We start from the raw sequence: 72,089 nt of genomic DNA on the forward strand, positions 1-72,089 counted from the left end.
ATTGTGATTTCAAAGCTACATTTTTAGCATCATTACAATCCTTCAGAAATCATTCTAATATTCTCATTTGCTGCTCAAAATAACATTTATTATTATTATTATGATGATGATGTTGAAAACAGTAGAGTAGAATTGTTTTCAGGTTTCTTTGATGAATAGAAAGGTCAGACGAACAGTATTTATCTGAAATAGAAATAGAAAAAAGAAGTGTCTTTATCATCACTTTTCATCAATTTAAAGCATCCTTGCTAAATAAAAGTACTCATTTATACAATTTCTTTCCAAAAATAAATAAATTAAATAAATAATAATAATAATAATAATTTTACGGACTCAAAGCTTTTGAATGGTACAGTGTACAGGGGTTAAAGCAAAAGAAAATCCTGAGCCTGAACTTTTTTTCTGGAGGCGAAGCGGGGCTTTTTTCTATTTTAATGTTGTTGTTGTTAAATACTGTTTTTTTTTGTTGTTGTTTTTTACAGTGCAGAAGCATTATGGAAATCATATAATTTTGGGATTTTGGATAAGGATTTTTTAAATAAATTTATAAATAATATTTTGGAAATTATTATCATCATTTGTATTATTATTAGAATAATAATTATTATTATTATTCACTGACTGTATATTTTTTTACAGTGCAGTAGAATTATTGTATTGTATTCATACAATTTTTATTGATGTGTTTAATTGATATAATTTTTAAAATCATAAAATAAAATTTTGGAAATAATAATAATAATAATTATTATTATAATTAAATACTGACCCTTTTACAGTGCAGAAGCATTATTGCAATCATGAAATTTTTATAGATGTTTAAAATAATAAAATTAAATTTTGACAGTATTATTATTATTATTATCAGCTTTTTTATTATTATTATTATTAAATACTGACTTTTTTATTTTTTACAATGCAGAAGTGTTATGTCACAGATCGGTCAGGCCCTTCCCTCCACCAATCACAACGATCCACATCACCCGAATTCTAATCACACTCACCTGCACCTCATCACCACAGTCATCTACTGCAGCATTTAAGCGCACGCCTCAGACCCACTCACCGTCTGATCTCGTAAACACTACGTGGACTCTACTCCCAAGACCAGCTCGCTGAGTATACTCTAGTCCAAAATTACTTACCCGTTGTGCCTCACCTCCTGCCTCTGCTCCTTGTGTCCTCCTCTCCTCCTAGATCGTCTGTCTCCATGATCCGTGTGCTCCAGAAGATTTCCTCGTCTCATCCTCCCCGCAAGTCTGTGGATATCAGTATCGTTACCTTCATTCTCACATCTCATCGGTGCTCACCTCAGCTCTCTACTACTCACCTCAATTCGAAAGATCATTGTTCCATATACCTCAACCTGTTCAATAAACTCACGTACCATCACTCACCTCTGTGTCCGACATTGTTACATGTTATTGCAATCATAAAATTTTGTGGATGTGTTCAATTGATATAATTTTTAAAAATCATAAAATACAATTTATATTTGGATATTATTATTATTAAATACTGACCTTTTATAGCACAGAAGCATTTTTTGCTATCTTTTTTGTAATCATTTTTCTGGATGTTTAAATAAAATTTTATATTTTGGAAATAATATTATTAATGTTATTATTATTATTATGGTTGTTGTTGTACATTTTTATGGATGTTTAAAATAATTAAAAAAATAATATTTGAAATATATTATTGATATATATAATATTATTATCGATTGTATTATTATTGTTGTTGTTAAATACTGCTTTTTATTTTTACAGTGCAGAAGCATTATGGAAATCATAGTTTTTATGGATTTTAAAATAAAAATAATATTTTGGACATATCATCATCATTTGTATTTTTATTATTATTATTATCATTATTCACTGACTGTATATATTTTACAGTGCAGTAGCATTATTGTATTGCAATCATATATTTTTATTGATGCGTTTAATTGATATAATAAAAAAATTATAAAAACATTATTTTGGAAATTATTTTATTTTTAATTATTATTAATTATTTTTAAAGTGCAGTAGCATTATTGCAATCATACAATTTTATGGATGTTTAAAATAATACAATAAAATTAATATTTTGAAAGTAGTATTATTATTATTAAAAATACAAAATTATTATTATTACTAATATTTTTAAATACTGACTTTTTACAGTGCAGAAGCATTATTGCAATCATATAATAATAAAATAAAGTATGTTTTAAATATTATTTATTAAATTGTATTATTAGTATTATTAAATACTAACTTTATTTATTACAGTACAGTAGCATTATTTCAATCACAGTTTTATGGATGAGTTTAATTGATATATTATATTTTGTATATAATGTTTTAATGTTTTGATTGCTTCTATTGTCATCATTTGTAAGTCTCTTTGGATAAAATCATCTGCTAAATAACTAAATGTAAATGATTATTGCAGTCGCAACATTTCTTTATTGATTTGTTATCATTTAAATAATAATGAAATACTATTAATATTTTGATCATTGTTATGTATTTGTATTATTTTATATTATTGAATAGTCTCTTTTTATTTGATAGTAGAATTATTGTATTTGTAACACATTTCTGTAAGTATTTGTTATAATTGAATTAATAATTAAATTAATAAAAAGGATTATATTTCATCTAAAGTAATATTTGCTTTATTTCTATGGTAATATCTGTTTAAAAGAATTGAGCGAAGCCTGCACATGTTTGAACACATTTGGACATGTTTTAATAAATAAAATAACTGATTTTTGTTCAGTGAATATACTGTCATTAAAACATTTGACTACTCAGAAGAAAAGAGATATTTCAGAAAGTAAATATTCTGTCATGATCTTTCACTGAAGGAGATCTCATAATAATTAAATATGTCTTTACTGTAGTTACAGTAAATATATTTGATTAAATGCTGTGATTAATGTCATATTTGATAACATCAGAAACTCTCCTGAAGCTGATTTCAGTCGATTCATTAATTTTATTCATAATTCATACAGCATTCAGACATTTCACACATTCATCATCAAATAAAATATGATCTGAAGATGATTTGACATTGTGTTTTATTACAAACAATAGAGAAAATCAGATGAATGATCAGATATCAGACTGAGTTTGATAGTAATAAGTGCTGTCAATCCATTAAAAAAATTAACTAATTAATCACACATTTATTTTTAATTAATCGCAATTAATCCCAACTAACATTAAAGTTTTTAAATATGCTTTTATATTGCAATAATTTCACATTCAATCTTCAAATGTACAATGTACAAACAACATAAAGACATATATTTTTAATATTTCTTTAATGGCATCTTTTTTATGATTGAAGGACAGCATCACTGATATCAATAATACTGATGTCTCTATAAAATAGTTTTTTCTCCTTAATATTTAACCATTGACTAGCCATTCAGCATTACAGTATAACAGAGATATCAATTTTAACATTTATTAGACTTTACTTCTGATTTAAGTGAACTTTAAACAATCTTCACATGAACCCAATATAATAAATGTCATATTTAGCTGCCTGTGCCCTTCAGCAGAAATATACAGAAAATGAAGAGTTACCAAACACTAAATTCTAAATTAAATATAGACGAACCCCTTAAAGCTATAAAAGTGATAGATTTCCTCTTGTTTCTTTAGTTCTTGGATTAATAGACATCACAGCAGCTGGTTATTAGTTTATTTGCCTGCTATTGCTTTAAAAGCTGCTGCTGCTGAACGTGACGCGCATCTTAATAACTCTCTTCAGCTTTTCTGACCCGCTTCAGGTCTTAAAGTCTCTATAATGAGCGGACGAGTTGAATAATACAAATGACTGATGTGAGTTTGAGAAAAGCCCAGAAACACAGATCTCACACACACACACACACACACTCACACACACACTGTCTAGATGAGGATTTCTGATTCATGTTCATATTAATGTGATGAAGAGACTATAACATCTGTCACTGATTGATCATGCAGCTCAAAGCATTCTGGGTAGAATCTCTCTGATTCATCAACACAGTTTCACTGATGCTCCTCTATGAACAGTAAACCCAGGATAGAGCGGCTGAGTGAATGTGGTGTGTTCTGTGTGGATGAGGCTCATTGTGTCAGAGATGCTGTAGAAGGACAGAGTTCCTGCACCGTGATCCACATACACTCCTATTCTATAGATATCATCATTAACTCCTCTTCTGCTGATGATGGGCTTCACAGAGAGAATAGTGTGTATGTCATTGTGTCTGAATGAGTAACTGTCAGAAGAGCAGAACAAACTCCAGGACTGATCATTACATCCAAACACATACTTACCACCTCCTCTCTTCCTGCTGATGCTCTTATATGACACTGAAATCTCCACATATCCTCCTCTACACTCGATCTCCCAGTAACTGCGTCCACACACACTCTCTCTACACAACACCTGAGGATAATCATCAAATCTGTCTGGAAGATCAGGATACGGCTGATCTGTGTCAGTGTTTGTAATCACTCTGTTGTTCTCAGACAGAAGGAGCTCTTTATTCACTGTGTTCGGATCCAGAGTGAGCTGATGGGAATCTGATGGAGATAAAACACATCACAATCAGGAATCATGAATCAATTCATAAATCAGACACACAAACACGTGATGTTTAAAGGGGTGGTTTACTGCGATTTCACTTTTTTCATTTTAAATAGTGTGTAATGTTGCTGTTGGTGCATGAACAGTATCTGCAAAGTTGCTGCGCTGAAAGTTCAACATAAGCGGAGATATCGTCTTTTAAAAATCAGGAAGTTTAATGCCTACAAAAACGACTCATACGGGACTACAACGAGATACTTTATACAGTAATCATGAAGGAAGACTTGTCACGGTGATTCATTGATCATAAGTAAAAATAAACCATTTTAAAGTGTATATACATTTGATCTAATCATTATAGTTTATTAATTGTTTTTAAAAAAGTTGTAATTTTGTAAAAAAAGAAGAATTTTATTTTTTTCAGATTGTGGGAGTGTGGTTGTTGAATATAGAGGAGATATGATATTGATTTGAAGCAGAACGCAGAAGGGACATCTATCAGAATACGGTCGGTCTTTACTTGGCAGAACAAGCAGTGCTGGTAAGCTTTTAAAACATGCAGACATTTTAATCATTGTCTTTGTATTCATGTCATAGTTTTTGTCTTTTAGTTTAATTGTTAGGCAAAACATTCTACAAAATATAATTTTGTGCACAGTTTTTAATCGCAGCATTGATGCAGTTGCGTCACTCTCGGCCGGACGGTAAACGACGATCTCTTTCAGCAGAAACCGCTCCGTGAAGACGACTGTGGTCCAGGAAATCCTGCCTTTGGCAGCGAGGGACATTATTCCTGAAGAAGAAATAACACACGACTGCGGAGCAAGTGACCGGCTTTAGAGAGAGGTTTGACACACTTTGACTGCTTTTGTCATTTTCACAGACCCAGATCCAGATCCTTTAAGATTCATTGCCGGAAAGTGAACCAACTCCAGCGTAAGGCTAAAAGCAGCCTAATGTTTCTAATATGACTGAATCTGTATTTAACATAACAAATTAATAGAAACATCGTAAGTTACTAATTATAATGCTTACATTTCCTCAGTTATTCAAAAAGCTTCTAACTTACAGAAAACGAGCAAAGAACATTACATTACCAAAGAACATCATCAGAAGCTCGGCCTAGCGCGAGTTAATGCACTTTAAAAACACTCCCGTTATAATCCGTGAATCTACACCGTATGATGAATAAATCTCTTATACACACATCTGCACTTTGTCGTTTATGAGAGAACTCGCGAGTCAGAATTCAGTCGGTGCGCTGAACAACAGAACGCCTCTGATTGGACATTGCATTCATAAACTCAGCATAATCCTGTGATTGGTTATAATAATGTGCAACACTGTAAAAACACGGAAAAAGAAATATAATGCAACAAATAAGCCCTAATATTAATTAGTATTACTAGCCTGATAATAATAATAATAATCGTCTTGCTATCGTCAAAGGCATCATCCACAGGCGATATCTCTGACTATCGTTGATACACGATACAATCGTCTATCAGCACAACTCTAGAGGAAACGGGACCCAAAGATCCTGTACTTCTACATATCGTGCTGTCACACTACGAGCTCCTGCTCGTGGACCTTTCACAACATCATCATCATCATCATCATCATTATTATTATTTTAAATGTTATTTTCAGTCTTGAGGTCAAACAGCAGCACACACACACTGTTTCTGGTGTGACGTCGTGGGGTCCTGTAGAATGTTAATGGAGAGTCTGTAACAGTCTTCAGCCTGTTACTAGTTGAGTGCAGCTGCAGTTTTATTCCTCACTGGTAGGGGGCAGTCTTAACCTTTTTTTTTTGAGTATGGATAAATGTAGTAGTTTAATGGAAGAAGAAAGTATGGCTACCATTTGGTAGTGTGCCAATGTGCAGAGTAGCAGCGTTTGGGGAGGGCCCTTGTTGAGAAACATTTGTTTTATTCTCAACTGTAAGTATGGTTACTTTTGTTACATCCACTTATTTATGTAAGTTATTTTTGAGCCATTTTGTAAAACAAACCTCTTTGGTATTTTTTTTCTGTGGTTAATTGGTTGATAGAGGTAATTTTCTGTTGGTAGAAGGATCTTTTTCGTTATGGTTAAAGCATATGTCAGCGATGGGGAGTGAACTTGGATCTTCGTTTCCTGGCGTTGGCAAGGACTAAAGTCTGCCTGTTTGGTGCCCTACCGTGGGTTTGATTTAAGGACTGCTTTGACGCTCTACAATACGGATTATAACCATGCTTCAAGGACAACGTTGACTTCAGTTATCATCTCCGGTGGACTCCTTCAGTAACATAATTACAGATAAGACTGGTCTCTTTGGTTTTTGCACATGTAATACTTTCACACACAAGAACTTCATTCATAGTGTGATCGAGATGGGGCGGATTCTGATCTCAGATGAGCAAAGGGTGTTTGGTTGATATTGTGTTTGGTGCAAAATATGTATTACTTTTCTACGATCATTTCAATTGAAAAGAATACAAGTTCAGAAAAAGAGTTTTGTGGCTGCCTTATTTTATTAAGTAGGATGATTCATCGTAGATGTCTGATTTTTGGGGGGGGGTTTCCAAACATGTAACTATCATTGGTTTGAATAATAATCTGAACAGTTACAGGTATAGTCATGTGAAACCCACTGTACTGAATACACACACACTGTACGGTTTAGCGTAGTGGGGTCTGGTCTATAAGTAATGCTTTCTAACTAATATTTGTATCATCTTTATTATAGGCTTCATGTACGGATGAAGTTATGACAGCCGTGGAGAACTGCTCTGGACCTGTAGGAGCTACACGACGTGCAAACTGAAAGTGCAGAAAAGTGTCTATTTCACGCACAACTTGAACAACCTTCAATAGGTAAAGCTGTCAGCTGTGTGGATATTGGCAATATCGTTAACAATTCTCGTTTATAATCATCAATATGCAGGGGTGCACATAAGTGGTCCGCACGCGCAACCAAAATTAAAAATGCGCTGCGTAAATAAGTTCTGAGCGCATTTGCGTATCGACATGGTTGACAGCTGTTAATGCACAATTACCATTTTAGATCGACAAACTGTACTGTATAAGATTTCTATTCAAACTGAAAGCATAATCTAGGCTACCGCTGCCGTTTTCAAAGCAAAACTGTGACATTTCATTCACTGCCGCTCTTCCATCAGCAGCGCTAAACCCGGAAGCGCATAATACTTACTTGCCGGCAACCCGCCAAAATAAAAGCTCGCTGATTTTACGTTTGAAAATGATGAAAATTTAAATTAAAATAATGATAATAATAAAAATATTAGCATTTTATTTTTGTTTACTATAAAATAATTGCACTTGTATGTAATACTCCCTTTTTATTTTAAAATAAAATAGTATTATCACACTTGATTTAGTTCATTATTTTTAGTTAGTTATTTTATAAAAATAATTTTTTAAAAAACGAAATGAAGTGCAATAATATCACTATTAATACATTTTTTAGAGTTATATTTTATGGGTCACATTACATGCCATAACCCGTGTGAGGACCAAACCAAATCTCCAGGTTCTCATATGAGAGCCAGGCTGGAAAACTCACGTGCACCCCTGATAATATGGCTTCTTGTTATCAAGATCTTTAGTCTATATGTTGAGTTCTGTAAATGTGTGAACTTCATATTAGCCTGTTTGCAGCGCACTTGCCGTCCAGTAATCACAATAAGCTTTGTGCTTTGTTACTTTTAATAAACAAAGTATCAGCTTTAACATTCTGCCAAATTCATAAAATAAATGCGGTTTTGGTGCTCTTTAATGCGGCAGGCGCAATCGCTTTAGCGCCTCAGTTCAAGCGGCAAGTGAACCCATTATATCTTTCTCTATTATAGTATGAAATGAATGTGAATTAATATCAAAAGGTAGGCTATTTTATAAGAGAGCCTACACTTATTGAAATGTCTCATGTAATCGCTCATTCTGTGTCAAACTGGAAATCTTGTAAAGCTTGTAAACAATGCCACGTAACAATACCTAACCACTGGCCATCCATAAGCTCATCAGTCAGCTAGAAAAATAATTATAAAGAGGAGCATTTTGCTATATTTATTCGCTCTTGCATATTAATATTTTTACTTAACCTGTTGTCTACATAATAAAAACTGCAAAAACCGACTGGATGTGTGAGCTCCTTACTCGATTTTTTTTTTGTTGTTTGTTTGGAGCCCTGCTTTCCTGGTACGGTTTCTCCGATTAAAAAAATCCCCATTGGAAGTGCACGTGTTAAAATGGCATCTCTGTTCTAAGCCATAACACTGCTGTAAGTGGAGGAGTTGCTGTTTTATTTTCCAAAAGTTTCAGACCAGTTTCTTATGATGTTGATGAAATTATAAAAAGGTAGACTTTTGAAGGTTAAAGCTTTATTTGAAAATCAAGTCTTTGTTTTTATTTGTGTTTATGCTCCTACTTCAGGAGTTGAAAGAATGTTGTTTTTGAATAACTTCAAGTTTTTATTTCTAGGAGGGGATTTTAATTGTATGGAACGAAATCTCGATAGAAATCATATTGAGCCTCATGAACCCTTCCGTAAGAGACTTATCCAAGTTATTAAAACACATGAGCTGAGTGACATATGGAGGCATTTTAATGGAAATCAAAGGCAATACACTTGGTCTCATACTTGTGACAATGTTTTGTCTTTAGCAAAATTAGACAGGTTTTATACATTTAAACATCAATGTGGTATCTATAGTAAGTGTTTTATTGTTCCTGTAAGTTTCTCTGATCACAGTATGGTGTGTTCTTTTATTTTGAATTCCATCAAACCAAAGAGTGCTTACTGGCATTTTAATACCTCTCTGTTGTGTGACAAGAAATTTGAAGACACGTTTAATTTTCTTTGGAAAACATTCAGAGCTACAAAGGATTCTTTCCAATCTTTGAGACTGGTGGGATTTTGGAAAAGTACGAATTAAGCAGCTTCGTCAACCGCACACTCGAAATATCACTGTACAGGTGTCAAGAGATATGAAAACCTTGGAAACATCAGTAGTAAAGCTTCAGGAGTTAGTTGAATTAACTGGGGAGAATAGCTGTTTGGAAGCTCTTTCAATGAAAAAGACTCAACTTAGTGACCTTGTGGGGGGTAAGGTGCAAGGAGCTCTGGTTCGGTCCCGTTTTCAAAATATTGACCAAGTGAATGCTCCAACTAAATTTCTTTAATTTAGAAAAGAACTTTGTAAAGGGTGTCTGAAGAAGGCAACTTGAAACTCAGCGAGGCCTTGGGACTAGAGGAGTTGCACAAAGCTCTGAGGGGTATGGAGTCGGGGAAAGCTCCAGGCATCGGTGGTCTTCCAGCAGACTTTTATAAGTCGTTCTGGTCAGTGTTGGGGGAGGATCTGCTCGCAGTGCTTAACGAAAGCTTGGCTGAAGGGCGGCTGCCGTAGAGTAGTTTTTACACTCCTCCAAAAAAGGAGACATGACTGACATCAAAAACTGGCGCCCTGTGTCACTTCTGTGTACAGACTACAAGCTGCTCTCCAAAACATTGGCAAACAGACTAACAGAGGTAATGGAAGTCATTCACCCGGATCAGAGCTATTGCATACTTGGTAGATCTATTTTTGATAACATTTCTTTATTGCAGGATTTTCTTGATGTTTCCAAGTTATTTAATTTGGATTGTGCTCTGATTTCTCTAGATCAAGAGAAAGCTTTTGATCGGGTTGAACATAATTACCTGTGGAAAACTTTAGAAGCATTTGGCTTTTGCCAAGAGTTTGTGAGTAAGATCAAAGACCTGTACACTGATGTTGAGAGTCTGCTGAAAGTGAACGGTGGCTTATGCACTCCTTTCAAGGCCGGTAGAGGTGTCAGACAAGGGTGTTCACTGTCAGGAATGCTCTATTCGATAGCATTAGAACCTCTATTACAGCAGATAAGAATTAATTTAAATGGTGTACAAATACCTGGTTTTAACTGTAATGTTCATTTATCAGCTTATGCTGATGATGTGATTGTAATGGTTAATAATCAAAACGATGTAGAGGTTTTACTAGAATTACTTGAGGATTTTAAAGTCTTATCCTCCGCTAAAGTAAATTGGAACAAAAGTGAAGCTTTAGTGTGTGGAAAGTGGGAGGCTGAGACTTCCTGAAGGTTTACGGTGGAATACAGAAGGTTTTAAATATTTAGGAGTTTTTTTGGGAAATGAGTTCACTGTACAGAAAAATTGGGATGGGGTTGTTGAAAAACTTAAAGGTTGTTTGGCTAAATGGAAGTGGCTGGCCCCAAACATGTCTTATAAGGGGCGTATTTTAATAATTAATAATGTAGTTGCTTCATCTCTCTGGCATAAATTAGCATGCACTGATCCACCTCCAAAATTGTTAGCAGAACTTCAAGCTTTATTAGTCGGTGGGTTTTTTTGGGGTTTTTTTGGGATAAATTACACTGGGTCACTCAGAGTATTTTGTTTTTGTCAAAAGAAGAGGGCGGGCAGGGGTTGGTAAACCTGCAAAGCAGGACAGCGGCTTTTCGTCTGCAATTTATACAGAGACTTCTGTTGGGACCAACTGATTTCAGCTGGAGAGCTACTGCGTGTGCTATCTTACGGAGGCTGGGAGGTCTTCAGTTGGACAAAACTATTTTCTTGTTGGACCCCCTGAAACTGGACTTTGCCAGCGTACCAATTTTTTATCGTAACCTTTTCAGAGTCTGGAGTCTTTTTAATCATCAAAGGGCACCATCTATGAACTCTCTCTTTTGGTTGTTAAATGAACCTATAATACATGGAACCCGTCTGGACATTTCTGGTGGTGACCACACTTTTCCTGGACTGAATAATTTGCTTTGTAAATCTAAGACCACTACTTTAAGTCATCTGTTAAAGGTGGCTGGACCTAATTTTATGAACACTGAGCAAGTTGCTTCTCATCTCGGAATTTGTTCGTCCCGTAAATCAATTACTGACAAAGTGGCGGTCTGCTCTATTGACTGAAGAGAGGGAATCATTAGCAGACTTTTGTAGAGGGGTAAAGGCTGCTAATGTTGAGGACTCTTTTTCAGCTATTTTTTTTATCTCCCAAACTAGATGATTGTATGGGATGTTTTTTAAATGATGTTAAATCTGTGTTTGGATTTTTTTTCAGTTACTGGGAAAATTTTGTACAAAGCTTGTGTTCTGGTTTTCAATAAGAAGCTTTTAAACTATAAAATAGACACTCCATGGCGTTCATTCCTCAAAATAGATGATGTTAAACCTGAATGGAGAGTTCTGTGTAAGCCACCGTTAGTAAAGAGAGTAGGAGATATACAATGGAGAGCTCTTCATGGTGCAATTGCTGTAAATGCTTTTGTTTCTATTTTAAAGGAAGATTGTTGAAGATTAATGCGGTTTTTGAAAACAGCTCTTTTGTATTTGTTTGTGTTTATGCCCCAACTAATGCTTTATAGAATTATTTTTTTTTTAAATACTTTAGATAAAGTTTTGAGTGAATGTAACAATGATTTTTTAATATTAGGTGGTTTTAATTGCACTGAAAGTGGTATAGATAGGAATCATGTTGAACCTCGTACACAATCAAGGAAGAGGTTATTTCAGCTTATAAAATCGAATAGTATTATTGATGTTTGGAGTAATTTTCATGGCACACAGAGACAATATACTTGGCCTCATGCTCATCGGATATCTTTTGGCAAGGCTTGATAGATTTTATATTTTTAAACATCAGTTAAGCATGTTTAGAGAATGCATGATAACTCCAGTATGTTTTTCTGACCACAGTTTGATCAAGTGTGTAATGACAAATAATCATATAAAGGTAAAAAGTGCATATTGGCATTTCAATAATAGTTTTTTGTGTGATTTCCTTTTTTTAGAGATGTTTTTTTTTTTGTGTGTTTTTGTTATCAACATTTTTATTTATTTTTTATACACAACATCCAAAATAAAAAAAAAAAAAATAAATAAATAAATAAATAAAAATAAAAATAAAAAACAACAACAGACACATACTCAATATCTCAAAGTCCAATCAAAGGGAGGGAAAGAGGGAAAGGCAAGAAAAACACAAAAGTCACTCCTTTATACAGTCACGTATATCAAAAAGAAAGCACTGCCAAGCATCGATGGTAGAAGGCTTGGCCCCATTGATTCGTGCTGTTGTACATTCACAAGCCACTATGTGCAGGAGACTACGGATCCAATATGTTTTTCCACACATGTGCGGTGTAAACCAGTTTTGTATTATTGTCTTCTTCGCAGCTGTAAAACCAGCAAACATCATTCTCTTTTGCATTGAGGTTATACAGAGATCAGAATCATCATTAAGAAGACACAAACTTGGATTAACAGACCAATCCATTTGCAATAAGGATGATAAAACCAGGTTTACATGTGTCCATAGACTGATGACGACAGGACATTCCCAAAACATATGCAGAAAAGTACCTGATGATGTAGTATTACATATATGGCAGTTGAGATTCGGTTGTAGTTTCATTTTAAATCTTTTGTAAGGAGTTATGTATGCTCTATGAATGACTTTGAAGTGAATAAGACAATGAGCCAAATTTTTAGATGTTAAACTGAGATTAGACCACACTCTCTCCCAGTCGACAGATAAATTAAGGTCAGATAACTCCCTATTCCAAATAGTTTGAATAGAAAGAGGTTTTGTAACGCAATCAATAATCTTATTATATATTAAAGAAACAGACGGCCGACCAACAGATGGTGCAATCCAATCTTGCATAGGATGAGAGGAGATGGGAGATGCCCAAGGAACTCCATACGCTTTGAGAGCAGAACGTAACTGAAGAAAGACAAAATATGCGGATGCTGGTAGACAAAATTTGGTTCTTAATGTCTGAAATGAACATAGGCCCTGGTTGTCATATATATCACCGCATGTGTTTACACCCAAAGAGGACCAAGAGGGTTGGACAAATGGACGATTTCCGCATACAAAATTAAAATTGTGCCATAAAGGTGTACTATTACAAAATTTGAAGGTTCCTCCTATCCGACGTTCCACCGTTTTCCAGATTTTAATAGAGTTGGCCACAACCGGACCAAATTTATACTTATCCCCTTTTTTTCCTGTGCCAGTAAATAACATATCTTGGAGTCTATTTGGTTTAACCTTGTCAGCTTCAATCACTCTCCAAGAAACTGTAGATTGAGGATCAACCCAATTATGAAGAGCCTTAAGCTGGAGCGACCAATAATACAGTTCAAAATTTGGTACAGCCAGTCCTCCTGCGCTATTAGGATGTTGTAATGTGGTAAGTTTAATTCTGGGGCATTTATCATTCCAGATAAATTTAGAAATTATGGAGTTAATCTCCTTAAAATAACCTGGAGGGGAGAAAGTGGTAGCATAGAGAAAAAAAATTAAATCGAGGTAACAAATTCATCTTAACAGTGGAAATTCTTCCTTGAAGAGAGACTTTAAGATTCTTCCATCTTTGAATGTCATTTTGACTTTAACTAAGATATTATTAAAATTGTCTCTGGCAATCTTATGAATGTTTTTATATATGGTAATGCCCAAATAGATGAAAGATTCCTTAATAGGGATAAATGAGGAATAGAAGAATTGACTTTAACATTGTTAATTGGCATTAAAGCAGATTTGCTCCAATTTATTTTATATCCTGATAAGCTACTAAAATTATCAAATTCCTTAATTACACTAGAGACTGAAACATCAAAGTGGTCTAAATATAGAATAATATCATCAGCGTATAACGAAATACTATGATTATGATCATGAATCTTAATCGATACTTCAGATTTCCTGATGGCTTGTGCTAAGGGTTCAAGAGATAGACAAAACAATAAGGGTGAAAGCGGACATCCCTGCCTTGTTCCCCGCTGCAAAGGGAACGGGGGGGAAATAATATTACCAGTTATGACTGATGCTGCAGGTAAGTGGTATAATGTCTTAATCATAGAAATGAAGTGTTCGCGAAGCGAAACATTGCAGAACTGCCCACATATAATTCCACTCTAGCCTGTCAAAGGCTTTTTCTGCATCAAGTGAAAAGACCGCACAAGGGGTCGGGTGGGAGTCTGCAAAGTCCAGAATATGAAGGAGTCTACGCATATTGTCAGATGCATTGCGCCTTGATGAAACCAGTTTGGTCCTCCTTGATCAGACTATGAATTACCTTCTCCATACGAAAAGCAAAAACTTTAGCATAGATTTTAAGATCACATGGGATAAGCGAAATCGGTCTGTAGCTGGAACAATCTAATGGGTCTTTCCCTTTTTTAAGAAGTAATGAAATCAGTGATGTTTTTGATCTCTATGAAAACCCCATGTTCAATCGCAAAATTAAATGAATTAAGCATAAGTGTCCCTACCAAATCCCAAATTTCTAAATATAATTCGGGGAGACCATCTAGACCTGGCGATTTGCCCTTTGAAGGCTTTTTAGAGAGACGTGCAGCTCCTCCAAACTTAATGGGGCCTCCAAAGATTCTTTATCCATCTGTGAGATCCGAGGCAGTTCCAATTTATCTAAATACTGCTTACAAATTGGTTCATCAAAATCTGTTTCGGCTTTATACAGATTCATGTAAAAACCTTTAAATATGTCATTAATTGCCGCAGGATTCATGGTGACCTGATCATCCGATGATTTTATTGCGCTAATATATGCCTTAGACTCGCATTCTTTCAACCTAAGGGCCAATAAATGACTAGGTCTCTCTGATTCAAAATAATATTTTTGCCTAGTCCTATGTAAAATAAATTCCGCCTTTCAGTGTGAAAGTAAATCATATTCTTCTTTTAAAGAGGACAACTGTGTAGCCTGTTGCTCAGTAAAATGTTGTTTTGTAGGTTTTGCAATGATTGTATTTTATTTTCTAATTGTGTAAATTGGTAAGTTTTCGCTTTGGCAAGAGTAGAAGAAAAGATATACAGAATCCTCGTATGGCGCATTTAGTCGATTCCCACATTATTTGAGGATCCACATCAGAGGGCATATTGATTTCAAGAAATTCCTTAATATATTCTTTTAATGAAGTAATGAAAGTCTGATTACTTAATAATGATATGTTAAAGCGCCATCTAGGGCTTTGGCTTTAACATCGGAGAGAGGAACACTGCACAACACAGCAGAATGATCAGATAATAAAATTGGTAATATAGAGATGGACGAATTCAACGAAATTAAAGATGGGCTGAGAAATATGTAGTCTATCCTAGAGAAAGTCTTATGTCTATTAGAAAAAAAAGTGAAGTCCTTAGCTTTAGTATTCTGAATTCTCCAAAGATCGATTAAGTTGAGCTCCGTGATAAATTTATTCAGTAATTTAGAAGATGGATTGGCTGTTGTATCAAATTGAGATTTATCTAAAGCAGGATTTATGACAGCATTAAAATCCCCACCCACAACTAATGGGCAGTCAGTCTGCTCAAGTAATGTTTTGGAAATCTGTGTAAGGAACGCACTGTCTGTCTCATTCGGACCGTAAATAGAGACCAATGCTAACCTATTATTATATATTTTGCATCGGATAAACACAAATCTACCCTTCTCATCACTACCAAGGTGTTCAATTGTTAAATTTAACTTTCGATTAACAAGGATAAGCACCCCTTAGTTTTATTTTGAGCGCAGGAAAAGCCACTAATTTATAATATTTATTCTGAAAACGTGCCACATCAGCTTGTTTTAAATGCGTCTCTTGAATTAGGGCACAGGAAATAGACTTACGGTGTAAATATTCTAACACACGGGTTCGTTTAACAGCAGAATTTAAACCATTCACATTCAGTGATAAAATATTTAGAGTATGCATTGAATATTCACAATCCCTAAATTGTATTCAATAAATGAAAAAAAACAAATGCACTTCCATTCTGTAAATAGCATGTAAACGCTGACGTGCATTTTAGATACCAAACCTCCTAGAAGAAAAATCCCTTTAGAAATAAGGTAAAATAAATAACAGTATAAATGTCTGTTGTAAAAAGTAAAAACAACATAAAAACCTGAACAACCAACAACTATAAACGAGGAACAACTCAGACCGCACATTACCGAGAACATAGGTCTGACTGAGCAACAAAAATAGTGATGGTTCGTGACCGATCCACTCCAACGCAAGACATGTCTCCCGAAAGGCCCACACAGCCAAAAAATATTTTTAATTAAACCTACTCTCAATTAGTCCCCTCCAAAAAAGAGAGAGAGAGAAAAAAAAAAAAGGGAGTGTCAGTCTTACCAGCAACGAGATCGTTGTACCGGATATATAGGGACAATATCTCAGTAGTAGAGTGGAGAGAAGAAAAAGCAAAAAATAGACTTAACAAGCGTCCATGTCCATCCTACCATCATCCCCTACTGGGCAGCTAGAACCATGTCCATCCCGGCCATCAAGTTCCTCCCGCTGGACCGGAGAGACAGCGGCCGCTGTTCCCCCGTCGCCGCCCCGCAGAGCCGCGGCATATGTCTTCTGCTGAGACAGGGAGCTGATAAAATCCTCCGCTTTCTGAGGGGAATCGAAGCTTTTCTGTTCCCCTTTGTGCCGTAGTTTAACCACCGCCGGATAGATGAGGAAGGGCTGGAGGCCAAGCGCTGTCATCTTCTTCAAAACCGGACCAAATGCCTTTCTCCTGATCGCTGTAGCTGGACTAAAGTCGGGAAAAAATAGTAGTGTAACATTGTTCTGTGCGCATTTCACCGGATAGGCCTGCCGAGCACCCTTCAGGATATCTGATCTGTCATGCCATCTCAGTACACGGAAGATAAGAGTGCGCGGCCGATCGGAGCCTCTCCCTCCGTCATACACGCGGTGCGCCCGGTCAATCTCAATGTCACGGCCCCTCAAGGAAGGAATCCACTTGGGAAGATGAACTCTGAGGAAACCAGCGCGTCGGATCCCTCAGCCCCCTCTGGCAGCCCCACCAGTCGTACGTTGTTCCTCCTGCACCTGTCCTCCATATCCGTCATCTTCTCGGTGAGTCGCTCCAGCTGATTTCTTACGTCCGTGACTGCCCTCCTATCCTCACGTGCATCTGCTTGCACAGAGTCAACGCGGTCACGCGTCTGCTTCGCCGCGGTAGTTATGGCCTCAAACTCCTCTCTTAGCTTTTTAACAGACTTGTTGGTCGCTTGTATGTCCTCACGCAGTTCGCGCAATGCTGGAATCAGTACAGAGTCCATCGCATCTCTTACTGCCGAATTCACAACCGAATTCAAAGTGTTTTGCTGTTGTTTAAATGCTAGTTCAATACGGCTAGCGATAGCATCGTCGAGGTCTTCTCTGGAGATGGCGGAATCTCTGAATTTTTTGCTCAATCTCTCTTTTCCGATCCCCTTTGTCTGCCTTAGCACTCATGATGGGTCCAATACAGAGTGGTTCAAATTTTACTGACAGGATCTTACAATATGTGGCAAAGTGAGCAGAGCGAAAGACTAAGCCTGCATCGCCGTCGAAGGGTCACGTGATCCCTCTTTAGAGATGTTTTTAAAGAATTTTGGATGAATGTTAAGACTATGAAATCTACTTTTTTATCATTGCAACAGTGGTGGGATTTTGTAAAAGTGCAAATTAAACAATTAAGTCAGCAATATACGCAAAATGCCACAAAGGGAATTAAAGAGTCAATGAGTGTCTTGGAAGAAGAGTTAATGAAATTAGAAGATGTGCCAATATGTCATGCAATGTCATGGAAAATGTTAAGAAGAAAAATAATTTATTAGCCGATTTGTTGGGTTTGACTACACAAGGTGCTATAATTAGATCTCGGTATCAAAGTGTTGAGTTAATGGATGCTGCTTCAAAAAAATGTTTCAATCTGGAGAACAAGAACAGCCAGAAAAAAATGTATTCATGCCTTGCGGTCTGAAAACAGTTTTATTGACTAGTCCTGTAGATATCAGGAAAAGAGCTGTACAGCTCTATAAGAATTTATATAAAAGTGAAACTTTAGAAGTAAAAGATGATCAGCTTGGTTTTTAAATTTTTTTTTTACCACAGATAGCTGAAGATGTCAATAATGAAATTAGTAAAAGTTTAAGTTTAGCAGAAGTTGAAGCATTGAAGAAGATGGAAAATGGTCAAACACCCGGAATAGATGGTATAACAGCTGAATTTTATAAGGCCTTTTGTTCAGAAGTAGGCCCAGAATTAGTAGCAATTTTTAACGAGAGCCTGAAAAATGAACTTCTGCCACGTAGCTGTCGTAGAGCAGTTATAACGCTGTTACCAAAAAAAGGAGCTCTTACTGAGATTGGTAACTGGAGGCCTGTAATGATTATAAAGTTCTCTCTAAAGCCCTTGAAAAGTATCAGAAAAGTATCAGTCTATAAAACAGTTTCTGGGAGACGACATATTTTGTAGACTTTCTGCGAATTACAACACAAACCAGAAGCAACAGTATCTGCCGAATGGAGAAGGGTTGGCTATTTACTAGGGCTGGGTACCGAACTCGGTACTTTTAAAGGTACATGTATGAACTGAATTGCATACGAGAGAGAGAGAGAGAGATACCCTGTGACTTGTCACCCCTGCAACTCTTTAAAACACAACACACGGCAAAACGAAATGTTCTGAAGTGTGCTTACATTCTAGGGTCATATGGTTTCCGTGAAAACGTGGACAGGATGGCGGAGTCCATTCATAAAAACTGAATATACTCTATAGCACGGAATGCCACGGAATTCGTCAAGTTTTAGATCAATAAAAGAATGTCTGTTACTTAATTCGAATCGTGATATGAACTGGTGTATGTGAATATTATAACGCAAAAAGATGGTTTAAATATGAATCCTGCATGTTCTGTTAGTCTCAGTATGTTTGAATGGCGGAGATGTGGTTTTGTTTAGTACACAAATACTGAAGCACACGTGAACTCACTGTGATTTTCGAACTCTGCATCTCACAACATGAACACATGAACTTACAGGCTGTGAGAGTCACTTCATGAGAATTTTACCGTTTCATTTGAGAAAACTAGCATCATATCATACTATATACACAAACTTCACGGCAACCTGTCAAAATAAAAGTGCGGTTTAACATGTAACAGAAATATATTACTCTTGTATTACTTTTGTACAGTATAATGTGCGTCTTTATATATTCCATTTACTGACAAATTTAAATAAAACAATTAAATGATCAAAATAATTATTACAACCACATTAACGACTTAAATGTAGAAAAAAAATACAACTATTATTAAAACTTTTTAAAAGGAATATTCACACAATTTTTCTACCATGTATTAATTAACAGTAAACCTCTGTTTGTTTGCCAAAAAATAAAAGGGTTTCATTTTCATTTGATTAAAAATAAATAAATGTTTCATGTCTTCATTTGATTATCAGAAAAATAAAACAATTTCTGGAAGAAAAAAAAGAAAAACATTTTAGGGCCGTATTGTTCAAAATGTTGAAATTGAGAGTTTTGGACTTATTTTTTCACTTAAATAAATGTTTTTGTTATTACACGGAGAGTAAAGTACCGTACTGTTGAGTGGGAGGTCATTTTTCTAAATGCCACTTTACTGCCATGTCTTCTGCCTCATGATATTTTGCTCCGATCTGGCCAATCATAGGAGTGGCTAAGCTAATACAGTAGTGGTCAGAGTGATCGACACCCTTGGTAAATATGATCAAAGAAGGCTGTGAAAATTAATCTGCATTGTTAATCCTTTTGATCTTTTATTTTAAAAATTCACGAAAATCTAACCTTTCATTGGATAAGAATTTAAAATGGGGGGAAATATCATTATGAAATGTTTTTTCTCAAATACACGTTGGACACAATTATTGGCACCCCTAGAAATTCTCATGAGTAAAATATCTCTGAAGTATATTCCCATTCATATTCACAATTTTGAGCACTCCAGGTGACACACAGCAGCCACAACAGCACTTATGTTATTTATTTTTTTCCTTTTTATTTTGAAACATTCACAAACGCATGAACTACCGTATATCATGAAATATCTTGATTCTCACCTTTTATAGATTGTTGATATGTGGGCAATGGTCAAAGTAACCTAATAATGTAATCTATTAACTATGCATGAAAACCTGTCTGTTTATGGGTGTCATGCCATAACACTTTTAATACGACTGACTTTATATTTAATGTGAATTTAACATTGAAAGTTAATGTGAATAAAAACATTGCAAATTAGGCTACTAATCATAACACTTTCATGAGAGAGAGCAAAGAACATTTACACTGACAGTCTAGTTCAAGCACACTCAAAAACTCCCATTAAAATCACTGAAGCTGTTTACACTAAGTTCGCACTGAAAGTTCTAATCACGCTGGTGTGATTGTATCAAATATAAAAAATATTAATCGGCATCCGAGTGGATGCTGCATACTGGTGGTGGTTGAGGAGAGACCCCCCCACATGATTGTAAAGCGCTTTGGGTGTACAGCAATACACAATAAAGCGCTATATAAATGCATCATTCATTCATTCATTCATTCATTTTTGGTCTTATGGAAGCTGCATTCAAAATTCATTTGGCTCAAAAATCTGAGGGAGCACGTGCCCCCTTACTTTGGAAATTCTTAATTATTGCCCTCAGAGGCGTCATGCCCATTCAATCACCATAAAATGTTAGGAAACTGCCTGGAAGAGGACGTGTGTCTATATCGTCCTAATGCACGGTGAGAAGGAGAGTTTGAGCGGCTAAAGACTCTCCAAGGACCACAGCTGGAGAATTGCAGAAAATAGTTGAGTCTCGGGGTCAGAAAACCTTAAAAGAAATTGTCAAACAGCCCCTACATCAGCACATGTTGTTTGGGAGGGTTTCAAGAAAAGTTCTCCTCACTCATCCAAAAACACACTCCAGCATATTCAGTTATCAGACACGACTGGAGCTTCAGATGGGACTGGCTTCTATGGTCAGATCAAACTAAAACATGAGCTTTTTAGCAGCAAACACTCAAGATGGGTTTAAAAAGTACCCCATGTGTACAGTGAAATATACTGCTGTATTTTTGATGTTGTGGGCCTATATTTCTGCTGGAGGTCCTGGACATCTTGTTTAGACGCATGGCATCATGGATTCTATCAAATACCAACAGATAAAAAATCAATAAGTGACCGACTCTGTTAGAAATCTTAGGTCACTGAGCACAAAACCAAGCTTCTGCTGGCCATTCCAGTCCTCTGACCTGAACCCTGTAGAACATGAGTGAACTGAAGAGAAGAAGCAGCAACATGGAGCTGTGAATCTAAAGGGTCTGAAGTGATTCTGGATGAAGGAATGGTCTCTGATCTCTTGTCAGGTGTCTCTAACCTCATCAGGCATTACAGGAGAACACTTAGAGCTGTTAAACTGACAAACGGAGGTTTCAAAAAGTATTGAATAAAAGGGTGCCATTTAATTGTGGCTAATGTGTATTAGAGAAAAACATTTATTTCATAATGATATTTCCCCCCATTTTAAATTCGTATTATCCAATGAAAGGTTATATTTTTGTGAATTTTTTTTAAATAAAAGATCGAAAGAATTAATGCAGATTAATTTTCACAGCCTTCTTTGATCATATTTACCAAAGGTGCCGATAATTCTGACCACTACTGTAGGTTTGTGAGATGATTAATTTAAAGAATATAAATTATAATCTATAAAATGTTCGGTAACACTTTACAGTAAGGGTACATGAATTATCATGAATTCATGTATAAATTCATGCATGAATTATGCATTAATTCATGCATTAATATCTCTTGAATCATCAGGAACTAACATGAGTTCAACGTTTTTCATTCATGACTTCATGGATGAACAACCCCTTAATTCAAACATTAACTAAGATGAGTACATCATCATGAATTATGATTTATTACGCATGATCATGATGTTTTCTTTGTTCACCAAAAAAATGGTCTTTACTATCCATTGTGGATAAAGCTACGGTTATGGAACATGAATCATCATGTATTCATGCATTTAAAAAAGCATGAATTCATCCATGTAAGACTACTCTTTGAATTATTAAAAGAATATACAAAAAACCCACATTCATGCATGCATACAGGCTAGAACAGTATATCGATTAATGTGAGAACTGTTTTTCTGAATTATTCTGATCTGAGTTATCCAGCATGTTCATCTTCATAGCCTGCAGGTAAATGGACAGACCCCAAAATTGGCCAATCACAGCTCATAGCACATGAATTCTGTTGACATTCAAATACAGTAGTCATCATTAACTAAGCATTATCTTTTAATAACTTCATCATGTGTGTGGCCCCTCAACTAAAGTGGTGACTTGGTCCTTTGAAACACTGATGAACAATGTGTTTTCATTATGATCTGAGTTATCCAGAATGTTCATGTCTTCTTCACAGCCTGCAGGTAAATGGACAGAGCCCATAGCACATGAATTCTGTTGACATTCAAATACAGTAGTCATCATTAACTAAGCATTATCTTTTAATAACTTCATCATGTGTGGCCCTCAACTAAAGTGGTGACTTGGTCCTTTGAAACACTGATGAACAATGTGTTATTAATGGTGGCAAAACTGTGAAATGACATGAATGTGAACATGGAAGATCAAGCCTTTGCAAACAATGTACTGTGGACACAAATGGACTTTGATATTAACTTTACTGCTTTATTCTTAAACAGTATAAACCAGATTAAATCAACAGCAATGCCTGGGAAGAGCTGAGAAGGAATTCAGTACATGCACCATGAACTTTAAGTGCCAGTATATCTGAAAACTCTTTACAAAACCATAAAGCTGTTTTACAAAAATGAAAATGAAAATTTTTTTCACACACAGCTTGATCTCTTTTAGGGTAAGGAGTCACCTTTTAATATATAAAGCTACTAATGTGGACTCCTCCATATCATGAAATATTTAATGCTGAACAAAACTAAACTAAACAAATACATGGCACAAACACATGGCAGTACAAACAAACTACTTGTTTACTTCTTGTAAATATCCAGTAAGGATCCATCATCCTTTTTCTTTAGGATAGCTGAAGCTGTAGGCTCCTGCTCACAAAAACCTCTGCAAGTTTCAAAAGTATTCATATCTACCCCAAGCCATGCTTAATGCTGATGCGTTAATTCTATAAAATGAAACCGAATAAGACATCACTCTAGAGAGAGTAAAGAATTTTATCTCTGAAACTAACATTTAATTCCTTTTTCGACACTCTATACCCAACAAATGAATTACATTCATTAGCTAACAGGGAAACTGGTGCTGAATGTCCTTCAATAAGCGACCAAGTAATCCTCTCTTATGCTTGTTTCCAAGCCAGTAGGTCCATTCTATAACTGCAAGATGCTCTTTCAAAAGCTTGGCAGTTCGGTTTCCCCTCAATCGCCAAATTATCGATTTGTATGTTAACCATGCCCTCTCCAAATGCTGAGTGTGAGCTCCACTTACAGGATCAACAAACCACCTTGAATGATTCACGGTGAAATGCCTGTAGCCCAAATTGGTGAGAGCACCCCTATATGCTCTCCACTCGTCACTAAGGATTAATGTCCCAGGCTGCACATGCTTCACCAATAAGGGAATCAGATGGTGGCGGGACCTCTTCTTGACCAGCCTCAGGATAGGTCTTCGATGCCTTTCTTTTACTCCAAGCATCCCAAAAACCCACTTTTTGCGTCTCCAGGTGTTGGATATTCTCCCACGAGCATACTGTAAAAACAACATATTTTCTTAACATCTGACACTTAAATTCACCATTAATATCATAACTGGAATATAGCCTGACCCTAAGGGCCCTATTTTCATTTAGACACAGTGCGTCATGTACGGCCAGTCTCAAGCACAGTGACATTTTATGTAATAGAACACAAATATAGAGCATACTATTTGCATTTGAGTTGGCAAATAGGAAGCTAGGGCTGATATACATTCTAGTAGCAGAACGCAACACAAATAAAACAAGATAGTTTCATTTTAATCTTTATAGAATACCTTTCGTTTATGGCGGAAATTGCTCTCATCGATGACAACAGTCTCCATTTCATCTCCAAGTCGTTGTCCTGTTTTATTTTCATATCGCCTCATTGCATGTCTGCACACTCTTCTTACACGGGATGACATCTTTGAGAGTGTTGCTGAACTTTTAGCAATACCATCTGCCTTCATATCAACCTGCCTCATTCGCAAGCCTTGAGAAAACCTGACAAAGAAGCACATTTACTTAAATATTAAACAAATACTGAGCATCACAGAAAGCATAGAAATGTTATTGACCAAAAAAATTATTGAGTCTATCATTGACTATGTGCATTAATATATGGACCACTGCCGGACACCACCCTCCACTGCATGCCTAACAGTTTTACTGATCATGCTATTTAGCGAGGTTCAAACATTGCGGGGTTTTGTGGGTTAAAGAACCTAAGCCTTCCAAATCCATGTGCATCTATGTGTCATATACAGGTGAAACTCGAAAAATTTGAATATCGTGCAAAAGTTCATTTATTTCAGTAATTAAACTTAAAAGCTGAAACTAATATATTATATAGACTCATTACATGCAAAGTGAGATATTTCAAGCCTTTAATTGTTATAATTTTGATGATTATGGCTTACAGCTTATGAAAAGCTAAACATTTTCTGAGATTTTGAATTTGGGGTTTTCATAAGCTGTAAGCCATAATCATCAAAATTACCCGCAGGAAATTCTCGTGCTAAGTTCCCGTGAATTTGAGTATAATGGCGCTCAACGTTACACTTTTTACCGACAGCAATGTTAGCACTGCAAATTAGGAACGGACATCTTTCGCCTACATTCGTAAAGACAAACTCAGAGGGGTGGGGCATCTGTCTATATTGCCTGACTCTGATTGGATGAAAAGTATGTCTTGGCTACTTTCAATCAGGCCATGAGCTACTGGTAGCTCACGAGCGACATGTTGGAGACCCCTGTTCTATAGACACACTACAGTAAGTACAATTGCATTACTTATCTGAATGTATGATTTTGGTTACCTGTAAAAAAAATTTCATCCATGAAAATAGGCTGCATCTTGACTTCTCAAAGACTGATCCTGATCTGACAGTCTTGGTGCTTCTTTTGCCTCTGTGGCTATTATGTCGGCATTCCCTTGAGGAAACCAAAAAAATAAACTAATTATGTGCAGCCTACATAGCCTAAGAAAAAAGAATAGCCGTTTAGCAAATATAAATTCAATAAGAAATGGTATGCTGTTTATGTTGGTCGAAGGCTTAAAAAATGTCTTGGCTAACATCAAACAGATAGTTCATCCAAAAATGTGTCATCATTTACTCACCCTCAAGTTGTTCCAAACCTGTACACATTTCTTTGTTCTGCTGAATATTTGGAGGAATGTTTGTAACCAAGCAGATCTCATCCCCCATTGACTACCATGGTAGGAAAAAAAATACTATGGAAGTCAATGGGGGATGAGATCTGCTTGGTTACAAACATTCCTCCAAATATCCTTATTTGTGTTCAGCAGAACAAATAAGCTCATACAGGTTTGGAACAACTCGAGGGTGAGTAAATGATGACATACATTTTTGGTTTCAAAACTATCCATTTAAGAACATATTCAGCATTACTCGAAGACTTATCGCAATCTATCTTGGTTAAGCTTGGTGGTAGTGGTAGTATTCAGGCTCTCAGGAAACAATAACTTTATCTTGCAAAATAAATTAAAAGTTGAAGTATGGGGATAAATAATAATCCCATACAAGATACAATTACTAATTACCAATTAACACATTTAAGTTATATACTTTGGTGTCTATCTCTACCTACTTCCACAGCTTGCTACTAGCTTATTAGAGCAATGTTGCTAGCAAAGAAAGATTATAGAGCAGGGAGTGCTGCTGTATAATCTTTGGTATCAGCATAAATAAATTAACGGTATCAAATTATTTCAAACTGGTGGACATAATCTTATTGTTATATAAAATTAACATTCATGAATAAACTTAACCATGCACATAACTTACCACCTGTAGATGTCTGCCGAGTTGCCTTTCTTCTTTAACTTCATCTTGTGCTGACACAACTTGCATCTTATTCTATTTTTCAACAGCTTCTTTTTCTGTAACCATTTAATTAATTTGACTGTCCTCCTCTTGGTTGTCTTTCCCTCTGTTAAAGACAATATTTTATTTCCTAAATGCATGTCTTTGTCAGATTTTCTCTCAATTTAAAGTTACCAATGTAACTTCCACTTGCATCTGGGGTTGTGGAGTTGGGCGCTAATAGAAAAAAAGATTTGGGCGCTAATTTTGAGGATACGCCCAAACGTGGTCCGAGTGTGCACGCCACGCACACGCAAAGCATGTGTAAAACTGATTGGCAGCCTGAATGGACAGGACATCACACCACTGACACGGTCCTCAAGTCGAGTCCAGGGAATAATTATCGTGTACTTAACTTCCATGTATGATTTTAAGTAATTAAAATGTGTCTATTTGTGAGCTATTGCTCTTAACTGGCTCATTCGTAAAGCACTGCTGTCGCCCATATAAGGCTGAAAACAAGCTAATTTGACTGAATGGGGTGACTAAGAGCAGTCGTTTTTAGCTTTATTACCACCATCCACGCCCATTACGTCTGTGGTTGGCATCATGCTTCAAAACAAAAACATTATACAATTTCTAAATGACGTCAAAATATCTGGAGCCCGCTTTACTCTGACGGAGATATCATACTTTGACAATACACTGGAAATCCAGGCCCCTAGAGAGCTCCTTTTGGAAATGAGGCTGCGAACGAGAACAACTTCTGCAGTCATACGACTTCAACCAGTCAGCAGAGAGGAGGAGGAGGAGGAAGAGGAGCGCGCCAAATCCAAAATCACAAGTACAGCAACTCGCCATTACTGCAGTGGTGATCACTCCCCTGAAAGTAGTTATGTATGATTCCTTTGTCCCTGAATTTCACAGCTTTTCAGCCCCATTGTTTTTGTGTAAACTAAGTTAGAACAGAGACCTGTCAAAAATGTGTTACAACTGTGACGGTGCTCCCCATGACTTATCACCACAGTAATGCCAGCACCCACAAATTGTTTTATTAGCTCCGTTTGTGTACGGAAAGGTAATGTTTGCTTATTTTGTTTGATGATTAAGCAAATGTAAAAATTGTGAACTGTACTGCACTATTACTAGGCTGGTTCGATTTAACTGGATTCAACCATTAACGCTTTCTTTTGTTCTACAGTTAAAACCCCTGACGACTCCATCCGCCGCTACAACATGGTGTTGGAAAAGATTAAAAAGGAACACATCAGCAAAGCTGAAGCATATACAAGGCTTGGGGTCGATCGAAATACTATTGTGTTTCAGGCTCCGATTGCAGAACTCGCAGCGACTAACCCAGATCTGTTCAATACATTGAGGTCCACTTTTAAAAGAAAGGACAGTCTGAAAAGGTTTGCTGAAACTTGCAGGGGTTTTTGTGAGCAGGAGCCTACAGCTTCAGCTATCCTAAAGAAAAAGGATGATGGATCCTTACTGGATATTTACAAGAAGTAAACAAGTAGTTTGTTTGTACTGCCATGTGTTTGTGCCATGTATTTGTTTAGTATAGTTTTGTTCAGCATTAAATATTTCATGATATGGAGGAGTCCACATCAGTAGTTTTTTATATTAAAAGGTGACTCCTTACCCTAAAAGAGATCAAGCTGTGTGTGAAAAATTTTTCATTTTCATTTTTGTAAAACAGCTTTATGGTTTTGTAAAGAGTTTTCAGATATACTGGCACTTAAAGTTCATGGTGTATGTACTGAATTCCTTCTCAGCTCTTCCCAGGCATTGCTGTTGATTTAATCTGGTTTATACTGTTTAAGAATAAAGCAGTAAAGTTAAGATCAAAGTCCATTTGTGTCCACAGTACATTGTTTGCAAAGGCTTGATCTTCCATGTTCACATTCATGTCATTTCACAGTTTTGCCACCATTAATAACACATTGTTCATCAGTGTTTCAAAGGACCAAGTCACCACTTTAGTTGAAGGGCCACACACATGATGAAGTTATTAAAAGATAATGCTTAGTTAATGATGACTACTGTATTTGATTGTCAACAGAATTCATGTGCTATGGGCTCTGTCCATTTACCTGCAGGCTGTGAAGAAGACATGAACATTCTGGATAACTCAGATCATAATGAAAACACATTGTTCATCAGTGTTTCAAAGGACCAAGTCACCACTTTAGTTGAGGGGCCACACACATGATGAAGTTATTAAAAGATAATGCTTAGTTAATGATGACTACTGTATTTGAATGTCAACAGAATTCATGTGCTATGGGCTCTGTCCATTTACCTGCAGGCTGTGAAGAAGACATGAACATTCTGGATAACTCAGATCATAATGAAAACACATTGTTCATCAGTGTTTCAAAGGACCAAGTCACCACTTTAGTTGAGGGGCCACACACATGATGAAGTTATTAAAAGATAATGCTTAGTTAATGATGACTACTGTATTTGAATGTCAACAGAATTCATGTGCTATGAGCTGTGATTGGCCAATTTTGGGGTCTGTCCATTTACCTGCAGGCTATGAAGATGAACATGCTGGATAACTCAGATCATAATTCAGAAAAACAGTTCTCACATTAATCGATATACTGTTCTAGCCTGTATGCATGCATGAAGTAATGTGGGTTTTTTGTATATTCTTTTAATAATTCAAAGAGTAGTCTTACGTGGATGAATTCATGCTTTTTTAAATGCATGAATACATGATGATTCATGTTCCATAACCGTAGCTTTATCCACAATGGATAGTAAAGACCATTTTTTTGGTGAACAAAGAAAACATCATGATCATGCATAATAAATCATAATTCATGATGATGTACTCATCTTAGTTAATGTTTGAATTAAGGGGTTGTTCATCCATGAAGTCATGAATGAAAAACGTTGAACTCATGTTAGTTCCTGATGATTCATGAGATATTAATGCATGAATTAATGCATAATTCATGCATGAATTTATACATGAATTCATGATAATTCATGTACCCTTACTATAAAGTGTTACCAAATGTTCTATGATAATCAAGGCCAAACCAATGGAAATTGATGTTTCCAGATAGTGATTTTGTCCCCGCTAAGATATAAAAACTAGGAATGTGTGTGTATCTGAAAGCGGACCTCACAAGTGCTCGATGTTTAAACCAGAGCCCCACAAGTGACTCAAAAACGCATGTGAGAAAATTTTGTGTGAATTTTGTTACATTGAAGTGATATTTGTTATTAAGGACTGGTCATTATCTTACTTGATTTTTTATAAGTGCGTAGATCCACTGGAAAGGCTGGACCCCACAATTTGGCAAAAAACAGTGGACCCCCTTATGTAAGGAAAACAAGTATGTGTGTGTGTGTGTGAGAATTTGTGACCAAATGTCGCCACGAGGATAGCAAAACCTGAAATTTTTGACATTGTGGGGAGCGGCCTGTGGTCCCCATGAGGGGAAAAAAATAAATAGTAAATGTTTATCTCAAAGTGTAAGAATGCAAACAGGTTATCTGTAAGGGGTAGGTTTAGCGTTAGGTGATAGAAAATATAGTTTGGTCAGTATAAAAGTAATAGAAGTCTATGGAAAGTCCCCACAATTCACAAAAACAAACGTGTGTGTGTGTGTGTGTGTGTGTGTACGTACATTTGTGTAGTCCTGCTGTAATTCTGGATTCTCCTCCATGATCCACACTATAAAACACACACAGAGTCATATTATATTTTTGATTATGATCTTGGCTTCCAATGATTTTGAAAACAATATAATCAAGATAAAACATGTTAAACCATGCTTTAAACATACTAGTAATATTCTAGATGTTAGCTACATGTTAAACATGTTAGAATAGCATAGCATCAGGGTTGCAGCTCTCACACACTTTCAGACTCTGTCTCTCACGGATTGACTAAATCTCACAGCAAATAACAAGAATCTGCTAGATCTGCTCAGGATTTTCCCACTGGTCTTGTTTGGTTTCACAGAGACTGGACTGGTCTAAAGCACATTAAAACAAATAAAACCAGACCCTGAAATGAACAGCTAAAGCGATGATGGGTCAGTAGCAGCTGCCTCTTGCGGGGCCAGATTGCTCTGTCTTCTTTTACTCCCTCTCCTGAAAAGTCTGTGTTGTGGACATAAATAGATGGTTCTGTGTTTAAATAAACTCAGTTCTTGTCAAGAAAAAAGAAAGGAATGGCAGTTGTTAAGTCAAGTCACCTTTATTTATATAGCGCTTTTAACAATACGGATTGCGTCAAAGCACTTAACAATATCAAATTGGAGGATAGAGTGTCAGTAATGTATAATGATAAGAATAAACACTCAATTTTCAGTTGTGAGCAGGGTGGCCAAAGGGATGAAGCTGAGGTGAATAGTGCACTGTTAAAAACGTGAGTGTGAAATGTCAGTACATTCCAGGTTAATAATTGCATTACTTTCACAGTGGGACTTCTTTTGTATCTAATAGGGGTGGCACGATACACAGATGTCACGGTTCGGTACGTACCTCGGTTCGGGGGTCACGGTTCGATACAATTTCGGTACAACAGGGGGAAAAAAATCTACTATGCTCAGTTTCTTTTCATTTATTTTGAACAGACAGTAGTGCAAATTACAATTTTTTTCCATCTAGATGTGAAAATACTAAATATTATTACATGTTATATATATAATATCTGTTTTGTTTTCATTGTGAGTGTACACAAATAAAAGCAGACCTTTATACAGTAATTAAGACAATAAGTGTTTACAGTTGATTCTGCTGGTATAAGGAAACAGTTGAAGTGATCGCGCCGGAGCGTGCGCGCACACGCACACACACACACACACACACACACACACACACAAAACACATCAGTTCCAGCACTGCTAACTTGACAGCGCAGTTGGTACTTTATCAGAATAAAATACAGTGAGCCAAACATCAGCGCGCGCCTCTGTGTCACCGCTGGAACGCGACTGAAGTACAAAGCCTGAAAAGCCGACTGAAGTTACATAATAAATAATAGTTTAGCATTCAGATACGTTACATCGAAAATATGGAAATATTATGGAATATTTGGATTTGTGCCGAATGAGAGAGGTAGGATACACGAGCACAAAGCTCTATTTCACCAACAGTTGAGTGTGCAAGCCTTTAAAGTATACTCCCTTGTCAGTCTATGTGAGAGATGCGTTCAGAATCAGCACATGGTCACTGTCTAGGGGGCTTTGTTTTCAAGTGCGCAACTCGGCATTCGCTGTTCTTCTGCTGGCGGTTATCAAGCAGCGTTGCATTACTGCGGGCACCCCCTTATGGATTGGGGGGGAATTGCCTGTATTCGTCGTAAGACCTCATGCACCGAATCGAGATGCCCAGACTGTGACGGTTCGGGACGAATACATGCCACCCCTAGTATCTAACTCCACTCTTAGAAATAAGAGGGGGTAGTCGTGGCCTAATGGTTAGAGTCGGACTTGTAACCTGAAGGTTGCGGGTTCGAGTCTCAGGTCTTGTAGGTGGGGGGAATGAATAACCAGAGTTCTCTTCCACCTTCAATACCACGACTGAGGTGAGACCCTTGAGCAAGACCAGAACCCCAAACTGCTCCCCAGCTGCCCACTGCTACAAGGTTTATATTACAAACTATGTCACCTTTTTGACCTCTTGTGAGTTCGCAGGTATGATTTAAATATTAGAGAAAACTTTTGGTCGAACTTTAGATTTTTTTTTGGTTTGTCTTCTGGCTGAACTAACCAGTAAACACGTGCCCTGCTCACTCCAAAGTCCCCACTCCAAGGGGATAGGGATGATCACTTCCATTTGGAATTTATAGATTATATAAGATAATAAACACATGATTACGATAGGATATTTGGTATGTGATTTTCTTGAGGTGAATGTGTACATCTGAAATGCTAATTTGTGCAGTGATATAAAAGGCTATAAATAGAATATTTTAACAACAGTAAATTACCAAATTCCACATGTGATCGCAAAAGGAAGTTATTACAAACACTCAATGGTGGTTTGAAGTGAGTTCTGAGTAAATGTGTACTAATCAATCTCATAAATTGTCTTTTGAAGCATGATGATAATATTAGCTCTAATGCAGCTGCAGAACAGGTCCAATTCTTCTTCATAATGCATTTTGTCATAATACTTCACGTAAGGTCGCAAGAAAATGTTTTGTTGTATTTATTTAGAAATGCTTTTGATAATAGTTGGGTAAATGTATACTGGGATTGAAGAGATGTGTATTGGTAAACGTTTTATTGCCAGTATAAAGGCTGATAATGGCTGAATAAAAACAAAATAATAATAAGGATTAGGTCTCATACCTGGCAGAGGTGTGAAAGGTTCTGTTTCCGTAAACTAGATTGTCATGCATTTCTTACATTAATCACGATTGATCACAAATTTAAAATACTAGGATTTACCTATAAATCACAGTCCATGACTGATTAACGCGATTAAATTTTTTAATCGATTGACAGCACTAATATATATATATATATATATATATATATATATATATATATATATATATATAACATGTAGGAAGTAGTTGTTGATTGTGTTGTCATTTCACCAAATTAAATCAACATCATTTCAATGTAAGGTACATTGCACTCTACTGTCGTCTCTCATTAAAGGCATAAATATAACTTTAAAAAAAGAGTTTATATGGTTGCTTCTTATTTAATTTGTTTCAGTTAATACTGCTCTTGGTGTTTGTGGTGGTGTGGCAGGGCTCAGACTAATGCTCTTTAAATCTGTTATATTGTTGTGTCCTCTAAAAACCCCTAGACTTCTATCTACATAGAGACACTGAGTAGTTCAAAATCAAATACTAAAACCTAAAATCTTGCTGTTCAACATACTTGAGTTTGTCCAGATTCTTGAGATTTTCAGAGAGCAGCTTGACTCCTGAATCTCCTGGGTGATTGTAGCTCAGATCCAGCTCTCTCAGGTGTGAGGGGTTTGAACTCCGAGCTGAAGACAAATAATCACAGCCTTCCTTTGTCACCATACAGCCAGACAACCTACAAACACACACAGCAACAGTCCACATTACATTAGTTTGGCTGTCAGACATCACTAACACGCAGTCATTTGTGATGTTATTTTCTGTAGTTTCAGTCATAAAAGTAAAGTAATCAGAAACAGTTATACTCCATTAAAGTACAAATGTACTTAAAAACAGGCACAAAGTATTTCTACATTGTCACTGGACACACAGGGTTAACCTCCTGGGGTCAACAATTGCGGCATCACTTTTTCACGCCGTCACGCATTTTTTCCGAAAAAGAGCTTAAAATGCTCCGTTATATAAGTGCAATACATCGTTTGAATCTGTAAAGGGTTTACTTTTATTTGTGTACACACACAATATCAACAGTTTTTCCTGTCTGAGCTCATTATCTGTAATTTGATAATGCACACGAACTGTTCATATGATAACTATCCACATGAGACACGCGGACATGTAAACACCCACATCGCTTCCATAAACAAGGTGTGAAAATTCATCAAGTTCATCTTGGCTACTTTTTTGAAAAAGACACGCTGAGAAGAATAAGCCAGAATTTACCTCAGAAGAAGAACGCAATGTGACATGCCATTTGTTCCAGCAGAGGAGATCATTTCTGCTGAGTAAGTAATGTTTCTTATTTGCATTAGATAATGTTACTGTGACATAAACTTGAACAAATTTACTAGTTGAACTTTTCCCAAACTGTAATTCCAGACTAAAATGTGTAAAACCATGTGCAACATTGCATCTAAAAGTTGTACGATGCGAGGATGTTTTTATACTCTATATACTTTAACAATAGATTATATGAACTAAGACAGGCATGAGTGTTTTTTTTACTGTATTTTTATTACAATTTTTATAAACATAACAATATACACATTGATCGCTAGGGTTGATTTGGCTGCTCTGGGTCGGCGGCGGTAGCGTGTTGCCATGCAGCGCCATTGCGCTTCGGGCGTCGCGTGTTCAAGTCCCGGCTCACAGACCTTTCCCAATCCCGTCCCCCCTCTCTCTCTCCCACTTCGCTTCCTGTCAACTTTGATCTGTACTATCAAAATTAAAGGCAAAAATGGCAAAAATAAATCGTAAAAAAAAAAGGTTTGATTATTGTAATGCTTTATTGGGTGGTTGTTCTGCAAGCTTAATAAACAAACTCCAGATGGTCCAAAATGCAGCAGCTAGAGTCCTTACTAGAACCAGGAAGTATGACCACATTAGCCTGGTTCTGTCAACACTGCACCGGCTCCCTATCAAACATCATATAGATTCTTCACTAATCTTGCTAATTACTTATAAAGCCCTGAATGGTTTAGCACCTCAGTACATGAGCGAACTCTTATCGCATTATAGTCCTTCATGTCTTCTGCTATCTCAAAACTCAGGCCATTTGATAATACCTAGAATATCAAAATCAACTGCGGGCAGCAGATCCTTTTCCGATTTAGCGCCCAAACTCTGGAACAATCTACCAAACACTGTTCGGGAGGCAGACCCACTCTGTCAGTTTAAATCTAGATTAAAAACCCATCTCTTTAACCTGGTTTACACATAACACACTAATACGCTTCTATTATTCAAATCCGTTAAAGGATTGTTAGGCCCAATGTACTTGTTACATCGTTAGAAGAATGGCATATATTAGTCTGTTTCTTTCTTATTCCGAGATCACTATTAGCAATGGTTTTAGCATTATTTTGCTATTAGCAATGGTTAATATTCACTTATTTTTCAAAGTGGACTCTATTTCCATAGAGTTTTTTGTGTTAATGAATACGGTGTCGTGTTGTTAATCATTTTATGGAAAACAGTTTACCTCAGTATCTTCAGCTTACAGTTTCTCCTCAGTCCATCAGAAAGCAGCTTCACTCCTGAATCCTGCAGATCATTGTTACTCAGGTCCAGCTCTCTCAGACGGGAGTTTGAGGATTGTAAAACTGATGACAAACTCTCACAAGACATAGCAGTGAGACTACATATGGAAAACCTGAACGAGAAAAACAGTAATTGCACACAGAATAAATTTTAGCAATGTGATTTTTTAATGATTAATGAAAAAATAAAATCAATGAAAGTGTTTGAAATCAGACCTCAGGATCTCCAGCTTACAGTGTGAACTTTTCAGTCCATCAGAAAGCAGCTTCACTCCTGAATCCTGCAGGTCATTGTTACTCAGGTCCAGCTCTCTCAGAACAGAGTTTAAGGATTGTAGAGCTGATGACAAACTCTCACAAGACTGAGCAGTGAGTTTACAGCCATACAGCCTGTGAAGAGAACAAAACAAACTATTAATTATTAATGTGTTTATCAGGTTTATAATCTGGACTGCATGTTTGTCCTAAATACAACATATACATTAAAACGGTAGAGATTAAAAAGACAATAAAATAGCATTAGTAACAGAAATGAGCACAAATGTCAGGGCATGTAAAAAAAAAAAAAACCTCCAAGGTTAAAAAACTCCTGAGTGTTAAGTTTTCAGCAAATCAAACTGACTCATGAATAATTTGATCCAGTTCAACTCAGTGATCTGGTCACAGCGGTTCATGTTATCAACACACTGAATATGTCTTACTGAAATGAGGCAAGTAATATAATATAAAAAGTAATATAACAGTGTGCAGAGGATTTGATTGACTAAGCGAAAACAGAGCTACTATAATAAATGCATAAAGAAAGGGAACATGTTTTAAACTAACATGAAATTGTAAATTGAAACAAACTGTTCAAAAGAATCACTTAAGGAAATTTAGGTATTAGTTCATTTCTCATAATTGGAAAATTTCATTACAAAAGTCCAGGTTTTCCAGGATGCTTGGAAACCCCGATTGTTTTCTCATGAGGTTTTTGAGTTGACATCGCCTGCCTTGTATCAGTGATTCAATGTATTCAAGACACATTAATTTTACAATATAAATGGGATAATCTGCTAGCTATAGTTATGAAAAGCCAATTCATCCTCATATTGTAGCAGTGATTCACTGAATGTCAAACCTCAGTGCGTTCAGCTGACAGTGTGAACTCTTCAGTCCATCATACAGCAGCTTCACTCCTGAATCCTGCAGGTTATTGCCACCCAGGGTCAGCTCTGTCAGATGAGAGTTTGATGATTGGAGAGCTGAAGACACAGTTTCACAGCATGTTTCATCAAAACCACAGCCGTCAAATCTGCCAAAACAGAAGGTTATGCGAGTTATTTTCTGATGTTTAGTGTTTATTTTACTTATTTTACCCTTCATAATCAGAACAAGAAGATATTTTACATAATATTTCAACATTTAATTGTTTAATGATGTTAGAATAAAACATTTGGCGGGAGGATGGCTGCATAACGCGAGAACTCAACGAGATCTGGTGCATAATCTAAGATGGCGGCTCCCCTCTGCTAGACTACAACGTTAAACAACTTTAATTTTTTTTTTTTCTCCTCTCCTGTTTTGCATTTTTTCTTCCTTTTCAAAACTGGACTATAACAATTTGCAACCTGGATTACCTTGAGGAATATATCGACACACATTACAACAGACTCAGGTACAGCACAGGTACAGCACCATCCACATCACCTAAACCACCACACTGCACAGAGGTAAGCGACATTCTACTCTCCATGGAAAATAAACTTTCCGGACTTGAGGCAAGGATCACGCTAATAGAAGTAATAAACAAGGACTTTCAAGAACTATGGCACAGCTTAGAATTCAGCCAAGAACAGATAGACACTCAACAAAGAAAATAATTTTTTGAAGGACTCCGTTCACTCTCTTACCGCTCAACACGCCTCCGTTGTCACACAAAACAAAGCCATGAAAGGGAGCATTCTGGGGCCCGTTCTTCGTACGTCGCTTATTATAACTGAGATGATTTGAAAGATTCCAGTTCTTCTAATCCTGATAACTGATCTCTGGCTAATTTGGTTCTTCAAACGAATTTACGTATTAGATTAAAATATCTGGATTAAGTTATCTAAGATTACTGCGCGTTCTTGTGTTCCCCGAAAAGGGCAGATGTATGTGATCCTCGAAACCACGATCAGCAATGCAGCGATTGGCTGGCGGCAAGACAGCAACGTAATGACATCATATCATTAAAAAAGACACCTGACGAAAAACTCGACACATTTCTGGACCTTTATAAGGAAACAGCCGAGCGAACAAAACTACACAAATATTATAATAGATAAATGAAATTTGCACTGTTTTTAATTTATTTGTAATTTTTTTTACATGATTCCCAATTATTTATATTCACGATTTCTAGCATTTGTACAGGCTTTACATTTTTATGTCAATGTTGCAATTAGCAATTCATTTAATTTTATCTTTGAAGCAAATTTCTTATGTGACAGCATTAATTAAAGTTTCTTAGAGATACAGTTATCTGCAGCTCCTGCGCTCCATCAAGCCACTCCCATAATAGCTGTCATCACTCAAATTAATGAACGATTCATACTTTATAGCATGTGTGTAAGACTCCAATACAATTATGTCCCGAGCAGGTTTAAGCTTACAGACCCGTTGCTATGACAGCAAGTCTAGGATGAGCTTCGAAGAACCAAATGATCCAAGATCAGGCGAAATCGTCAACAATCAAATCCAGCTAACTGAGTTAGCGACGTACGAAAAACGGACCCCTGGACTTACAATCGCGAAGCGTGAGGGACAATTGAGTTTTCACAGGCATTCCGGAACAAACCCCAGATGACCCCGAAAAATCAGTTAAGGACTTCATGATAAAACAGCTCAAATTACCAGCTGAAACTGTACAGGATATCACTTTTCACCGCGTGCATCGGATCAGATCCCAGAACAACAACAATTGCCCACGTCCAATCATCGCAAAATTCAAACATTATAAACAAAAAGAACTGGTTCAGAGGCAAGGCAGACAACTCAAAGGCACAAACTACAGACTCAATGATCAATATCCAAAGGACATTCTCGAGCATCGAAAACATATGTTCCCTATTCGAAAACAAATGATGAATGAAGGAAAAAAGGCAACCATAACTGTGGACAAACTTCACATAAATGGACAGTTATATCATGATAAAGACCTTACCCCCTGGCTCTTCTGAACTCTTCACTCTCATTTCCGAATAAGTGACTGTTGTTTATGAATTTAAAAATGGATCACCCTTACTTCGCTCACCAGATCCTCTCTCTCTCTCTCTTTATCACATTTTAAGTCATGAAATTAGCTCTCATGTTGCACCTTGGTCTCGCGCCCCCCCCAACATAATATCATTGTTTCACACCATGTCAGTATTTAATGGTCCTTGTATTGTTGTTATTGATTTGCTTCATACACACTGTCATTTGTGTTTCTTCAGTTTTGTTCGTCGGCCAACAACATTAACATGTTATGCACACACATGTACCTACAGTGACAACTCCATAAATATATACACTCACACCTATACATACACGGCACTCATACATTCATACAGTAATATTCATTTCCCTTCCATAACATGTCTTCTATCAATTTACTAACCTGGAATGTTCGTGGAATTGGTTCTCATGCAAAGAAGGTCAAAGTCTTGAATCATTTAAATCATTGGTCTCAAACTCAATTCCTGGAGGGCCACAGCTCTGTAGAGTTTAGCTCCAACCATTTCCAAATCACACCTGCTTGGAAGTTTCTAGTAATCCTGAAGACCTTGATTAGCTGGATCAGGTGTGTTTGATTAGGGCTGGAGCTAAACTGTGCAGAGCTGTGGCCCTCCAGGAATTGAGTTTGAGACCAATGATTTAAATAATCTACAAGCTGACATATGCCTTTTGCAAGAAACACATCTATCAGATGCAGATCAAGATAAAATTAAATCAAAGTACAATCATTTATTCTCAGCTCAAAACAAAGAGGAGTTTGCATTTTAATAAGTAAAAAAAATCTAATTTCTTCATAATACCACTGTTATAGACCCCGAAGGACGTTTTATTATTATAAACATTTCAATCGATAATAGCCCAGTTACAATTGGTAATCTATACGGCCCAAACTCAGACGACCCATCTTTTTTAAAAAACTTATTTTCCTCCAGGGCCGTACCCACCATTGAGGTCCCCGAGGTCCGGACCTCGGTATATTTCCAATAACAGAAGTTGTAAAATAATTACCTTATATTAATTCTGCTTTGGTGCTGCAAGGATAAAAAGCCAAGGTAACAGGCCTTCTCATCTGAGATGCCTCAGTGGTAGGGGTGTGCGATATATAGTCTGCGATAATATCGAGTATACATTATCGAGTATTTTGCAAAAACCATTCAAAACACTCCGACAGAGTGCACGCATACATTACGTGAAGTCTAGACTAGTGAGAGCGCATTTAGAGAGCGTTCTTTCACTGCCTGATTCAGTCTATTAAAATGCATTTAGAATGATCACAAATTCAAGACATGGGTGTTACGATATGTAGACCAGACACAGCGGATGGTGAGTATAACACAGATTTATTGATATAAGTAGGCAGATAAGTAATGCAGTCTGTTGATATTGTGAATGTGGGATGATAATGACTGATAAAGGATATTTTGCCAAGGTGGAGATGCCAGGAGCTCGTGATTGACGGGAGATGCACACACCTCGGGGAATGGTGGTTTCTGAGCGGGGAAGACAGGCGAGGACAGACGAATGGAGGTGACGCAGGGAAACACAGACGATCCGGACGAGGAGGTAAGTATAGCGAGGTAAGTCTATCTAGCATTTTACATTTACATTTATGCATTTAGCAGACGCTTTTATCCAAAGCGACTTACATTGCATTCAAGTTACAGTTTTTTTACATTTTATCAGCTCTTGCTTTCCCTGGGAATCGAACCCATGATCTTGGTGTTGCTAGCGCCATGCTCTACTAGTTGAGCTACAGGAAAGCTAGCAGGTAGGGAATGAGTCCACTTCGTGTGATCGAGATCGGATGCTGACTGGAGTGAGGTGTGTGCTTATGTAGTGTGGTTTGGGCTGAGTGTTGATGAGGTGCAGGTGGTTGTGATCAGTATTCAGGTGATTGTGATCTTTGCTTGGGATTGGTGGAGGAGCCTGGCTGATCCGTGACAATGGGGGCAGAAAATTTAAATATTTATACCACTTCAATATATCACTTAATCAATTTCACACAAAGAGTGCCATTTTTCTCCAAAAATTACCATGATTACAAATGTGATATTGAATTTTTACAACAGATCAATAAACAAAAAGTTAATTAAGTTTTAGACACTATATTACCTGTTTTTGCTCAATTTCACCAACAAAAATAATTCCAAACACAGCCACAGCACTGTTTTGCGTCTCTGAGCAACATGACGGTGTTTCGTTCCTGAATGAATCAACTGATTCGGTTCAATCGCAATGACTCACTTATTAACAGTGGTTTGCTGCCACCTATTGGTGGTTTTAATTTCACATTTCGATTTTTTTAAATAATTTCAAATATCAGAATTTAACGTTTTATTTTTAATATATCAAAACATTATTTATGCATTTGTAATTGCAGTTAAATGCATTATGTCTTGCATTAAACAGTGTGTAAATGCATCTAAATTCCACTTCAGATGCAGCTTCTGAGCTGATTTGATTTGCTTTGCTTGGTAACAGCCCAAATGTCTTATTATTCTAATTCACTGATTAAATGTAAGAATTTGACTCAAAAGATAATGGGCAATTGTAGAAAAAATGGCTTTATAAACATAAAAATGCCCATAAAATATAAAAATCAGTTTAAACTTATTGGAAAAGATTTCTGTCACTGTGAATTAAAATAATAATAATAAAATTATATATATATATATATATATATATATATTTATATTTATATTAGACACTTGATTTTACTGAAGGCTACCAGGATAATTATAACTTGAGTTTATTAAATTCATAAACATAAACAAATTATATCTTCTCTATTTCCTGTTTGTAGCGTGGATCATTCATTGCAACATCTGATTCTCATGTTTAAGAATCTTTTATCTTGAAAAATAATTTATCAGGGTTCCCGCGGGTCCTTAAAGAGTCTTAAATTGTACAAGAAAGTCTTAATTATGATTTCAAGATGTCTTAAATTTGGGTACAGACCAGAATTGCGATACAGTTTAATGTGACGATTAAACTTCAAAAGGCTATAAATAAAATATGAGCGCTGCATGTTTCAAAGTCCAGCTGTGCTGCTTTGTGTTCTGCAATACCAGGGAAACAGTTCGAAAGCGCCTCCTGCTGGCAGAGAATGAATGTGCATGTTCAATAAGGCTGTTGTTGTGAGTAGGGTATTCATGCAATACCGGAGGCTGTAGTTTCAGAACCGGATTTCTAGGATCCTATAGTTTTTTTGTTTGTTTGTTTGTTTTTTAATTATTTTATTTATTTTTTGTATGTATGTATTATGTCAGGTCTTCCAGCCAGTTCTATCAAACCTTTACAATTAATCCGGAAAGCGCAGCAAGATTAATTTTTAATGAGCCAAAAAGAATTCTAATTCTATTCTTTAAAAAAAAAAAAAAAAAAACTTGGCCCTTTTAGACTTGCACTCTATTCATTTACTGCTTGTTTTCCAAAAAAAAAATAGTGGTTTAAAATTCAGTTTTCTTGGAAAGACTTGTTTCTGTGTGAGACTTCAGTTAATTAGCCGCAGTGCTTCATGTCTGATGTGCTGTTTGTTTGCATCTGTTTGTTTGATGTTTGAATCAGGTCACCTCTGTTGGAATAGATGGTGCTGTCCCAAAAAAGAACTGCAGCCTCCAGTATTGTAGGAACATTGGGTTGTTTTTGTTCAGACCAATACAAAAATCAACCCATGTTTTTGCCCTGCAAACACACAGAGCTGTAAATGTGAACTGGTGGATCGATAAGGAGATAATTCATTATAAAAATCTAAACAGTAAAATGTGTTTGTATGTTATTTAATTAATATAATAATTTATTGATAATTGTGTAAATTAATATAATAATTAATACTTTTGACTCATCCATTTTCTTAAAAATGGTTTAAAGGCTGAAATGTGAAGTGTATCATTTTATAAAATCTATCTGAACTGTAAATCATGCTTTTTACAGTCATTTTATCATTGCCCTACCCTGCTCATATGGTATTAATTTTATTTGTGCAGGTCTTAAAAAAGGTCTTAAAAAGTCTTAAATTTGAGCTTAAAAATCCTGCAGCAACCCTGTTTATGCTACTACTGCCCACTGACTTGGTTTTAAACCTATATTATTATCCAATTTATGAGCCTTAAAACATCTTAAAATGCACACATGTAGGTCAGGAAAATCTAAATTTTCTCGGGGGAGCATGCCCCCCAACCCTCCTAACAATCTACATTTTGGGACCTCGGTATTTATAAAATCCTGCGTACGGCCCTGTTTTCCTCTATTTCAAATCTTTCTAATTGTCCAGTCATAATAGCAGGTGATTTTAATACAGTTCTCAACCCAGCAATAGATAGATCTAGTTTAAGTAATAAACACATTTGGCAATCTGCAGAAACCATAAAACAGTTCATGAGTGATTTTGGTCTTGGTGATAGCTGGCGATTACAACACCCAAATGCTAAAGAATACTCGTTTTTCTCATCAGTCCATCACTCATATTCCCGCATTGATTTCTTTCTCATCAGTAATTCTATCATATCAAGCATTTCTGAATCAAAGATTCATCCAATTGTCATTAGCGACCATGTTCCAGTAACATTAAAATGGACTGGGAAGTGAACCTCATAAACCAGCTACCAGATGACATTTTAACATATCTCTTCTGAAATACACAGATTTTGACATCTATTTTAAAAGAGAGAGGGCATTCTTTCTAGAACTGAATGACAGCCCTGGATCGTCTTCCTCTCTTCTGTGGGAAACAGAAAAAGCACTACTAAGAGGGAAAATAATCTCATACTCCGTTTACAAAAAAAAGAAGGAAAATGAACAAGAAACAGAATTGGAACAGAAAATCAAACAACTTCAATATAAATAGCCCAACATAATGTAGCAGGGTAGCGTTATCTGTTATTGGCCCGGTTTGATTGGTGGACCAATGAGATGTAAGCAGCCCTACTACTTGAGGACTCTTATTTTGAGGGGTAGCGTGGTGTCTGGTTGATTTTGAGCTCTCCTCTTCCTGGCATTCCCCTTTCCGTTCCTCACTGCGTCAGGTAGGGTAAGACCGAATTGACTATTGCTGTGAATGGAGCGAAGTTAATCCGCGCTATTTATAGTTTGATTTTTAGAGTGGGGCTGGTGGCATTGATATTGCGGCAAGTGTGTGGCGGAGTTCGCTTACAGGTATGTTTCGTGCTCGTATTAAACTTTTCAGTCGCTTGTGCCGGTGGTATTTATTTTGTGTTGCTCTCAGTAATGGTGACACAAGCGGATGCGTGAATGCTGTCTGGTACGTTGAGTCACACTTGTTGGAGTAACCATATAGCTTTGCGCTGGTCTTCGTTCAACCCTAACCGTAAGTACGTTTTGTTTCTCTTTCCTGAAAACGGGACTTAGTAGATTTAGTTTAACATTTGTTTTTGTTAAAGGTAAAAGGGGGAATGAAACATCACCGCCTCTAAGTTGATCTCTTGGTGAAGACCTGTTTCTGTTTTGAAGATACTACCGCTGCTGTTTTGCTTACGGGCATTTTTTGTTTTTGTTTTGAATACGGACCTGTGGTACGGCTTCGCTGTTTGGCGGGTCGTTTGGGCTGATCTCTGTGCCTGTGCCGGGCCATCTATCCGTTTTATTGTGATTTAGTATAATTTTGTTTGCGCATTGCGCTGTGGTTTTTCTTTTTTTTGTACTTTGGGTTTCTTTTATAATAGAGTTAACTTTTATATTGTTTCTCTTTTTTTGTGTTGTGCTATTTGTGGTTGTTTTGCAGCTTCATAACTGTTCCTTTTACATTTCTGTGTATTACGTCATCGTAAAGAATTCACATTTTTTACTTCATTCGTTTTGTACTTCTGGTGTCCTCCAGGCACTGTGACTTGCTCTCACTTAGGAGGCTGGCGCATTGGAGTCCCTACAATTAGTGTCTGTAAATTTAGTCTGATTGTTTTTTATTTTTTATAATACTTTTCTTGTAATTTTTGGTTAATGTTTTTCATTTCTGCCTCCAGGAGCCAGTGAGGACTCTGTGTGGAGCAGGGGAGGCTAGCCGCTTTCCTTCCATGGTGTGTCTCACGGGGTATTTTGTGTGTGTGTGTGTGTTGGTACAATTTGCTTTACTGTGTGTTTTGTGAGGTGTTTGCTGTGGTGTGAATTTAGGTGGGTTTGGATGACCTCCCGAGTTGCAGCCGGCCTGCCCTGTTCCCACTCAGCCTGGCCCTGAAGTTACTTTAATAATCTGGTGGTGTGTTTCTGGAGAGAGAGAATTTTATTGATATTATTATAATAAAGTGTATTTTTGTATTGACACATGTCTCACTAGATCTTATTTCCTTGCCTCCAACTGGTAAAACTTACCTGTGTCTTTTCTGGGAGTATTTCCCTGGCGCTCCACCAGGGTGGCGTAGTCGGATTAAACTAATTGTGATCTTGGGGTCTGTTTGACCTATATGCACTGCCACAATAAGAAACACGAAATAAATTAAAAGAATATAAATTAAAATTAAATACAATAGTCAACAAACATAATCAATTCCTGATTCATAGGCTCAGACAATAATTTCATCATAGTAATAAATCTGGTAAATATTTGGCAAATCAAATCAAACGAAACAAGGAAAAAGCAACAATTTCAGTTATTACAGACCCAGCAGGAAAATCCACCAACTCACCGGAAGAAATTAACCAAATTTTTACAGCAAATTATACTCCTCAGAAAAAGACCCAAATCAAAATGACATCAACTCATTTCTCAACAGTATCAATCTGCCACAACTGAATGAACACCAAAGAAACAGCCTAGAATCACCCATCACACAACCTGAACTTCTTACAGCACTACAACACATGCCTAATAATAAAGCACCAGGTCCTGATGGATTCCCCGCTGAGTTTTACAAGCACTTTTGGTCCACTTTATCACCACTCTTCATCAGAATGTTAAGTGAGTCACAACAAAAATGAAAACTCCTAGCTAATATGAATACAGCCACAATTTCACTTCTTCTCAAACCCAATAAAGATCCAAAATTACCATCAAGCTACCGTCCCATTTCTCTGATCAATGCTGACATTAAAATCATCGCCAAAGTACTATCCCATAGAATAGGAAAGGTCACACCATCTATAATACACCCAGATCAAACTTAGTGTATTATTCTACAATTCAAAAAGCAAAAGCCAGCATAGTCACTCTAGACGCAGAAAAAGCGTTTGGTAGGGTCAACTGGAAATTCCTGTTTTCCACATTAGAGAGGTTTGGTTTTGGGGAGTCATTCATTAATTGGATTAAAATTCTATATACATCACCTTCAGCCACTGTCATCACTAATGGACTAACATCACGTAGCTTCACACTGCACCGCGGGACTAGACAGGGATGCCCGCTCTCTCCCTCATTATTCACCATTTGTATCGAACCGTTAGCAGCAGCCATCCGCCAAAACAGCTACATTAAAGGAGTTCAAACACTAAAAATACAACACAAAATCAGTCTTTATGCAGCAGTGTTAATTTTGGCAGGCATTTTTGATTTAGTCTTAGTCTTTATCATGAGACGAAAATGCTTAATAGTCTTAGTCACATTTTAGTCATTTGAGTCTTTAATAGTTTTAGTCTAGTTTTAGTCTAGTTTTAGTCGACGAAAAATCATTGCATTTTTGTCAACTTTTAGTCATTACTTTTAGTCAAACTGCAGTTACCAACATTTATTTTGGTAGCCATTTTATATGTAGTCTTCAAACAAAAACAGTCATTAATTCATCTCTCTTTAAATCAATTAAGCTTATGAGAAATTTTAATCAAGGATTGAATTTGGAAAAACTGGAATAAATATTCATTTTTTGGTAGAGATACAAATTAAACTCATTTTTCAGATACAGTAGTATACATTTATTTAACATTTTTCGTTGGTTAACATTAATGACACAGATAGGTATTTAATAGGAATGCTGTCCATTTAAAACGGATGCATGTAATACTGACACACATTCAGTTTTCACCCACCTGTTTACGTTCACTTAAGCCATATCCGACTGTATTTACGTGAGATATTCTACTACACAATAGACATTTGGACTGCTGTGTATGTATTTGAGTACCGAGTACCGAGAACTGAAGAAGTGGAGCGTGCGCGCGAGAGAGAGCGCTTCTATCAGCGCGATTCCACCTATCCCGCCTTCACTAACTTGAAGTTAATCGACAACGAATTGTGACTCCCGGGAAAAACGGGACGTCTGGTCACCCTATCGCTAACCCTTCAGGTGCTGAGGCCATTTGGGCTCATGTTCATGCAAACCTGAACTTCAGTTTTTTTCGGTCTGAATCATTTTTGGTCCCACATTTGTATCAATTTTACTGGTAGTCCACTGTATGAAGAATTTTTGGGTATTATAATAATGCTATCCTCACTTACATAAATGAACTATAGTGTCCTGCACCCACTAGCAAAAAAATATCAAACATTATATCTGGTCTCTGTATATTGACTGTATATCCTTCGGTTATCTTAACACTTAATTATGCCTATTAAAATGTATTTTACAAGTTTGTGTTACTTTCACTGTTCATTTTTTATTTTATTTTTTTGCTTTATGGTACATCATCTTTAATTTAATAGCATTAGAGCTGCTCCATTGCAGCGGCTCAGTACTGTAATCACGCGCTTTGCTGTAATAATGCAGGGAACCACTCGTTATAAATCTCCTAACCATGATATTTTCAGAACTAGAAGTCACGTTTTTTTTTTTTTAATCTGAAACGTGCTTCGATTTTATATTTCAAAGCCACTCATATAATGCAGAAACACTCATGAAGCAACCAAAACATGCAAGGCGCGCACGTATTTGTACTGGTGCAGAATGAGAGGGACAAGTACAGTACAGCCTCGTGCATTTCACACAGGCTGCTAGTTTCACTCTCGCCAGAAAGTCTTGTATGCTTAAGGCTGAAAATAAATGATGTTAATAGTGAATGCCCCTAAGTTGTCTTATATTTACGATTTAGTTTTAATTCAAATGATGCGTGCTATGTGAGCGAACATCAATAAAGTTCACACAACAGAAGTGCGCTCTTTCTCTCTCTCTCTTCCTACCGTTAAGTAACTTGTGCATTGTTTTACTTGTTTTTGACATATACGACCGAAGTACACACTTTCCAGTGATGTCTGTGAGAAAGGGATATTCACTCGACGAGCTCACGCATCTGCGCCACCGCGCACTCAATCCACTCAGCGCTTTACTTATCAGCTCGCACACATCAGCTAATACTGAATGTTCAACATTATATTCATTGCATACATATACTTCGTAGACATCCTTAATCTCTAATAACTCCATTCTGCTGTCTCTTGTTCTGTTGTCGGTGTTTCTTTGTCTGAATATGGCACTTATCACATGCTGTGAGGTATCGGTGTTTAGTATCGGGGCATTTTAACGAATACGAGTACATGAGCTCAGTATCGGGCCCTATCGGTGCATCCCTAGTTGATTACTTTAGCTAACAACACAGTTGACTTACGTGCTGCGATTTTCAGTGACGACGTTTTTACAGTCTATGGTTTTAGCGGCAGACACCTGAATATTCATCAAAAAATTAGATTGCGTCCATTTGTATCCTGCAGGCTTTTGTAGGCTTTTAAAGAGTCTCCGGAGTAACGTTAGGAGGGAAAGTTGATGAGATAGTTGTACATATCAGGATACTGCAGGTCAGGAAATCTATCCGTTCATATATTAATACACGTTAAAAGCACCCCGGGGGCATTATAGGGATCTGTTATGTTTAATCTACTAAGTTTTGCTATGTACAGGTCTATGTCTTTTGAATTAAAATGTGCAGCGATCTCTGTTGCCTTGAAACTTATGCTGGTGCCATTCATTTCATATTCGCTCCCGGCTGTTCTTGCCTGCCAGCATGGTGGTGTAAACATAATGGGTCACGTGACTGCTGGAGCTCTATATCTGTTATCAGTCTATTAAGATACCATTTCAGTTGTATACTTCTCCCCCCAACCCTAGACACAATGACATACACACATATACACACGCACGCACGCACACACACACGCATGTTCACAGACATACTGTATGAATGCAAATACAGGAGCTAATCAGAACGGACTTATCAGTATATATGTTTGTTTGTCCAAGTGATTCTATATTTTATATATATATATGTATATTTTATATTATATTTTATTCTATATGTAAATATTGTCACCTTCTTCACTTAGGTTTATTTTTTCTTTCTCTTATATGTTATATGTTTGGTCCATGGGGTTCTGTATTTGGTACATGTAAACATTCTCACATTCTTTACTTGCATAAAAAAGAAAAGAAAAAAAAGAATACACATTTGATCAAACAGCAGTCAGTGAAATTACTCACAGGGCTTTTCTGCAGCTTCTCACAGCTTGAACCAGTCTTGTAAAGCCTGCTCGTGATGAAGTGAACCTCTTTGGGTTGAACTCATCCAGAACCTTCTCTGACATCAGCAGTACTGTGGCCAGCACTGAACACATTGAAGATGAGAGTTTTCTTCCTGGATGTGCATCTGAACTGAGGTATCTCTGGAGTTCCTCATATAATGAACGATCCTTGAGCTCAAGTAAGCAGTAGAATAGGTTGACTGAAGCTTCATCTGAGATATTCTCTTTTTGTCTTTGTTTTAAGTGTGCACTTATTTTTTTGATGCTCTCTGTGGTGTCTTCAGTGTGTGGGATCAGGCCTTGGAGCAGGTTTTGACTGGATTCCAGTGTAATGCCCATCAGAAACCGCAGGAACAGGTCCAGATGTCCTCTCTCACTCTTCCTGGCTTTATCAACAGCCTTCTGCAGTAGCTCCTGTAATGTGATATTTTCTTCGGGCTCATCAAAGAAAAACTGAAGCTCCTGCATGTTCTTGTTCAGGTAACAGAGGAACACATGCACTGCAGCGAGGAACTCTTGAACACTAAGATGCACAAAGCAGAAGACCTTCTTCTCATGAAGTACATATACCTTTTTAAAGATCTCAGCGATCATTCCTGTGAACTCAGTGTCTTTACTCACCTCAATACCACACGCTTTCAGATCTTTCTCATAGAACACAACGTGTTCCTGCTTCAGCTGTTCAAACGCTAGCTTGGCTAAATTTGAAATCATTGTTCTGTTTAATTGTAAGTGCTCTGTATATTCTCTCTTTTTTTGTTCATCATACTTCTGATTCTTCATGTTCATCTGTATCAGCAGGAAGTGGATGTACATTTCAGTGAGTGTTGTGCTGATGTTCTCTTCACTGTTGTTGATGAGAAGATCCTGAAGTACTGTGGCTGTGATCCAGCAGAACACAGGAATGTGGCACATGATGTAGAGACTACGAGACGTCTTAATGTGTGAGATGATTCTGGAGGCCAGAGTCTTATCTGTGATTCTCTTTCTGAAGTACTCCTCCTTCTGTGGGTCAGTGAATCCTCGCACCTCAGTGAACAAACCCACATACCGAGGAGGGATCTGATTGGCTGCTGCTGGCCGTGAGGTCACCCAGACCAGAGCTGATGGAAGCAGAGTCCCTTTGACCAGACCGGTGAACAGCATATCTACAGATGATTTATTCTCAACAATGGCTCCTCGTGATGTTGTAGAATTAAAATTCAAAGCCAGACGACTCTCATCAAGTCCATCAAATATAAACACTAGTCTGCATTCCTTATATAACTTTGTTTTCTCCAGGCCCTCCAGTTCAGGATGAAATTTCTGCAGAAACTCATGGAGATTGATCTCTCTGTCTTTAATGCAGTTAATCTCTCTGAATGGAAGCAGGAACACACAGTGTATGTCCTGATTGGCTTTTTCTTCTGCCCAGTCCAGGATGAACTTGTGCACAGAGACAGTTTTTCCAATGCCAGCGACTCCCTTGGTCAGAACAATCTTCTTCTCATTGTTTTTCCTTAATAATGTAAATATATCATTGCATTTGATTGGTTTGTCCTGTGTTTGTTTGTTCTTGAAAGCATCATCAATCTTCAGAATCTCATGTTCCTGATGAACCTCCTTCATATCTCCCTCTGTGATGAAGAGCTCTGTGTAAACAGCCTGGAGATCTGCTGCTTCTTTGCCCTCAAAAATAAGTTTTGCTTTGTCCTTCATGTTGGATTTGTGAGTTTTCAAAAAATCCTTTAGAATCAAATCTGCTGTTATAAAAGATTATTAAGTTAATAAAACATAGGGGGGAAAAGCAAAAACAGATTTCTTTTTTTTTTTAAAGAAACAAAGCTTTTACATCAGCATGATCTCTTCAGAATTCATTTAACATACTGTAATTAAACAACTTTTGAAAGTAACACCACAGACATTAAATATACAAAGATGATGTACAGTACATATAATACTTGAATGGGAGAAAGTGCAAGGCACAATATTGTGGAACAGTCCCGCTTCTAAATAAAAGAGCCAGTTGTTAATTGGTCATTGCATCACTGTAGCTGCACTTATAAGCTTCAGTTGCTATAGAAACAGTCAGTATCCTGAGATGTGCTCTTAGGACCGTGTATATGCAATGACTGGTCTAGCCTGAGAAATAAGACTTTTAACACTATTTGAGCACAAAGAACAAATCTTATGAGACACTTGTTGTGAGATTTCATTGTTAATGTCAAATTTCATCTTATGCTTAGTGAACAGCTTTCAGAATTCAGTGTTCCCCATTCAAAGAGATGAGAGCTGTACTTTCATGACTGGAATAGCTGAACGAGAGGCGTTTCAAAGATGGCCGCCGAGGGAAATAACTTGACTTAAAGGGAATTGGTAATACATTCCTGAGGTTTTCGATTCACAAACTTTTTCATAAATATATTACTCTGGTGGATTTAAGCTTTCAAATCAAGTCATCCAGGTATATTTAACTCTTTTCAATGTGTAATTTGTAAACTCAGTACAGAGGACAGTGCTTCAGGAACAGCTGGCAGTGAACGCACTGTTTCTGTGTATATAAGGTATACTGGCGCGGTCAGTGCTGGTCACATACGGTGGTTGGCTGAAGTTTCTGGCTGTTGAGGAGGTCAATCTGGTTATATCTGGTGATAAAGTACATCACTCCTCACATTTCACCTCTAATTTCAGTTCTAATATTAATAATGCTCCCAAACCTAATCTGCCCAACATTATGAACAACACCATTGCATGGCAGTGTTTGGGTCACTGCCACTGATATTCTTACTCTAACTGTGATTTATACAGTGAAAATTGTGAAAAAGAAGTTTTGAATACGACTGATAAGACCTTGTTTTTCAGTGTGTTTCTCTGCCATCTCTGAGAGTTTTTGTGGCTCTGTGAGAAGAGAGAAAAATAACAGTGAGTAGAAAAGTTAAAAAGAACTAAAGTGTGTGACAAAACATACAGATACATGAAAGAAAATACTGTAAAGCATATCTGCCTATGAACAACATTATCATAAATGAACTGAGATATTTAGAGGTGTCTCACACAGTCCTCCCTGTTATTCTCCTCCTGAGTGTATCATGAGTCACCATTCACTTCCCTTATGTTCAGTCACCATAGAGAACGTGTGAGTGAAGAAATGTCACACAGCCTCCTTTGTATTTTTATAAGGAGTAATTTTTCAAGTGATGCGTGTTTCTTGTCTTTTTTTCCTACCTGCTGCATTATCATTTTTCTTTGTTCAAGGATATATTAAAGGACTATTTGCCGCCTTCTTTGTGTGTGAGTTTATCTTAGACACCCGTTTCAAGACACTAACAAGTAAGAGAAATCAAGTATGTTCTTCCCTCAATTTAGACGAGTTGATACGTACCTCTCCCGTCTCAGTGCATGCACTTAATCACTCTAGCGCACGGCGCAACTATGTTAGCGTTTAGCTTAGCACCATTCATTCCTTAGGATCCAAACAGGGCTGAATTTAGAAACTACCAAACACTTCCATGTTTTCCCTATTTAAAGACGGTTACATGAGTAGTTACACGAGTAAGTATGGTGACACAAAATAAAACGTGGTGATTTTCTAAGCGGATAAAAAATTATAACTATAATGTATGGCAGAAGAGCACGTAGCAGTGGGAGAGGTACGTATCAACTCGTCTAAGTTGAGGGAAGAACATATTAGAATATGGAAAAACGGTGGCGTTTTCCTTTAACAGGAACAGGGGTCACAAACACTCAGCATTATTTCACTGACTGCTAATAAGCAGCGTGTCTCAGTCAGCAGTTATAGTGACAGTACCGTGTCCTGCAGTGCTGTAGTTGAAGGTCACTGATGTGATGGTGTTTCCAGTGAGTACAGGAGCATTTACAGTTGCTCCCATCTGAGCGTTCAGATCAACACTGACTCCAGTCTGAACACCACTGCTCTTCAGGACTGGAATACAGACAGAGACATTCACTACATTTCCTGAATGACAATTACCAGGAGAAAAAAATATACTTGAATGCACTAAAAGTACTTGAATACCAGCAAGTACATTTGTAGTACACTCTTATTTTTTGTGCTAAATAAAATGGTAAAAGTTATACACTATAAGTACACTAATTAAAAGTATATTTCTACTTCAGTAGTACTTCAGTTCAATTGCAAAAGTATACTAAATAACACTGAGATTTAAATGGATTTTTAGTGCATTGAAATAAAGTATACTACTGCAAAAATATACAGAGGACTTTTATTAGTGTATTTCTTAAAAGTGTGCTTTGAATGATTTAAAAATGAGTTCAATGTTAGTACACTTTTATATAGTTATCCTAAGTTTAAATTAAATTGATTTTATTTAAAATATATTGGTAATTTAATAGTTATGAGTACATTTTCCCAACTGTGCTACTTAAGTACACTTAATATAAATAAACTAATTATCATTAACACTTAAACTGATTTTAAGTGTAGTCAGATAAAGTGTTTTATAATTGCATTGCTTAATAGTGTACTGCAATCACTTTACATACAATTTTAGTGGACATACATACATACACACACACACACACACACACACACACACACACATACATACACACACACACACACACACATATACATACACTTATACATACACTATCACGAAGTTCTATTTGGATTTTCATGAAAAATACAGTAGAAATGCATTAATTAATTTATGTAAAAAAAAAGTACTATCAATGACAGTAATAGTGTACTTGATTGTACTATTTAAAGACACTATAAACATGTAGTTAAGAATGTTAATATCATTACAATACATTTGAAATTAAATGATTTAATCTATTAAAATATGTGGGCAATACATATATATATACATTTTGTATATATATTCATTATATATTAATCGTATATTTTAAATAATTAATAAGTGTATTTTCTATGTTTGATAAGTATATTTAAACGTGTATGAAAGATGGTTTCAAATGTACTCAAGTGGTAACTAAATACTTTTTTTTTTACAGAGAAAGTATGTTAAAAGCACATTTTAGTTCATATTCATGGTGTCCCAAAATAGCACAGTTGAGTACACTTAGACGTTCTTCAGATTATCTTAAGAAGTACTAAAGAATAATTTTTTGTATAGTAAGCACAAAATTAGTGCGCAAAAATAGAGCACTTTAAGTACATTACGGTAGTAAGTGTACTAAGTGCACTTAAATAAAGTGTATTTTACTGCTCCTAGGGATTTTAACATTACTGTTATTCTGTTCTTCATTACCTTGCTTGTGTTTCAGCTTTTTTTCTTCCGGCTCATCAAGTGTGTCACGATGCTCATCAACAGATGCCATCGTCCTTCACTGACTCACTGCTGTTGGACAGAAGAAAAAGGGTTTTAAAGCTCATTAGACATTAGACACTTTCCAGAAACAGTGTTGCCAGATTGTATGGACGATTTCCAGCCCAAAAGCTCACAAAACCCCGCCCAAAAACCACCCAAAACTTTAATTATCAAAATAATGTGATAGAATGTAAATCAAGGTTGATAAGAGCCATTTTTAACTCCTTATAACGAAATAATGATGACAAAATAATATAAATATAATGCTAGATAAATTTCCCATGGATCAAATCGGGGAAAATACATTACAGAGAACTACCAAATATGATTCAAATATGCAAGCAAGACACTGACAAAACGGCAATCAAGAAATTAACCGATACCCTCGAAAAACACAAGCATCATTTTCAATGTCAACAGTCAGAATTTAAATGCAAAAAAGTGCCCAATAGTGATCAGAATAAGCAACGTAATTATAGGTATTTCACACTGGTTCATGCACACACCATGACAGTCAAAACTGTGTCATTCTGTTTGATAATCCGACAATAAAAAATAATAATAATAACAACAACTTTGCGTCGCTCTATAATGTCACACAGAACTAATCTTTCGTGAAGTTCATACATAATATAGAACTTCGCACAGTCAAAACTAACAAGTCCAGCATCTTTAAAGGATATACCAATCTGGACTGTTTAAATTAAAGACAGGGTCGTATAGAATAGATTTTGATTAAATAATTTCATGCTCTGAAATCAGATTGACTTTTGCTCCCGTGTCTAGCTTGAGTGACACAATTACTCCATTTATTTCCAGAGCAGTCATCCACTTGTCCTGTGCAACACTATTCACATCCGTCTGCTCTGTTCTTTCCTGACTGGAATCAGCCTGCTCCACCATTCCAACAAAGATTAATAAAATCAGACAGTAATAATGTGATGTGCGATTTGACATTATCAAGTATAGCAAAAACCAAACACATCTACAGAGCGCACGCATACATTACGTGATGAAGGCTAGTAGATTGAACAGCGTGCGTGCGCATTTACAGTGTGTTCTTTCACTGCATGATTCAGTCTATTAAAATCCATTTTGGAATAATCTTAAAATTCAAGATATGGAGGCAGAAAATGTGTACATTTACATAATTTTATATAGTTAATCAATATCACATGAAAACTGCTGTTTTTTTTTCTCCAAAAATCAGCATGATTTCACATGTGTTGATTTTATTTAACAGCTCAATAAACAATAAGTTAATTAAGAGACTTAAGTTTTAGACACCATATTGCCTGTTTTTGCTCTATTTCGCCAACAAAAATAATCGCAAACACAGCCACAGCACTGTTTTGCGTCTCTGAGCAACATGACGGTGATTCGTTCCTCAATGAATCAACTGTTTAAATGATTTGGTTCAATCGCAATGACTCACTTATTACTGCTGGCGGTTTTAATTTCACATTTCGACTTTCTTGAAAGTTTTAAATCATTTCAAATATCAATATATCAAGACATTATTTATGCATTTGTAATTGCATGTTAAATGCATTCATGTCCTGCATTAAACAGTGTGTAAATACATCTTAATGCCACTTCAGATGACTCTTGTGTTGATTTAATTTGCTTGGTATCAGCCCAAATGTCTTGTTCTTATTCTAAACTGATTACATGTAAGAATTTGACTCAAAAGATAATGGACACTTTTAGAAAAAATGGCTTTATATAAAGGTAAAAATGCCCATAAAATGTAAAAATCAGTTTAAATTTATTGGAAAAGACTAATTTCTATCAGTGTGAATAAAATAATAATAATAATAATAATAATATTAATGTTTAATCATTTTAGACACCTGTTTTTACTGAAGGCTACCAGGATAATTATAAATTTTCCTAAATTCATAAACAAACTATATCTTCTCTATTTCCAGTTTGTGGCGTGGATCATTCATTGCAACATTTAATCTGATTCTCATGTTTAAGAATCTGCTGAAAAATAATTTATGCTACTACTGCCCACTGACTTGGTTTTAAACCTATATTTACCTAACCCTAACCAATTTATGAGTCTTAAAACATCTTAAAATGCACACATGTAGGTCAGGAAAATCAAAATTTTCTTGGGGGAGCATGCCCCCCAACCCTCCTAACAATCTACATTTTGGGACCTCTGTATTTATAAAATCCTGCGTAGGGCCCTGGGTAACACTATATAATAATTTTCATTAATAAATCATTAACAAACATTATATAATGCTTAACAGTAGAGCTGCACCGATCGACCGGCCAGGGACCGGAATTAGCCGGTTTCCGCATGATCGGCTTTCACTTTCGACTTCGCGATCTCGGTGTCACGTTTTACAAGAAAATATTATTGTCATTTTGCTTACATTTCTACTCACCTTTCACATTATAAGACTAAAACAAAAGATGGATTCATTGTTATTCTTGATTAAAAAAGCACCACAACAATAAAACAGTAGGTTACAATGACAAACTTACAAAACGTATAACAAAAACAAATAAGATGAGGCATGGCAAACACCACCACATGCTGTATTATATACCGACTAAAAATTACAGCACGTTTAGCAACCATCCGTGGTTTCCTCAATATTCGCTTCATTTTTGCTGACGCAGCGAGTATAAACTAGACTCTACGCTCCGAGAAGCACGGTTTCGTTATGCTTTCAGTTTCGTTTGCCGTTTGATGTTTCTCATATGCAGCAGAAATGGCAGAGCTTATGAGTTAACAATGCGGTGGTCGTGCCAATGCAACCGCACACAAAGTTTAGTTGCACAGGCAGAAATAATTATTACAAAATGCCGTTGCACGACCAAAATGTTTCAACATGATTGCAATGCAATTTTATACAATAGTAGTTAAATAAACAAGAAGTTAAAATTAAGCGACTTACATTTTAGACACAATATTGACTGTTTCTGCTCAGTTTCGCTGATAAATATAGTTCCAATCGAAGTCACGGCAGAACTTTGTGTCTCGGACTCGGAGTGTTACGTCCTGTATTGTTCTGGGAAGGATGTATGCAGGGGCGTAGTTTGTGGGGGGGATGGGGGGAGGGTAACCCCTCCAATAACCAAAACTAGCAAGTACAACCGAAGCTGATGGTAAAATATGCCATCTGTTTGAATTCTATTGAGAAACTGCCACTTTAAAATGCTATGGAGTAAGTCGAACATTATCTAAAAAAAGGCACAAACTAAAAAGACTGATGAAAAGAGGAGAAAACAATCTTGCACCAGCACTAACATAATATTAACATTTTTAACTCATGACCACCTTTACTATAATTTATCACGTTTTACTGTAGGCTTATTTATTGTGGTAAATTTTGTCTAACTTGTAACTGTGGCGTGTTGTAGCTAATTGTTTCTAAAGGCTGTTGTTTCTCATAACAAATGCAATATAGATTAATAAAAAAGTCATTATTGGCCTGGTAATGATTAATATGCTAGCCTTATTATAACAAATGCTACAGTTAAGAACTATGGTACTTTTTCATCAGAGCAAGTACAAGTCCGAATCGAGAGCCAGTGGGTTTTAATGAGTGCTGGACAAACCTTCAGATATTAATGACGGCATAGATTCAGTCATTAAGAGCCTGATGAACTGTTAAGGAGTAAGAGATAAACAATATCAATATAAGAAAATGTTAAGTTAGATTGACTTCCCAAGGCGTGTTGATTCAGAACATTCTGTCAAACTATAGCCTAAGTGTCTAAATAATATAGAATACATTATGTATCCTGTAAACTAGTAATTGTTAATAATAATAATAATAATTCCTTACATTTATATAGCGCTTTTCTAGGCACTCAAAGCGCTTTACATTGTGAGAGGGGGGTCTCCTCAACCACCACCAGTGTGCAGCATCCACGTGGATGATGCGACGGCAGCCATAGTGTGCCAGAACACCCACCACACACCACCTTACTGGTGGAGAGGAGACAGAGTGATGAAGCCAATCAGCAGATATGGGGATGGATAGGAGGCCATGATGGTCAGAGGCCAATGGGCAAATTTGGCCAGGATGCCGAGGTCACACCTCTACTCTTTTCGAAAGATATCCTGGGATTTTTAATGACCACAGAGAGTCAGGACCTCGGTTTGACGTCTCATCTGAAGGACGGTGCTTTTTACAGTACAGTGTCCCCGTCACTATACTGGGGCACTAGGACCCACACGGACAACAGGGTGAGCACCCCCTGCTGGTCTCACTAGCACCTCTTCCAGCGGCAACCTAGTTTTCCCAGGAGGTCTCCCATCCAGGTACTGACCAGCTCAACCCTGCTTACTTCAGTGGGTAACCGGTCTTGGGCTGCAGGGTGACATGGCTGCCATGTTAACTAGCCTATTACTTTATTGCAGTTACGCAATCAACGAACTTTGCATGTGTGCTGGTCTGGATACCACAAAAGACCATTTTACAAAAATAAACATTTAAGCAAACAAATAAATAAACCTTAAGAGGGAGCATGACCCGGGGTCCACTTCAACCCCCCCAATGTTCAAACCAAAACTACGCCCTTGGATGTATTGTTCTGGGAAGGATGTATTTTCTGTCTTGCTTCACTCTCACCTCACAGGACCTGTGATTGGACCATGCTTCTGTCAGTCATCGATTCTACGCGATGCTTTGAGGACCAATCAGACGTTAGTGGCACCAGAGCCATAGAGAGACAGAGTTGCGACAACGGAAGTCTAAAACGCTTCATCGTCACGTTTTTAATTTAAATTAATTGCCAGAATTAGTTCATATAATCATAAATATTTGATGTATTTTGAATGTATCTCTGCACTTATTTACAATAAATATTTTTTTAATAAACTAAATATGATTTCAAGCATGTTGTGCTGCATGGGGATGCTCCAATCGCTCAGAGAATGGAGCATGAGTATGGCTTCCTCACTGACACAGAAGGGCTTTTCACACTGCGCTTAACCCCGGGTTATCGTCGTTCTAAACACCGCTTTTAACCCCAGGTAAAGACACGTTTCACACCTGTCATTTGAAAGCAGTGTCAGCACCGCATTTTACCCAGGGTTATGAAACCCTGCTCCGGAGCATCTGTGGTCTAAACCCCGCATTGCGTTGCTAAGTTTGTTCGGTGTGAAACGAAGCGGTGCTTGCTTGCTGCTACTGGACGCTTAGCAACAGACAGCCAATCAGAAACTGAGCAGCGAGGCTTGCGTCACGTCAGTAACAGGAAACGTGCGTAACTGCAGCCAGTGAGAAGATAATAGGTGTGTTGGACTTCATGCGGCGCCGCACAGAGCTATCGGCGAGAGCAGCCGCTTGCAGTCGGGGGCGGAACTGAAAGCGGAAACGTGAAGTCGGACTCTTTCTGCTCCCGATAGTGATGCTCTCGCGGTGTTTGCATACTCTTCTCACAGATGAAGTGAATAACATGCAATATTTGTCAAATGCAGGGACGTTTCAGACATGTTCTCATGAGCAACAGAAACACTTTTTATATACTGCTTAATACAGGGCCATCTGTTCAAGAATAAAGTTCAACATAAACGTGTACTATTTAAATACCAATAAGCCTTTATCAGTGTTTTTTATTATTAAATGTGACTCATTATAACATTGTGACTATACAGTAAAAAAAAGCTTTTACTGTTCTAAAAACAGATTTGTGGGCAGTATTTTTATTATTATTATTATTATTATGCAAAAATTATACAAAGGTTTGTACAAGCATATATAACTCACAACAAGTACAAAAACAAATAAACATTCATAAGAATATGTAAAGTGAAACAATTCATGCCAGGGGTAAAATTACAACAATTTAAAGTCAAGTCAAGTCACCTTTATTTATATAGCGCTTTTACAATACAGATTGTGTCAAAGCACTCTCATATCAACCCTAACCCTAACAGTATCAAATTGGAGGATAGAGTGTCAGTAATGTATAATGATAAGATTAAACACTCAATTTTCAGTTAAAGGCATTTCATTATTGAATTCAGAGATGTCATTGTCTAGCTCAGTTTAGTTTAAATAGTATCTGTGCAATCAAATCGGCGATAATTGCTAGAAATTAAGTGTCCCCAACTGAGCAAGCCAGAGGTGACAGCGGCAAGGAACCAAAACTCCCTCTGTGACAGAATGGAGAAAAAAAAACCTTGGGAGAAACCAGACTCAGTCGGGGGGCCAGTTCTCCTCTGACCAGACGAAACCCGCAGTTCAAAAGTTTATATTTCTATTTTAATTTTGTTGCAATTTCTAACAATAGTAGTATTATGTAGTTAGGTATTTTATTATATTTTAGTTATTTTGTTATTTTTGGTTGATATATCTGGGGATATATCTCTGGGGGTCATCTGGGCGTCCTGGTCTCCGCTGACGATCAGGGCTGTAGACATCACCTCCCGGCGCCGACCCACCATCTGATCGGACACGGACCGAGAAACAGACTAGGAAAGAAACAGACAAACATTAGCGCAGATGCCATTCAACTTACGATGTAACGAGTACATCGTGTGTTATGGGAGTGTTCCCGGTTCGGTTGATCTAATTAATGCAGCCTAACAATCCTTTAACGGATTTGAATAATAGAAGCGTATTAATGTGTTATGTGTAAGCCAGGCTAAAGAGATGGGTCTTTAATCTAGATTTAAACTGACAGAGTGTGTCTGCCTCCCGAACAGTGTTAGGTAGATTGTTCCAGAGTTTGGGTGCTAAATAGGAAAAGGATCTGCTGCCCGCAGTCGATTTTGATATTCTAGGTATTATCAAACGGCCAGAGTTTTGAGAACGCAGCGGACGTGGAGGACTATAATGCGATAAAAGCTCGCTCAAGTACTGAGGAGCTAAACCATTCAGGGCTTTATAAGTAATTAACAAGATTTTAAAATCTATCCGATGCTTGATAGGGAGCCAGTGCAGTGTTGACAGAACCGGGCTAATATGGTCATATTTCCTGGTTCTAGTAAGGACTCTAGCTGCTGCATTTTGGACCAACTGTAGTTTGTTGATCAAGCGTGCAGAACAACCACCCAATAAAGCATTACAATAGTCTAACCTTGAGGTCATAAACGCATAAATTAACATTTCTGCATTTGACGTTGAGAGGATTGGTCGCAATTTAGATATGCTTTTGAGATGAAAAAATGCAGTTTTACAGATGCTAGAAACATGGCTTTCAAATGACAGATTGCTATCGAACAGCACACCTAGGTTCCTGACTGATGAAGAAGAATTGACAGAGCAGCCGTCAAGTGTTAGATAATGTTCTAGGTTACATGTGGGGTTTTTAGGTCCGATAATTAACACCTCTGTTTTTTCAGAATTTAGCAGTAAAAATTACTCGTCATCCAGTTTTTATATCGACTATGCATTTCGTTAGTTTCTCAATTTGGTGTGTTTCACCGGACGCGAAGAAATATAGAGCTGAGTATCATCAGCATAACAGTGAAAGCTAACACCATGTCTCCTGATAATATCTCCCAAGGGTAACATATAGAGCGTGAAAAGTAACGGCCCTAGTACTGAGCCTTGAGGTACTCCATACTGCACTTGTGATCGATATGATACCTCTTCATTCACTGCTACGAACTGATGGCGGTCAGATAAGTACGATTTGAACCATGCTAAGGCACTTCCACTAATGCCAACAAAGTTTTGTAGTCTATTCAAAAGAATGTTGTGGTCGATAGTGTCGAACGCAGCGCTAAGATCCAGTAGAACTAATAAAGAGATACAACCACAATCAGATGATAGAAGCAGGTCATTTGTAACTCTAATGAGAGCAGTCTCAGTACTATGATACAGTCTAAATCCTGACTGGAATTCCTCACAGATATCATTTTTCTCTAGGAAGGAATATAATTGTGAGGATACTACCTTTTCTAGTATCTTTGACAGAAAAGGGAGATTTGAGATCGGTCTGTAATTAACTAGATCTTTGGGGTCAAGTTGTGGTTTTTTAATGAGAGGCTTAATAACAGCCAATTTGAAGGTTTTGGGGACATATCCTAATGACAATGATGAATTAATAATAGCCAAAATAGGATCTATGACTTCTGGAAGCAGCTCTTTTAGTAGTTTAGATGGAATCGGGTCTAACATACATGATGTTGGTTTAGATGATTTAACAAGTTTATACAATTCTTCCTCTCCTACAGTAGAGAATGAGTGGAATTGTTCCTCAGGGGGTCTATAGTGCGCTATCTGATGCGATACTGTAGCTGACGGCTGCAGGGATACAATTTTATCTCTGATAGTATCGATCTTGGAAGTGAAGTAGTTAATTTAGTTACTGTATTGAATAAATACCGGGGGTTATGTTTGTTTTCTTCTAGAAGAGACGAAAAGTAATCAGATCTAGCAGTTTTAATGCTTTTCTGTAGGATAGGGTACTTTCCGCCAAGCTAAGCGAAATACCTCTAATTTAGTTTTCCTCCAGCTGCGCTCCATTTTCCGGGCTGCTCTCTTTAGGGCGCGAGTGTGCTCATTATACCACGGTGTTGGACTCTTATCCTTAATCTTCCTTAAGCGTAAAGGAGCAACCGCATCAAGAGTGCTAGAAAAGAGATCCATAGTTCCTGTTACATCATCAAGTTGTTCTGAGCTATTGGATATGGTGAGGAACTGAGATAAGTCAGGAAGATTATTTATAAAGCAGTCTTTTGTGGTAGAGGTAATGGTTCTACCATATTTGTAACAAGAAGTTGGCTTTACTGCTTTAGCTATATGGAATATACAGGAGACTAGATAATGATCTGAGATATCATCGCTCTGCTGCAAAATTTCAACGCCACTGACATCAATTCCATGTGACAGTATTAAATCTAGAGTATGATTTCGACAATGAGTAGGTCCTGACACGTGTTGTTTAACACCAATTGAGTTTAGAATGTCTATAAATGCTGATCCCAACGAATCTCTGTCATTATCAACATGGATATTAAAATCACCAACGATTAGGACTTTATCTGCAGTCAGCACTAACTCCGATAGAAGATCAGAAAATTCTTTAATAAAGTCTGTATGGTGCCCTGGTGGCCTGTATACAGTAGCCAGTACAAACATCACAGGGGATTTATCATTAACACTTGTTTCTTTGGATAACGTTATATGAAGCACCATTACTTCGAACGAATTATACTTGAAACCCAACCTCTGAGAGATACTGAAAATATTTCTATAAATTGTAGCAACACCTCCCCCTTTACCTTTTGGATCTAATATTTAATAAGCCAAGCTTTATCATGTGTTTATCTGTATTATATAGTTTTTTTATTTGTTGAACATCAATTAAATTGTTACTATTACTTTGGTTTGGATGTTTTCTGTATTTTCTAGTTCGGGGAACAGACACAGTCTCTATAGAGTGATATCTAGGTGAAAAAGTTTCTATGTGCTGAGAATTAACTGACTTCTGTGACGTGAGGCGGCTAGCAGACGATCGGTTTAGCCAGTCTGTCTGCTTCCTGACCTGGGCTCCAGTTAGTCAAGTACAAACTCTAAGACTATGTGCCATATTTCTAGAGAGAAGAGCGGCACCACCCCAGGAGGGATGAACACCATCTCTTTTCAACAGGTCAGGTCTGCCCCAAAAATTCTTCCAATTGTCTATAAAGCCTATGTTATTTTGTTATTTTGCGGGCACCACTTAGACATCCAGCCATTAAGTGACGACAGTCTGCTATGAATCTCATCACCCCGGTAAGCAGGGAGCGGACCAGAGCATATTACAGTGTCTGACATCGTACTTGCAAGTTCACACACCTCTTTAACATTATTTTTGGTGATCTCCGACTGGCGAAGTCGAACATCATTAGCGCCGACGTGGATAACAATCTTACTGAATTTACGTTTAGCATTAGTCAGCACTTTTAAATTTGCCAAGATGTCAGGCGCTCTGGCTCCGGGTAAACAATGGACTATGGTGGCTGGTGTCTCTATTTTCACGTTCCGTACAATAGAATCGCCAATAACTAGAGCACTTTCATCAGGTTTCTCGGTGGGTGCGTCACTGAGTGGGGAGAACCGGTTTGATGTTCTGATCGGAACGGAAGAGTGGTGTTTTGACCCGCGACTATGCCGCCTCACTGTCACCCAGTTGCCCTGCTGCACGGGCTCAACCGAAACCGAACAATGTACAGGACTCCCTGAGCTAGTCGCATCCAAAGCAGTATCTACAGCCCTCACATTCTTACTGTCCTCAACTAAAGTTTGGATGCGTGTCTCTAGTTCTAAAACCTTCTCTGTCAGCCTAACTATTTCCCTGCATTTATCACATGTGAATCCCTCGCTGCTGACAGAGACAGATAAACTGTACATGTGGCAAACAGTGCAAACAACAATAGCAGGAGAAGAAACCATTACTCACCGTGATTGATGAATGATACCAACTTAACTTACCACTTACCACTGTTGTTTGATGAGCTCGTGAAAAACGGAGCGAGGAAAAAATAAAATAATAATAGGCGCGAATAGAAATGCAAATGGAACCACGAGTGACAAGCTAACGGGCTAACAAGCTGCACTCGTGGTTTTTAAAGGAGAACGATCAAATTAGTTAGATTAGTTTGAAAGATAACACCAGAAATATGGTGGGAATTAAGTTATATATTATCACTTTAGACAAAAGGGATTGAAAGTAAAGTAGATATTCAATAAAAAGCGAAGGTACACGGAGCTACAAACACAAACCTCTCAGCAGCACAACAGACTGAAGCAATCGAACTCAGAGGAGCAGAGGAGTTCTAAAGTAACAAAAGATTCATAGGTCTTTCTTGCTTTTTTGTTCTTAATTTTATCTAATGTAGTAGTATCATTTGTTTAATCTCTTTTTATAAAATGTTCAAAGTTTGGCTTAGCTTCCATTTTTTCACACGATTGTGATATTTTCCTAGTAAAATAATATTTGTGTGCTGTATTGGAATTGAAGATTGTTGTCATGTGGTGAATTTGGCCAATCATGAAACAGCTGTGTGGTCATCAGCGCTCCCGCAGTCGCTCTGGCAGCAGGGGTTCAGATAAAAAATTGGCAGCTGGCAGCAGGAAGCGGCTGCCATCGACAGCCGGAAGGTAGGAGGGACCTGCCACTCGGTAGCAGCCAATCAGTATCTACCAATGTAGCAGCAACCAATCAGATGTAACTACGACAGACACTAAACACTTCAGTAATGGCCGCGATTGTTCGAGCGGTAAGTTTGGAAATTTGTGATCGGAGTAATGAATAATTGTTGCGTTGTAAGTTTGAATTTTTAAATTGTTATCTTAGTGAACGACAAAGTGTAAAAGTGTGAATTTTCCTACTTTAGTTTAATTGTTCAGTTTAATCTAACTAGTGGTAGAAACGTAGTTTGTGAACCATGTTACATATATAATTGTTGCTCTTAGTATGTTAGGGGGCTACCTTCAAATATTGCCTTTACAATTACGATACACACCAACACTAACCATATCTTTTTGTGTGTTTAATTTTTCAGGAGAATGTCTGATATCCATTACCAAATTGATTCTTTTTTTCATCTAACAATAACAATTGACCAAACAGTTCTTTTAAGAACTACTCTTCTTTCTCTGCCTTCTGTCTTCTTTCCCTTATTTCTGTCTTCACCTTTTGTATACCTGACTATCGGTTATGACAGGTGAGGCCATTACATTTCCAAAATCTTACTAACATAAGTTAATTTGAACAGAACATGCAAAAACTTATCCATGGGAAAATGTTATTCAACTTCTGAAATATATTACCTTTTATATTTGAATGAACGTTTAATTTGCTTTTATAAACATGCCTTAGAAAAAAACATTACTGGTGTGCATCTAAAGACAAAACCATGGCACTGACATATTTTAAGATGCTTTCAGTTAAAATGCTCAAACATGCATTTTAGTCTGGGACCAGCTTAAGCCTTGACTGTGAACCTGTGGGTTAAAGTTGTAAATATTAGTCCAGTGGTTCAATTCAACATCTTGTTCTCTGGCTTTAGGTAGGCATAGGCATTAGCTTTAAAAAAAATCACGTTATTGTCTATACCTACAAAAAGGTTAAGTGCTTCAACAGTAAATTCAACATCTTGTTCTCTGGCTTTAGGTAAACTCAAGATGGCGGCGCGAGTACATCGCGAGGCTCTGGGTCTCTCCAGATTTTGCAATTTTGCTGTATTTTTCTTACTCATCTCGGGCCTGTTCGTGCAGAACAGTTGTGCCTTTACATCGTACACCCGTTGTGAGCTTTTGGATATCGGTTTGCGAATTTCCGACATTTTTATGGACAATCTTCGACTCCTTCCTGAGATCGCTAGGACACCTGAGGCTATGCACCCTACCCGGCCGGGCGGAAGTGCTCGCAGGCGGCGTCGTTAACAAAGGCGGGGGAAGTGCGGAGGACTAAGAGCTAAGCTAAGGCTAACACCACACCGGCTCTCTTTACCCAGCATTTTCCTTGCCAATGTACGGTCGCTAGTGAACAAAATGGAGGAGATTCGACTCAGCATCACACACAGCAAGAAACTTTTGAACTGTAACGTCCTAATCTTCACGGAAACCTGGTTAAACAGCGGAATACCGGACACCACTATTGAGCTAGCGGGACGCCACGCACTCCGGGCGGATAGAACATTAGATGGCTCCGGTAAGACCAGAGGTGGTGGATTGTGCATTTACATTAACAAAGCTTGGTGCACAAACTCTGCTATTGTTGGGAGTCATTGTTCAGCTAACCTTGAGTTTCTCATGGTTAAATGTAGACCGTTTTATCTACCGTGGGAGTTCACTTCCACCATTATTACTGCAGCCTATATTCCCCCGGATGCTGATGCCAAGCTTGCTATGAAAGAACTTCACGCAGCCATCAGTAAACAACAGACTGATCACCCGGAAGCGGCTTTTATTGTTGCAGGTGACTTTAATCACTCAAACTTAAAGTCAGTGCTACCCAAGTTTCACCAACATGTTTCCTGTCACACCAGAGGAAACAAAACCTTAGACCATGTTTACACAAACATGGCTGGAGCTTCCTTGCGACACCCCTCCCCCACCTGGGACAGTCAGATCACCTTTCTTTGTTCCTCACCCCCAAATATGCACCCCTCATCAACTGTGTGAAGCCATCAGTGAAGACCATCAAGGTGTGGCCTGCGGGGGCAGATTCCACACTCCAGGAAAGGTTTCTACACACAGACTGGAGTATGTTTGCTTCTCAAGCCACCAGTGGCGCTCACACAGACATTGACTCTTACACCTCCTCTGTATTGGATCATATCAATATCACCATTGACAGTGTTACAACCCAGAAACAGATCACCACATATCCAAATCAGAAGCCTTGGATGAACAAGGAAGTGCGACTCCTGTTGAAGTCACGCAACACTGCCTTCAGATCAGGAGATGCACAAGCCTACAGCACATCCAGAGCAAACCTGAAGAGGGGCATCAAAAAGGCCAAGCACTGCTACAAGCTAAAGATAGAGGGACACTTTTCCAACTCTGACCCTCGACGCATGTGGCAGGGCATTCAGGCCATCAGTGACTACAAACCCACCCACTCCACCCCCGCAGCCACTGATGTCAACTTCCTGAACGAGCTAAATTACTTTTATGCTCGCTTTGAAAGAGACAACAGAGAAACTGCCACCAAGCTCAATCCCTTAGCTGACCACCCACCAATCATACTCTTCTCCACAGATGTCTGCAAGGCACTGAGCCGGATCAGCGTGCACAAGGCTGCTGGACCAGACAACATCCCTGGTCGTGTTCTCAGGGCATGTGCGGAGCAGCTCGCTGGGGTTTTTACAGACATTTTCAATCTGTCTCTTGCCCAAGCAGCCGTACCAACATGCTTTAAATGCACTTCCATTGTGCCAGTGCCAAAACACTCTAGTCTGAGGTGCCCTAATGACTACCGCCCTGTAGCACTCACACCCATCGTTATGAAGTGCTTTGAGCGGCTGGTCCTGGAACACCTAAAAGACTCTCTACCATCCACATTGGACTCACACCAGTTTGCCTACCGTAGCAATAGGAGCACAGAGGACGCAGTTTCCATGGCACTGCACTCTGTGCTCACTCACCTGGACAACAAGAACACTTATGCACGTATGCTGTTTGTTGACTTCAGCTCAGCATTCAACACTGTCATCCCAACCAAGTTAATAGCCAAACTTGGAGACCTGGGCATCAATACCTCAATGTGCAACTGGATTTTGGACTTCCTGACCAACAGACCCCAGAATGTTCGATCAGGATTCACCTGCTCCACAGCCCGTTTCTCTACCCCCTCTTCACCTCCGACTGCAAGCCTGTGTATGGATCTAATTCCATCGTCAAGTTTGCAGACGACACCACGGTGATTGGCCTCATCAGTAACAACGATGAGACTGCCTATAGGGAGGAGATCCAGCACCTGGCCACATGGTGCACTGAAAATAACCTGCTCCTCAACACCACCAAAACGAAGGAGCTCATCGTGGACTTCAGGAAGGAGTCAAGAGGCACACACGACACCATCCACATCAATGGAATGGCTGTTGAGCGTGTCTCCAGTTTCAAGTTCCTGGGGATCCACATCTCGGCGGACATGTTGTTGAAAACCAACACCTCCAGCCTGGTCAAGAAGGCTCACCAGCGCCTCTTCTTTCTGAGGACACTGAGGAAGAATCAGCTCTCCTCGGCTATCCTGGTGAACTTCTATCGCTGCGCAATAGAAAGCATCCTGACCAACTGTGTCACAGTATGGTATGGGAGCTGCTCTGTTGCGGAGCGCAAGGCACTGCAGCGGGTGGTGAAAACTGCCCAGCGCATCACAGGGACTCCACTACCTGCCATCGAACACATCCAGAGAAAACGCTGTCTGCATCGAGCTCGCAGCATCCTTAAGGACTCCTCTCGCCCAGCCCACAGACTGTTTTCTCTCCTGCCCTCCGGCAGGCGTTTCAGGTGCCTCCGGACCAGGACCAGCAGATTAAAGAACAGTTTCTTCCCCAGAGCTGTCTCTTTACTGAACTCTAACCCCCGTTGATCCACTTCCTCATATATTATTAACTCTTCTCTCCTACCTCACATCGGCCTTATTTGCACTACTGAATGTAAATTTTTATTACAGTAACAACTGTTTACTTTTGTATCTTGCACTACCATACCTAATTGGATTACGCTCATTTGCACTGCCGACTGTTGTTTACATTATCAATGTTTACATTAGCATTTTGCACCGTACGTCTAATTGTAATATGCAATCACTTCCACTGCACTTTTACACCTTGTTTATAGTAATAGCCATCTGTATATATATTATATTGATAGTACATATCACCTGTAAATTCTGTTTATAGTAATAGCCATCTGTATATTTATTCACTATACATATTCACCTGTAAATTCTGTTTATAGTAATAACCATCTTTCTATATATATTTATACATATATTCAGTACATATCCTTGTCCTGCACTTATTCAACCATTGTATATCCTGCACTTGCTGCTATTGCACTTCTGGTTAGACCCAAACTGCATTTCGTTGCCCTGTACCTGTACTTATGTAATGACAATAAAGTTGAATCTAATCTAATCTAAATTCATCTTTCTCTATATAAAATAACACCCCCTTTTTTTTCTTAAGCTCAATTGCAATAAAGATGATTCCAGGATCTTGGAAGCTTGTTAAAAATAAGGTATTAATTCATGCTATGTGTGTGTGTGTGTGTGTGTATATGTATGCATGTATGTTAAGGAAAATGTTAATTTTCTATTTTGATTTATATTCCAGGATGTTCCTGCACAGTCAGCATCTGTGGATTGCAGTGTATTCATGCTGATGGTATCAAGTGTTTTGTGTCTCCAGCACATTCATCTTGGGCATAACCCCGCATCCATAACAATTGTCATCAAAAGACATCAGGCTGATCCCAGTGAAAAAAAAAAAATATATATCCAATGAACTGTTTGATTTATATTCAAAATTGTTAATGTTTTGTCTGTTTGGCAGTATGCACTGTATATGGCGCTTAACTGGGAGTTTGACTTCACCCTGGTAAGCACTATCCTTTTCTTTTCTATATTGATAAATGGTATTAATTTTTTACATTTAAACATCCGTTTCCAAATTTGTCTTTTACTTTTCAGCATGATATGGCCCATATCAGGAGGTGGTGGGTGAATCTGATCTTATCCAAAATGACACATGCAAGGTATATGTGGATATGTGAATAAAATCCATTTTGCATAAGTAAGGTTTGGTAATGAATCACGTTTATTTTATTTTTTTTAGAAAGAAGCGGTGCACATCAGCCATGTCAGAAGCATTCAAGGAGGAGACAAAACAGCAGGAGAAAGTGCAGAACATAGGAATCTTGATGGTAGTAGCACATTCAGTATGACAGAAACAGACTGAAAGTCTATCTTCACTAACTATTATAGTTGCTTTATGGCAAATGCCTTATAAATGTTAAATATTACCTGCTCCCATAGGATTCACATTCTGTTTTAAGGGAGGTTAGGCTGTGATGTTCAGAAATTGCATTAATTTTTTGGCTTGTTTATAATACCCAATAGTTGCCAGATGCTGTCCTGTTGGAAATTCTTCTTCATGTGGTCCTGGAGGAGGGTGATGCTGCATTGTTAAATCTGTCTTTGGTTTGTTCCAAATTCAAAAGTCTTGTGGATACAGACTCATTTCGAAAGAGGGCACACTTCTGCTGGCTTGACAGTATGTATTTTCTTTTACATATTTGATTAAAGATGTTTAAAATTGCGCCATACCATTCAATTTCTCAGTTGCCGTGTCTGAATGTTTATCTTTGTAATAATGCTATTTTTTTTTTTATGCTGCTCGTTTCAATATACAGGTGTAACAAAATAGAGAACGAAGTCTGAGCCATGCCAGGAATTTTTCAAAATGTACACACTGCAGCCCTGCAGACACTGCAATGAGGTTTACAAAAACTGCTTACCAGGTGTGTACATTATGCATGAAAATGTGATCACTGCTATGTACTTTATGACAAAATGCAATGGGAATAATCATTCAAATGGCTGTGCATGCATGTCTACCGTTAATAAGGTAATTTAGGTATTAATATCACCATTTTCTTATGAATCCTTTAGGCTATGTTGGAAGAGGAAAACGAGGAGAGATGCAAGGCTTTTACTCAGAAAACACCCATCCAGGCTTTTGCAGTGATGATTGCAAGATGCTGGAGGAGTAACTCAGTATAACTCCGTTCCAATCTGAAAGTCTTGAAAATACCTCAAGATTGTTGTTAGTGATTCTGATTTCTGATTAACATTTTTGTTTACTTGCTTACTGGATGTATTTTATAGTGTTTACATTGTATAGCACTGACTTTGACAACATACCAAGCCTGTTACAAATTTAACCGCTACTTTTAGAGATATAGATAGATAAACAGCTATGTCGTTGTTTCCTGAAAATATAACACAGCAAAAAATTATTTTAAATAAAGGTCATTGATGAGACCTGTCTGTTTTTGTCATTTAGGCAGGCGTGTGCATCCTATATGATAAATATACAACATACACCTAGTAATAAGTGCCTCTCATAAATTATATATGTTTGTGTGAGTATCTTTCATTATTTCACATAAACATGGTTGATACACACACATATGCATTCATACAAAAACATTCAGCTGGAATTTAACATTTAACCAAATGATCTGTTTTCTTTGTTTATATTTGATAAACCTTTTTTATCAAATACAATACTGACATTTATACTTAAATTAAACAAATT

The 72,089-nt window shown here is 37.4% G+C and overlaps 1 protein-coding gene and 1 long non-coding RNA gene across 6 annotated transcripts; one reads left to right on the forward strand and one right to left on the reverse strand.

Moving 5' to 3' along the window:
• Window positions 1-2,971: 2,971 nt before the first annotated feature.
• LOC131520420 (NACHT, LRR and PYD domains-containing protein 12-like) lies at window positions 2,972-57,381 on the reverse strand. 5 transcript variants are annotated; one of them, XR_009266054.1, is made up of 14 exons: window positions 57,265-57,381; window positions 54,287-54,376; window positions 52,840-52,974; window positions 51,882-51,929; window positions 49,012-50,794; window positions 36,546-36,719; window positions 35,642-35,815; window positions 35,368-35,538; window positions 33,400-33,561; window positions 30,181-30,227; window positions 26,510-26,654; window positions 25,520-25,634; window positions 24,497-24,704; window positions 23,210-24,214 (listed from the first exon to the last, which is right to left on the reverse strand). XR_009266054.1 is itself a non-coding variant. In XM_058744649.1 (12 exons), the coding sequence occupies exons 2-12, from the start codon at window positions 54,354-54,356 to the stop codon at window positions 4,199-4,201; spliced, it is 3,039 nt and encodes a 1,012-aa protein (XP_058600632.1). In that variant the 5' UTR covers window positions 54,357-54,376; window positions 57,265-57,381; the 3' UTR covers window positions 4,052-4,198. The 5 variants fall into 5 exon arrangements, 4 of the variants coding, with proteins under 4 accessions (XP_058600631.1, XP_058600628.1, XP_058600630.1 ...); XM_058744649.1 differs by lacking the exons at window positions 23,210-24,214; window positions 24,497-24,704; window positions 25,520-25,634; window positions 26,510-26,654 and adding exons at window positions 4,052-4,224; window positions 4,329-4,577; XM_058744648.1 differs by lacking the exons at window positions 23,210-24,214; window positions 24,497-24,704; window positions 25,520-25,634; window positions 26,510-26,654 and adding an exon at window positions 2,972-4,577 and having other exon boundaries at window positions 49,012-50,791.
• Window positions 39,976-44,993, forward strand: LOC131520421 (uncharacterized). Its single transcript, XR_009266055.1, has 4 exons — window positions 39,976-43,686; window positions 43,750-43,816; window positions 43,887-43,988; window positions 44,062-44,993. It is a non-coding gene; the product is annotated as an uncharacterized LOC131520421 (long non-coding RNA).
• Window positions 57,382-72,089: the final 14,708 nt, after the last annotated feature.

The sequence above is a fragment of the Onychostoma macrolepis genome, chromosome 15 (assembly GCF_012432095.1).
Source record: "Onychostoma macrolepis isolate SWU-2019 chromosome 15, ASM1243209v1, whole genome shotgun sequence".
Lineage (NCBI taxonomy): Eukaryota > Metazoa > Chordata > Actinopteri > Cypriniformes > Cyprinidae > Onychostoma > Onychostoma macrolepis.

What these genes read in the sequence shown, in the direction of transcription:
- LOC131520420 (XM_058744645.1), bottom strand. Translation starts at nt 54,356, where the DNA reads ATGGCATCTGTTGATGAGCATCGTGACACACTTGATGAGCCGGAAGAA. An exon ending in TGTAAGCTGGAGATCCTGAG is followed by an intron (nt 35,539 to 35,641) that starts GTCTGATTTCAA and finishes TTTCTCGTTCAG; the next exon opens with GTTTTCCATATGTAGTCTCA. An exon ending in TACAGCAGGACTACACAAAT is followed by an intron (nt 4,578 to 30,180) that starts GTACGTACACAC and finishes TATCTCCATCAG; the next exon opens with ATTCCCATCAGCTCACTCTG.